Raw genomic sequence first — 58,964 nt, forward strand, 5'->3', positions numbered from 1 at the left:
TTTTAGTCACGTAGCCTGTCCATAATGATTAAATGTCACGCTGCTAGCTTGCTAACGTCAGCACACGTAACGTATGCTAACGTTATATTACACAGTGTTTAATGATACAGTCTGTTATCTCCCTATTGCTCTAATCTTTCCTGCTTATCGCTCAAACAAATGATTAATTTCTATATTAATATCGGTACTCATTTAAGATACCTTCATCAGTTACCGGAGGCCACTGTCTAACATCATCAATCCAGCTATTCATGATGCTGTCACTGTAGAGAGTCAGTTCACAATGACAGCATCATGAATTGATGACTGACACATGTCACCGCAGCAATGGCGGCGCCGCAAGATGGCGGCATACACAAATCACTCGCCGAATTTGTCTATGAGGCCGCCTGGATTTAGCATCGATGTCCGATTTTCGAGCCACTTTGACAAAACATAAATGCAGAATAGAAAGATTACAAAATACGTTTTCAAAAATATGCACAATACATCTTTTAAGATGGCAGAAATGTACCATTTTATTCAAGGGGGGGGGTTTATTTGACTTCTGTTTACTTTTTTGAGTGTTTTAAACATCCATATTGGCAGTGTTGAAGGAAGTGTTCAGATCCTTTTAAAAGTACTAATATCACACTGTAAAAATACTCAGTTACAAGTCAAAGGCCTGCATTCAACATGTTACTGAAGTTAAAGTATAAACAGTATAAATACAGCGCAGAACGTATAAAAGTCCAGCAGTACATCTACAGCAGCACTGATCTTTCTAACCTAAATAAAGGATCTGAGCACTCCCTCCCTGACACACACACACACACACACACACACACACTGATGACTAATTCAGGTGGAGGAGGTGCAGCAGCAGAAACACCAAACTAATTAGGTGTCTGAGACAAACGTCTGAGGTAAAGTTGCAGGACGGAAACACTCAGCGATGGACGTCCAGCTGACTGTGAGTATCTGCATGTTCACAATAATTAAACTCACAATGAATTCACTTCATATGTCACGTTACATTTGACACTTTGATGTGTTTGCTGCAAAAAAAATCATTTCCTAAAAGTATGTGGACATTTCTTAAAACAAGAATCCTCAAAGCTGCTGAATGAGCTCGATTAGTTTCGTTTTCACTGAAGTAATATGATTTTCCTCTTTAGAAATTATTTTTTGATGCACAGAAATCTAATGTTGCAATGCAGGCCTTGTATTCTGTTAGTAAACTGAATAATTCTCACCAGTTTTCATTCTTAGATAGTTGAAATTTAATAAAACATGCAAATCTCTCTGCAGAAGAAGCCAAGAAAACTTACTTTGTAGTGACATTGATAATAAATTCTGCTGATTCAACTGCATCAGTCTGATACAAGGTACTGATAATTAACATTATTTATCATTATGACTGTATTGTTCGGGCTGCTTTTTCTATTACGTCTATTTTCCATTCATGTTAAGCATTTTGAAAAATATTCAGCAAGAATGGAAATATATTCAGTTCAAGGACTTGCAGGTAATGGGCTAAAACATTTATACAACATGCTATGGCCCTTTGAATCAATAATACTCGATTGACACTTGCATTTGTCCTAATTTTGTAACCTTGAGGTTTGAAAATTGAAGCAGTCATTATTGTTTTTTGTTTTGTGTTTCAGATCTGAATGTTTGACTATTTCTTAAATTATAAAACAATCTTAAAGTTCTATGACTGAGTAAATATATATTATGTTAGGGTCTTTAAGACTTGATTGACCTATGGCTAAGTCCCGCCCTCAAACGCAATGAGCCAATCACAGTGCGTATAGCCATCCCCATACACTGGGACATTCTCTGCCTGGACGTCCATTGAAATGCATTACAGAAAGTCAGTTTGTTGGGTTTTATGAGCTTTTTCTGAGATTTGAAGTTTAAAAATGGTCAAACGGTGTGCATGGGGTACATGCAACTCTGACACAAGGTATCCTGAGAGGCTGGGCGACCAGGTGTATTTTTACACTTTAAACCACATCTCAAGCGAGAAAAGTGTCTCCTTTGGATAAAGCTGTGTGGTAACGTTAGACCACAACATCAACTCAACGTGAATAAGATTAACAATGATGTCTACATCTGTTCTAAGGTAAGTCAACATTGTGTTTGAGGCAACATATTGTCACTTTGCTGGAAAGAAATATAAAGTTATCTTTAACATCTCTAGCTAACGTTAGCTAAAGTTAGCCTAACGTTAGCTCCTAGCTGCGTTGTTCATCATGTCAGCTTGTTTGCTGGGAGTTCATTAGCCTATTTTGTTCTAGTTTTGTACTTTGGTGATGGTACATCATTGTTAGCTGTTGTCCAAAGGGCTCTAGTTAAGCTAACGTTAACTTCTGGAGCTTAGCTTCATTAACTTATCTGTAATGGCAGAGATAACAAAGGTTGGCAAACGTTATGCTGAATGATTCAGTGTAAATACTGTAGCACCAAACTAACGGAGAGACACTCTTGGTAAAGATGGTAAAAAGGCCGTTATCCTTTTCTCATATTCTGAGCCAAAAACCTTAACTTCAGTGGCACTTTAACTTGTTGTCTTTGATGGTGACGGCAACCAGATGCGGTTCACAAGCGTACACTGTGACCTGTAAATTTTGGCTTGTAATTTAAGCTTTTCATCGACCTTCTCAACAATAAAATGATGAATATATCCCTCCAATGCGTAGTTTAGGCCCTTTTGGTTACTTCTCAATGACATCTGATCGTTATGTCTCCAAAAATCATCAGTTGCCTCCTGTGAAATGCCGTGTACTGTGACACCTGCCATAGCGCCGGTCACTGAATGTTGATGGTTTGTCTGAGTGAGTGGAGGGGGCGTGGCTTAGTCATAGGTCAATTGATAGATCATCACACTGTATCATGTGTCATTTTCCCTCCATTTACCCCATATACTCGTTCTCACCAGAGAATTTCATTTTATAGCGCCACCTTCAGGACAAACTTTACATCTTGGTACTAAAAATAGATAAATCATGGGTAAGCTGCTCATTCTATGGGGATGTATATTTGGCCAACAAGAAAATACGGCACTACAGACAGTGGTGAAAGACATACCTATACTCAGCCTTAGTAAAAGTAGCAGCACTAAAGAGTAGAAATACTTTGTTATTATGATGAACAGCCCCGAGTTCAAAACCTTACTTAAGTAAGTAGCGAAGTTTTATATACTTAAAATACTAAAAGTAAAGGTATTTTTCTAGAATGGCCAGTTTCACAGTAGTTTTTATTATATTATGCATTCATGTATCTGAGTAGTTTAATCTAACATAATGCATTATCATTTATTAGTTGATTATATTCTGTTTTAATAATCCAAATCTGTAAAGGAACTAAAGCTGATAGAGTAATGTAGTGGAGGAAAAAGTACAGTATTTACCTCTGAGATCAGTGGAGTTAAAGTATAATGTCGCATAAAGTATGAATAATAATAATAATATACTCATATAATAATAAGTAAAAGTACTTCAAATTTGTACTTAAGTACAGTACTTGAGTAAATGTAGTTAATGACTTTCTACTACTAACAAAATAAAAACACACAAAAAAAATACTTAATGGGACATTTATGAATCTTTGAAGTAAAATAAATATAATAAATCAATAAATAAATAAAAGAGGCGAGACGTTCCTGAGCTGATACAGGTAACTAATCTCTACTCGGCTGTGTGTGTGTGTGTGTGTGTGCTCGCGCACGTGTGTGTGTGCGTGTCCGGCATGTGGCGGTGTCATCTGTCAGCTCGGAGACTGACGGACAGATGTCTTCTGTCACCACGGAAACCAACTCTGCCTCTTCCAGGCTTCCGTCTCTCCTTTGAGAACATGTAATTAACTGATACTGTATCCCCTGTGTGTGTGTTGCAGGGCAGGGTGGGAGCTCGACATCTCTCTCAGATCCAGGAGGAGTCTTCCAGCAGAGAGCACAGGTGACACGACAGCTGACTGCGATGAGTAACGATGATGTCATGTGTTCAAGAGTCCATTTAATCATCAGCTGCAGACGTTGACGCACTTTTACTTTACTTTAGTATCTCCTTTAATGATACATGAGCCATTCTGCACGATGACTACTTTCACTATTGGTACTTTAATGTAAGATAATACTTTTAGTACTTTTAAGTTGAATTAAAATAATGTACTGCCTTTTACTTGAAACAGAGTTAGCGCCAGTACAAACCAGGTACGCAGACAAATATATGAACTCTGTATCATTACATTTGTGTTGCAGTTGTTTGTCTTTGCATTGTAAAAAGAAGCAACTATATCACAAACCTTTATCATCTGTATTTCTATGCAAGATTCAACATTTTGCTGAGTTTGAAAACAGCTGATTACAGTTTTTATTGAAGGCAATTTGATGACGCTTGTGACACCAAGGTGAGATTCATACCTGAGACGCCACTTGTTTGTAAAACTGATGACTACGACAAGCCCTATTAACATTTACTCAGTCGTGGTCGTAGAATTTGTAGCTATCAACAGTTGTTTTTTGACGAGTTAGAAATCACAGCAAACACATTTGTGATGTAATTTTGAGTTGTAGCAGCTGTAATTAAAGATATCTACAACTCACTTCTCAAAAGACAAAATGATTCTTATTCTTTATCAACAATTAATTTCTTACTAGTAGAAATATTTATTGTAGATTATCTGTCACTTGATTTTAATTTTGAGGTGATGCTGTCTTGGCCAGGACTCCCTTGAAAAAGGGATTTTGAATCTAAATGGGACTATTCCTGCTTAAATCAAAGTTAAATTAAAATAGATAAATAAAACTAAAACTTATAACTAGTTAGCTATTACCATTGCTAATTTTGTGTCGTGTTACCATAATGTTATTTTTGACTGTTTGCATTTCTAATTAATGAAACCTACATTTTCACTCATTGAAATGTTAAATTCTTGGTTTTAACCAGGGATGAGCGAGTACACCATTATCTGTGTCTGGATGTAATGACCTATTGTCATGATGAAAACAAGACTACGACTAAATAAGAAGTAGTCTTGGTAAGAGAATCATGAGAAGATGTTTTATATTTAAACAAAAACACAGACGCCTTGCTGAGGCTGGTGCCGTCTCCCACCACCTCCAGGAAGCTCCCCACTGCATAAAAGGCACTGCACCTCCGGGCTGAGGGCCAAATTGCACCGGGTTGCCCTCCGGATGTGTGGAGACACTAGTTGATGAGGCGTTGTATCTCAGCCACTACTTCATTTGGACAGCCCGGTCTGACAGCACGTCCAGTGGGCTGAAGTGCTGACGCACAAATGCATTTACATGTACGGTTTGGCTTCGCACGCGGCGACGCTGTTGGTTAGCAGCGAGAATATGCTGTAAAGCAGCCATGGTATCTCACACGTGTGTGATGTGGCAACGCCTTTATGTAGAGTAGCGGGTGGAGCGTCCCTTGATGAGGTTCCAGCTGAGCTCAGTTACACCTGTCAGTTGCCTGATATCTGAATGTCACAGGTTTGGAGGGTGGATCTGTTTCTGTCACATGTGGGATATGTACGGACAAATTATGATAAATGATAGTCATGATGATTCATTTTATTTGTGTGCCTGATGTGCACAGCACATACAGGAACACACTTGTTATTCCTCATCCTTATTTTTTGTCTTATTATTATTTTTCTTCCGCCAGATTTCGGTGCGTAACTTGTGTCACAGCTTTGAGCGCACACAGGGTCTTCATAAAACATGTAGATTCAAGATTCAAAGTGTTTATTGTCATATGCACAGGAAGGACACGCGTTTCCCTGCAGAATGAAATTTGTTCTTTTCTGTCACCAATTAATGCTCAACAATATAAATCTGAAGTATAAAATAAATCAAAATATATACGCTGCGCACTGTGTAATATTAATGTGCCTGCCACGGCTGGATCTGTGAGCGTTTGGTCGCTAAGACGACTGTTAAGAGTGGGTCAGCTCCATCTTACAACTCCTTCTTAGTGAAAGATCTTCTTAAGCTAAGAGCGATCTGGGAAACACGTTTTTCTTTCACAGGAGGCTTAAGAGCGTTCTTAAGACGCTCGTAGCGCTAAGAGCGATCTGGGAAATGCAGCCATTATCTGTATCTGTACTCGGAGTGGGCGGGGTTTAGATCTAGAGTGGGTGGAGTTTAAACTGAAAGTGGGTGTGGTCTAATCATAAATTGTAATTTTAAGCCTGAAATCGCTACAGGTTTACTGGAAGTTGCTGTATTTATTATTCATTAGAAAAGTATTCACAGAAGAGCTTCATTATTAAGCTTCGGGTCATTTATGCTCAACAGACTTAGGAATTAAACACAGTTACACAAAGAGAGAGATACTCGTTTAGTCTGAATATCAACACTTAAATTCTCACTAATGGAAATGTTCATCATAGATATCTACTTTTATTCAGCGTCACCACCACAACGAGGCTGTGAGGCCGTGTTCAGTGTGATGACATTCTGTAGTCTCATTTAGCCACGTGTTAGCAACCGTCTTTTTTGAAACACAAAAAAGCTTCAAAACTCACAGTGCGGCATTTACTGATGTGTTTTGTGTCGCAGAACAAAACGTGAACGTCTCTTCAGCTTGTACTCCAGGCATCTAACCACAAACCCACTGACTTTGAGACGGGGAAACTGGACGTGCTAAAATGCTAACTCACATATGGGTTTCAGGACTTATTTCTTCACCACTCTGTCGATTAAATGTTAAGAGGGCTTGCCACATGATGAAACGAGTGTGTAGAAAAACTTCTGTAAAAGTCGTATTGCCTTTGACTTTAAAACACGACCCAATTTAAATGTTAAATGGTGTTAGGTCGTGAAACACGGGTCGGTTTTCTCGCTCTGACCTTTGGTCCGACGTCAAACAGCCAAACCCCAACATTCAAACACTGGCTAACACGCCCACAATTTTTGGGAGTAAAGACCCAAAATAGGAAATATTTTTTGCCAATCTAGTACTTTGGTGTGTTGCCCAAAATGTTTAGTGTGTACATGATGTTAAGACTTTAAATTAATAATAATATGGTGTCTGTATGTTTCCAAATAAAACCCTGGATGGAAACAGTTGCTGCTCTCTGAAGAGGAACTGGAAACTTAGTCTGGACTGACAATCTGATAACTGTGTGTGTGTGTGTGTGTGTGTGTGTGTGTGTGTGTGATACTCTCCACTGAAGCTTGACCTTGGCAGAGGGATACGTTACTGTGATCAGACTGTAAACAAATCTGAATGGAAACTGGTTTACATGGAAGTGTGTGTGTGTGTGTGTGTGTGTGTGTGTGTGTGTTGGCTCTGCCTCTCAGCACACAGATGCAGCTTGACAAGATAACAACATGATGTGAAACCTGACCCCGTCACTCTCCCTCTCTGTGTCAGCACCTGTTTCCTGCCTCCCATCCTCCAGAGGCAGCAGACAGGTGGAGCAGGTCGACAGCCAGGTGTGGACGAGGCAGAGAGACAGGAAGTGAGGCGTCTGTCTGACCCGGCGTCTCTGGCTCTGTACGAGCAGCGCAGGAAGCTGGAGGACAACAGGAGTCTGCTGGAGGAGGTAAAAACATTATCTGTTTGTGAGGTGTGAGATGAAGCAGCGCCCTCTACAGGTCAGACAGAATCACTCACATTTTAATTCCTCGGCGAAGAAATTGATCAAATAAACCTTTCAATATTGTTAAACATTCAAATGTATTTTAAACGTAGATGCCTTGTTGGCAGCTGAATCTAACGTCATCGTTGCCGCCATATTGGAAAGAGCTGGACTCGTCTGTAAATAAATGCTAACAGGAGAGCTGCTGATTAAAAAGCACCGTAACATTTACATTTCTTAGGGACTGTTCGTTATGGCGCATGTCAAATAATTTCTTAAGCACTGAGGATGGGCTAATGTTTTTCATTTTGGCTTAGGGGACGAGCAACAACTTTTAATGGCTATAAGAAGTATTTATTTTACCATAAACCCGCAGGTTTGGAAGGCATGTGTTCTCATAAAATTGCCATTTATCACAGCCAGAAACTGTAAAAACAGAAATTATTGCTGGATTTTCATATTGCTGATCTTCCGACGGTCCTTGGACACATCATGTGTGACGAATGCTTCTGTCAGAAAATAAACAACCAAATCTGAGCTTTAATAGTGTCATCAAAATCACATTGTTCTCCATGTCTTGTTTAGAATTCAGCCAAAAATAAACCGTTTGCACAAACTTACCAAAAACCGAGGCTGTTTTGAACATCTATGATCCACCGTCTGTTTGATCATCTAAAGAACATGTTTTATAGCGGTGACCTTTCTAAAATGAGCAGTGGTGAAATATTCTGTCATGATCAAGGAGCTGACGACAGCGTTAGCGAGCTCTTGCTATTTGAAAAGTTTCCTATTCCACGTTAGGCCCCTGTCCGTTTGGTCCTCAACTGCCACCTCCAGAATAATTTTTCAGGTATCCCAAGGGAAGTTGGGGACATGGAAACTGAGTGGTCCATGTTCAAAGCCTCCATTATAGAGGCAGCTGCTACAAGCTGCGGTCAGGAAGTCGTTGGTGCCGGTCGTAGTGGCAACCTAAGAATCCAGCAATGAAAGAGACGTCAGAATGAAGACGGAGGCCTGTTGGGCTTGGTTGGCTCTTGGAGTCTCCTGAAGCAGCAGATGGGCACCAGTTGGCCTGAAAGACTGCGGCTGCAGCGATTGTCGAGGCAAAAACCTGGTGTGGAAGGAGACCCGGAACACGCTGGAGGGGTTACATATCTCGTCTGGCCTGGGAGCACCTCAGGGTCCTCCAGGAGGAGCTGGAAAGTGTCACTGGTTGAGAGGGACAACTGAGGTACTTTCCTCAGCCTGCTGCCACCACGACCTGGCCCTGGATAAGCAGATGAAAATGGATGGATGGATGGATGGATGGATGGATGGATGAAAGAATGGATGGATGGATGAAAGAATGGATGGATGGATGGATGAAAGAATGGATGGATGGATGGATGGATGGATGGATGGATGGATGAAAGAATGGATGGATGGATGAAAGAATGGATGGATGGATGGATGAAAGAATGGATGGATGGATGGATGAAAGAATGGATGGATGGATGGATGGATGGATGGATGGATGGACGGACGAATGGATTAACGGGTGGGTGGGTGGATGATGAATGGCTGGATGGATGAATGGCTGGATGGATGGATGGATGGATGGATGGATGGATGGATGAATGGCTGGCTGGATGGATGGATGGATGGATGGATGAATGGATGGATGGATGGATGGATGGATGGATGGATGGATGAATGGCTGGCTGGATGGATGGATGGATGGATGGATGGATGGATGAATGGCTGGATGGATGGATGGATGGATGGATGGATGATGGATGGCGGGATGGCTGGATGGATGGATGGATGGATGGATGGATGGATGATGGATGGATGGATGGATGAATGGCTGGCTGGATGGATGGATGGATGGATGAATGGATGGATGGATGGATGAATGGCTGGCTGGATGGATGATGGATGGATGGATGGATGGATGGATGAAAGAATGAATGGATGGATGGACGGACGGACAGGTGGGTGGATGGATGCAGGTTTTACAACTCACTTAAAACGATGAATCATAAATAATCCAGTTCATGGCAGCCTAACACACACAGCAGTGATTATAGTCTAAATGTCACCATTTTACTAAACTGGAGAAAAACGTTTTCTGCTACACACAGATTATGAACCCATGAATATAAACGTGACTGAGATCGGTCGAGAATGTTATAGTGCGTGTTATTTAAAAAACAAAACAAAGAAACAAAAAAACAACACGCAGCTTCCCCTGATCACGTTTACAAGCAAGTCTTGTCATCTCCAACATGGCGGTGACACCAACATTATGTTCGTCTGTCTCTCAGTGCTGAGCTGTGCTGTATGTTGGGGACTATTTTCAGCGGTGGATTAATCCACATTTGATGCTTTTGTAGTATTTGTGTCAGCAGGAGGGCGTCTGTGGGACTGAGTCCACATCAACTACAGTGTGTGTGGTTTAACAGCAATAGAGGAAGAAGCTACATCAGGCTGGAGATATACACTATATTTTGTGTGTGTGTGTCTCAGTTGGGTCGTATCGAGGCCGAGCTGCGTGAGTCTGTACGTCTGGACCTTGAGCGTCAGCAAGAAGCCGAATTTCTGCGTCAACAGGAGAACATACTGCTGAGAACGAACCTGTGCTACCTGAGCCTGAGCCAGCGAGTCGCCAAGTACACACACACACACACACACACACACACACACACCTGACTGGTAGCTCACCACCTGAACACTTCACATTATTTCAGATGTCCTTCCACCACCTTGCTGTGACCTTTCATTCTGTCTCTTCCACAGACCCTGGGTCAGCAGCTACTTCAGGAAGTTCCCCATGCACATCTACTGCCTTCCTGTCCAAGCAGCCAATCACAGAGGCCGCAGACGGGGCCTGCCGAAGAGGAGATGATTTTATATGTTGCAAATATTTTTGTTTTTGCTGTTTTTTTAACCTGATAAATAAATGTCCTTCCCTCACGTCCTCCTCAAAGTACAAAAGACACATTTCTGCATCAGAATAAAGAGACAGTTGTACATGACATGTTTTCGATGCCCTTCCTGTGTCCTCCTGTGACTCTGGTCTCTAATTCTGTTGAGTCCACATAAACAAAGTGCTGGTTGAGTTGAACTGGTTCCTCTAAAAGACCAGTTGGCCTCAGTCTGGACTCTGTGGTCCAGGCGACTCTCCAAAAAGCATCTTAAGGCAAACATGATGGTTAAAATCCATTTAATGAAATTATGGTGGATTAAGTGCTTCCTGACCACTCAGAGTAAACTGAGAGCGCCTCCTGCAGGACACTCTGTGAACCACACTCTACATTTAAAGTGTGAACGTCTGATGCCATCTGGTGTCGCAACAGGTACTAATACTTAATTTTCATTCATGGCTGGTTTATACTTCTACTCTACTGCATCTTACAGGCATATAGTGTATTTTTTTCCACTGCATTCCATTTATTTAGTTACTTGATGTATTGTTATAGATTAAACTAAGTACCCAGCAGTAAATTAAGTCATTAAGTCATCAAATGAGCTTCATCTTTAGCAGCTGCAACATTAAAGTGATTAACACATTATTTGCATCAATAATTATTATACAATAATATAAGTTATTTTAAAATGGATCATTCTATAAAATTAGTGCTTTTGCTTTCTGTATTTTTATTTTATTTTCACTTTGATACATTTGTATTTTACCTAAATAAAATTCGGACATTTATTTGTAGAAGAATATTTCTACAGTGTAGTAATACTCCTTTAATTTAAGTAAAATATCAGAGTACTTCTTCCACCACTGTAAAACATCATGTGTTTATATAACAACCAGACAGCCAGTCCCATGGTGGTGACATTAGTAATGCCACCGCGTAGAAATACTCTGTTACAGGTAAAAGTCCTGTTTAAAAAAAAAAAAAAAATCCTTAAGTAAAACTGCAAAATATTTAGCATCAAAATGTAATTAAAATATTGTTATTATTATTTATCAATATTATTATCAATAACAATAATAGTAATAATAATAAATAATTTAATAATATTATTTTTACAGCACGCTACAAGTACAGTACTTGAGTAAATGTGCTTTGTCACATTCAACCACTGCAGACAACAGAGCTCTCCTGATGTGCCTTGAACGCAGCATCACGTTTTTACGTACTACGTCACTCCCCTGCCCAGCCCTTCTTCTGTGTGCGTGCACGAACCACAGACATCATGGTGAGCTTATACATTTATTTTACTCTCTTTTAAACCGATGCTGACATTTTAGAAAACAGCTCGTTACGTCGATAAGCAGCTAAACTCTCAGAGCGTCTGTTAAACTCCTAAAAATCCGTTTGAGTTGTCTGTAGCGTCTCTGTAGCTTTCAGCTAACGGTGCTTTAGCTAGCAGTGCTAACCGGCGGGCAAGCACATGGATGTAATGAATACGCTAACGGCTAAGCTAACTGCTTCAGAGTTAATTTTGTACCGTTATATGATGTGTTGAAGCTGTCGGGTCTGCCTCAGCTTATAAGATAGTAGCTGCTGTGTTAATGGATGTGTCTGCCACACACTGCGTGTTCTTGTTCTTCTCAGATTAGCCTGTTAGCATGCTAGGTTAGCTTGTCATCAGAGGCTTTGTGACTGTCAGGAGGAACAAATCACTGACTACACACGGCGATGGATCAGTCGTAAAACCAGCAATATATATAGCGTGTGCGTGAAACATCACACAACTGTTACTTCCAGCAAACTTTAACCACGGCTCCAGTTGTCAGTTTTAATTATTATTTATTATTTCAGTTAATAATTTCACTGGAAGCTTCTAGCGGTTTCTAGGATGACAGAGGCAGGGCTCCATCGCTGCTGCTTTCACTGGTGCTCGGAATAAATACTTCCGTTAATCCCTCACGGTGTTTCAAGTTGAGTCCAAGTAGGCCTGTAATTATCAATAAATGTACATGTCTAAAAATTTAGAAATATCACAAATGTGCAATAATTGGGTTTGAAAGAAAATGTTGAACTCCTACACAAACTACATCAGATTTGACAAACATATTTATATGCAGCCACACCGTATTTGTACCTGCATAGCTGCTCCTTATTGTTATCTACCTTTTTTATATTTAACATTTACTGTTATATTATTTAAGTATTCGGCATATTTGCACTCCTCCCACTTTGTGAAGTTACTGTCATGTGTTGTTTTACAACAGAACATAAATACAAATACTATTTGAATAGAATAAAATGAAAGTAATCTATTACTTGTATGCAAATCCTTTAACACATGTACCTAGAGAGATCATATGGATCTTTAGATGCTCTTATCTCATTGGGTTAGGATACATATGAAACTGGTAAAGAGAGGTTTCACCTTTACAGTCGTGGAGGAGACTGTTGTGATGCTGTTGTACTGAAGCTGCAATGATCAATCGATCATCAGAAAATGTAACTATTTAAATAATTAATCAAGTGTTTATAGCAATTTTTTTTTTTTTTTTCAGAAAAATGTCCAAAGACGTGACTTTTGACTCTGAATCACTATTTTCCATTTTTTATAGACAAAACAACTAACTGATAAATCTGTAATGTAAAATAATTGTTAGTTGCAGCCCAAAAAAATGAAATTAAAGTAGTAAATTTTAAGGCAGCAGATGGGTTGTATGTATAATTTTACAGACCGTAATAACTGACTCGTGGTTTCAGAATCACTTTTACCGAGATAATAAAAACACAGTGGGACATCCCTGCTTATTGAAAACTAAAACTTGCATTAGACACATGCTGGAAACCTAAAAAATATATATATCAAAGAGTTATTGTGTCGTATTGTTGTCAGTGTGTGTGTGATGATATTGATGGCTTCATTGATGGTCTCTGTGCAGGCGTCCTTATCGATGGCCCCGGTCAACATCTTCAGACATGGAGCTGATGAAGAGAAAGCTGAAACTGCACGACTGGTGGGTTTGTTTCTACCTGTGGTTTAGGGTTTTATTTTTTAAGTGAACGATCTGAAGATGAAAGAACATTTCCGAGACTTTATCTAACTGTTTTTCTATCTGTGTGTTTCTCTGCAGTCTTCCTTCATCGGCGCCATCGCTATCGGCGATCTGGTGAAGAGCACTCTGGGTCCAAAGGGGATGGTAGGTCCTGTTTACCACGACAGATGATTATTGTTTTGATATCACAGATTATCATGTTGAATTCAGGCATTATTGAACTGAAGAAAAAACTAAAACGCTTTAAAAATGCAAAAACTGTTTTCTCTGCCGCAGATTAATCTGCCGTGAATCAGAATCAGGTTTATCATCTGCAGGTTTTTATATACAAGGAATTTATGTTGGTGTTTTGGTGCATTACAATAAGTACAGAGAAAATCAAAGTACTGTTGAAGTCAAAAATCATTAATATAAAGTATTTGACAATAAACCAAATGAAAAATCTATTAATCAAAGGTTGTTTGCTACACATGTGGAGCTGTGTTGTGATTCTCTTCAAAGAGCAGGCCTAAATGTTGCCGAGAACAGGTTGATGAGTTGGAGCAGCAGCCGTCTGTCGGGTTGATTTGCTCGATTTGTCTGTTGTTGAACAGTTTCCTCTCGTCGTCTTTCTCTTCAGGACAAGATCTTGCTGGGCGGAGGGAAGGCAGGTTCAGTGACGGTGACTAATGACGGAGCGACCATCCTGAAAGCCATCGGAGTCGACAACCCCGCCGCAAAAGTTCTGGTTGGTGAGTGAGGCCGCCGAATATCTGCTGGACAAACTGGCTGCACATCGTTTGGAGTATTATCTCTGTACATCGCACGAAGGCTGCAACTAAACATAATTTTTAGCAAGCAATATCTTTTTATTTATTTATTTTTTAAATTAATCTGGCGACTGATTTATCCTAAGTCCCCACGTACGAAGGCTGTGACCTTGGTGCAGTAGCTGTGGGTTCATTTCCAACTCACAGCACCTCGTCGTGTGTCTGAAGTTCTACTTGGAAATAAACGGAATTCTTGTAAAGTTTTGAATCAGAGAAATAATTTCTTAAAAAAATTTGATACCTTTGTGAAATGTTGGTCTTACATAGACAGCAGTGAAAGGAACTTTTAAGAAATAAAAAGTTGCAGTAAAGTTCATCATATCCAGTGTTTTCAGTTTTTAAGTGTACAAGTACAACAAAGATGTTTTATAAAATAATTGCAGGAATTATTTTACTAATGAGTTCTGCAGGTTTACTCATAGGAGAATAAACATTCAAGTTAAATTTAAGGCTGTAAAAATAAATTTGTGTAATAATTAAACCCGTCAGTTCATCAGGAGTCAAAGTGAGTTGGAAAAGAAATGATGAGCAGTGTTAACGATGGAAGAGTAAATTTGAACTTCCTGTTTGTGTGTCCAGACATGTCGAAGGTTCAGGACGATGAGGTTGGAGACGGGACGACCTCCGTCACCGTGCTCGCCGCAGAGCTGCTCCGGGTAAACACACAGTTTGGATTTATTTGAAGATGAGTCATGCAGGTTTTAGAGAGTGATGTCACCTCTCACTCACTGTTGTTGCTGCTGCAGGAGGCGGAGCTTCTGATCGCCAAGAAGATTCACCCACAGACCATCATCGCCGGCTGGAGGAAGGCGACTCAAGTTGCCAGAGACGCTCTGAGGGAGGCTGCCGTGGATCACAGGTACATGAACTGTTTGTCTCACTGAACACAAACTAACGTAATGTCTGAAGGCTGCAACACTGTGAGACTGAGAAACTTCATCATCAGGCCTTTGTTTTTATGTTTATTTCCATTTTTTTTAGTTTTTTTCTTTTATCTCTTAAACTTTGCTTTATTCTTTATTTGGATCCCCACGAGTGGCCGCGAGTCTTCCTGTAAAAATAAAGCTAACAATAAACAAATTTAAGCAGCAATAGAAGAAGGCTGAGATGAGACGGATGTTCACGATGGAAACAAAAAGCAACAAAAATAAATTAAAACGGAAGATGATCCGTCACCTGCACCAAACCCTCAGTTAATATATTAACCCACAACTCTTCACCCTGTTTCCTTCTCCATCCCTCATCTCCATAGCAACGACCCGGCTCGATTCCAGGAGGACCTTCTGAACATCGCCCGGACGACGCTGTCCTCCAAACTGCTGACTCACCACAAAGATCACTTCTCCCAGCTGGCCGTCGACGCCGTCATGAGGCTGAAGGGCTCTGGCAACCTGGAGGCCATCCACGTCATCAAGAAGCTGGGAGGCAGCCTCACTGACTCCTACCTGGACGAAGGTGAGCGTGTGTGATGTCACATCCACTAGGCTGATCTCTGGTGTCTGATTGGCTGCTGTACCGTCACGTGTGTGTTGGTGCTTCATCTCCAGGTTTCCTGTTGGACAAGAAGATCGGAGTGAACCAACCCAAGAGGCTGGAGAACGTCAAGATCCTGATCGCCAACACCGGCATGGACACAGACAAGATCAAGGTACACACACTCGAGCATGGGCTAGCTCTGTTAGCATCATTAGCAGTGTTAGCACGGCTAGTGGCGCTAACATAGTAAACAGTGCTGAAGTGGTTTAGCAGCTCAGAATAAAGTCACTTACCGTGTGTGTGTGTGTGTGTGTGTGTGTTTGTTTTAGATCTTTGGCTCCAGGGTTCGTGTCGACTCGACAGCGAAGGTTGCAGAGATCGAACTCGCAGAGAAAGAGAAGATGAAGGAGAAAGTAGACCGAATCCTGAAACATGGAATCAACTGCTTCATCAATAGGTACACACACACACACACACTCTCTCTCTCTCTCACACACACACACACACACACACACACACACACACAGCCAGATAGAGATTAGTTACCTTAAGAAGTCTGAGAATTTTCTTAGCTCATAAACCAACACTTCATCCTTCAGTTCATCACGAACGATCAACATCCTGCCCAAACAGGAAGTGTCTGTGCGCTGACTGAACTTCTTTCTCTCCTCACAGACAGTTGATCTACAACTATCCAGAGCAGCTGTTTGCTCAGGCTGGTGTCATGGCCATCGAGCACGCTGACTTCGTCGGCGTGGAGCGCCTTGCTCTGGTCACTGGTACGTAGAAACACACACACACACACACACACACAGTGTCAGTATGAGGTTCCTGTAAGTTTTAAACTGATGTTGACGCAGTACTTATGAACTCTGTGTGTGTGTGTGTGTGTGTGTGTGTGTGTGTGTGTGTGTGAGATCAGGAGGAGAAATCACTTCCACCTTCGACCACCCCGAGCTGGTCAAACTCGGTCACTGCAAGCTGATCGAGGAGGTGATGATCGGAGAGGACACACTCATCCACTTCTCTGGAGTCGCCATGGGTACGGGCACACACACTCATCACGTATACTGCCCTCTACAGGCAGACACGTACTGACCCTCTCCCTCCTCCTTCCTCAGGTGAGGCGTGCACCATCATCCTGCGAGGAGCCACTCAGCAGATTCTGGACGAGGCCGAGCGCTCGCTGCACGACGCTCTGTGTGTGTTGGCTCAGACTGTGAAGGAGCCACGCACCGTCTACGGAGGAGGTTAACACACACATACACGCACTGCACACACTCATTCTAAAGCAGGATTGATCATCAGGCTATGGCGTAGCGTACGACGTCGATTCAACACAGAAGTATAGATTCCTCTTAACACACTGACTCCTCCTCTCCTCCCAGGCTGCTCTGAGATGCTGATGGCCAAGGTGGTGACCGATCTGGCCAACAGGACGCCAGGAAAGGAGGCGGTCGCCATGGAGTCTTTCGCCAAGGCTCTGAGGATGGTACGCACCTGTTTGTCTGCTTTGTTGTGAAATGATTATACCATGTTACATCATGTGTGAGCTCACTGACGACAGCACATTTACTCAGGTATCAAAGTGTAGGTACCAAACCTGAGTATTTTTCCAAGCTGCTTTCTTCTCACTACATTTATCTGACAGTTTCATCTGAAGACTTTTACATGAAAACAAACTTTACTTACAAACCTTCCCTTTAAATATTGTCAGTAATTGTGATGTATCAGTGATAATGTTGAGGTTTGGACTGTGAAGGTGTCACTTTGGGCTCTGGGTCAGTGTGACGCCATTTTGTACTATTTTCAGTTGATTGAAGGAGAAAATAATCAGCAGATGAACGACTGAAAAAGTTTTCAGTTTGTCCAGTTTTGATCTCTGGTTTATAACTGAAGTTTTAAATTAAGAGATTGTTTTGTTTGAAAGTTATGTGAAGAGGGAATAAAACAAAAAGCTACCTGACTCCTCTGACAGTCAGAGCTTCTGGAGTTTTTGAGTTGGGGCCGCTCCTTTTGTCTGACTCATTTTTCTCACTGTTTTCTCGCCCAGCTGCCGACCATCATCGCCGACAACGCCGGCTACGACAGCGCTGACCTGGTGGCTCAACTGAGAGCTGCTCACCAGGAGAACAAGACCTCCTTCGGACTGAGTGAGTTAACACACAGACAAATATTCATCAGTCGAACACTATTATATTATTAACTTCTCTTTATGCTTCAAGTTTGAGTCCAGAACCCTTTTTAAACAGGAGTTGTGCAAATTTGCAGGAAAGCCCAATCAGTCTTTTTTCAGCATTGGCAGTATAAAAACAAAATTGGGGAGTGCAGCAAAATGCCGCCTACCTACTTTTGTTTATACAGAATGTGCCTTTTTCGGGGCAATGGGGGGCGTGAGCAAGTAACAAAACGTGTAGCTCAGCGTGTGACGTAAACAGTGACGTGGGAGGGAAGCCGCGGCTGGTCAGTCCTTCGGTGATTCTCTCGTAAGTCGGCCCGTTCTTCACCGTCCCCGTCATCTGACAGTTAATGGCCTCTTCGTTTGCGAGGACAAGGAGGGCGCGCAATTCCTTGTCTCCCCAGTTGCTCATCTTTACAGTGTCTGTCAGGTTTGTGTTTCCCTCTTGCTACTAGCTGCTCGCTAATTCCTGCTATCAGCTGTTTCCTGTTTATCCACCGCCAGTGGGTCGCACGTGCAGCGTCATCAACAGCCCCTCCCACAAGTCATCAACAGCCCCTCCCACAAGTCATCAACAGCCCCTCCCACAAGTCTTCAACAGCTCCTCCCGTTGCAGAAGGTCGCCTCAGTCTGTTTAAACTAAAGGGTTCCACCAATATGTCTACCCTACGAGGCGGAAAATTGGGCACCTCGGATCAACTCGCCAATCCGGCTCTGTGTGTCTAAATGCTCGCAGCTTGCCGGCAAAACGGCCCGACATTCAGCAAAAATCTGGCAGTGTGAAAGGAGCTTGTGTTTCTGTAAAAGTTGTCGACTTTTCTTCAGATTTTCAACATGACTCAAGTTTAAATGACGTGCAAGAAGCCGATATATGAACGTATGTTTTTCCTACGTAGTTGCAGAAAACACCAGGTCTCTCCTTTAGTGAAATTAACATATTGTCATGTCTGCTAAAAGTAAAGAGTAAAATAAGAAAACAACTCTTAATATATGCAACACACACACACACACACACACACACACACACACACACACCCATGGAACAGCCACCAGGAGCAATTCGGGGTTCAGTATCTACCCAAGGATACTTCAGTGTGCGAGCCACAGCCGCCCCAGCGTTATGTTTGAATACATTTAATGTGGATCTTTCCAAAACAGTGGTTCATATTTTTACACGTTAAAGCTGGCTTTAGACAGACATGATGAGAGTGTGTGTTTTTGCCCTGCAGACATGTCTGAAGGTGTGATCGGCAACATGGCGGAGCTGGGCATCACAGAGTCCTTCCAGGTGAAGCGTCAGGTGCTGCTGAGCGCGTCTGAAGCCGCTGAGATGATCCTGAGAGTCGACAACATCATCAAAGCTGCGCCCAGGTCGGTCCATCGCAGCTTGTCCTCGTCTCTGTGCCCAGTTTATCTTTATACATGTGTCTGTAAACTTTAAAGTTTCATATAAAGAAAATGAAGCTTTAGTTTCTCCTGTTGCTGCTCAGAGTTCCTCACAAGTCAAAACTTCAAACTGTTTCCTGACTGTTGTTGTTTGTTTCTGTAGGAAGAGAGTTCCGGACCATCACCCCTGCTAGAGGAAGAGGAGGATGAAGATGACGAACGGGGGAGGGATCAGTTTTGTTATTTATGGCCTCTGTGTAGATCAAATTTGAAGAAACGCTCCGCTGTCCTTTTTCTCTGTTAATCTCACTGTGGACGCCGGCTAACGCTAGCACCACCCAACACTGTGTCAGTGGGAAGTGTGGAGCTAATGTGACGTGTTGGTGATGCTAACGTTAGCTCAGGTTACAGCACTTGCTGGAGGCTGGTTGTGCTAACGTTGGCCGGTTTGTGCCGATTATGACGGAAGTTTGGACGTTGTTTGTTTTTGTTTACTGAAAATAAAAAAAACAATCCTCACCAGTAGATTTGTTTATCTTTGTGTCTTTAAGTAGAACTGTCGATTGATTAATTTTGTTAATCACGATTAATCGCAGGTTTAAATTCCATAATTCTGCGTTTCAGAACGGTTTTAAAGTCCGAATTAACAACATGAAGTAATTCGTAGAGGGTGTTTTGAGTGGGAATTAAATTCATGCAAAGAAATTAACTTTATGTGAGAATGGCCATGCTTCATCAGGTCAGAGTGACTGAGACCTCAAAGTGTCAACACACTGAAGTTACCCAACAGCACTGAAACCACACACAAGATTCCTGTTAATCATAAAACTTGTTCATTTTCCCCTCAATAAAAGATGCTCGGTCTTTACAGTCGGCAGTAAACTTCATTCAGCACTGACTAATGTCACAGAACGTACCTCATACTTGCACATCTGTTGGCAGAATGTAGATCAACATAACCATGAAACACCTTCCTCTGAGCAAGGGCACGTATATGTAAAAATATCGGACCTAAATGTGGCTAAAAGGCGTCCAACAGTTCTTAAAAAGCCTTAAATGTAACTGTCAGACAAATAAAACAGCAAAAAGTTTGTGTGGCCCGTTAAAAAATAAACTGATTTATTCTCACCAACACCTCAACATGTAATGCACATAACTGAACATATTTATTCTTGTTTTTATTCTATTAATGTAACACAAGACATATTTGATATTTCTGAATACAACATAGTTTATACAGTGTTTATAAGTGTTTAATGACTCAGCAGAGTGAAGATATTTTTATTCTCGGTATCTTAAGTATTAGTGTTAAACACTGTAGCATGATGAACATTTTTATTTTTATTCTATTTTACTACTTTATATTAACATCTTTTTCATACTCTTATTCTTCTAATTCTCTATACATCGGAGCGACTGCAGCGAATCCCCTCGGGGATCAATAAAGTGTTTCTGATTCTGATTACAGATCAAACACAGCTCACTGAGTAGAATTTTTAAATTCATTTTGACCTGAAAAATATCATCAATCTGTCTGTTATGATCCTCACTGTTTATTTTTTTGATATGTGTGTGTTACAGTAATAATTTCTGTTTTATTATTTTAAGTGTGTTTTCATGCAGAATTGAATGTAACGTAAACATACACGAGCAGAATTAATGTAATTTACCTTAAAATAAGTTCTGTAATTTTCTGCAAAAAAACCAAACAAACAAAAAAACAAATATGCTCACAGAAATTTTATTAAAATAGATAACTGCTGTTATTTCACATAGATTTATTTGTAACTTTAAACATGTTAAAATACAGTTATTTACAGTAAAATCAGATTTTTTTTGTTTTCCCAGTGTTACCATTAATCTTTTGGCGTGTGTATAGCAGTGATAATTTCTGTTTATAGAGGCTGCTTTTTGTCAGTGTCTGACTCCTCCCCCTATCTCTAAGGCTGAGCCCAGACACCCTACAGAGGAAACTCACTGCTTGTATCCGTGATCTCATTCCTTCAGTCACTACCCAGAGCTCATGACCATAGGTCAATCAATCAATCAATCAATCAATTTTATTTATACAGCCCAATATCACAAATCACAATTTGCCTCACAGGGCTTTACAGCATACGACATCCCTCTGTCCTTATGACCCTCACAGCTGATCAGGAAAAACTCCCCAAAAAAACGGTAGAAACCTCAGGAAGAGCAACTGAGGAGGGATCCCTCTTCCAGGACGGACAGACGTGCAATAGATGTCGTACAGAACAGATCAGCATAATAAATTAACAGTAATCCACATGACACAATGAGACAGAGAGAGAGAGAGAGAGAGAGAGAGAGATGCAGGTAATGACAGTAGCTTACAACAACATTATTGAAAGTAATAATATTATAGTTATAGTTCTGGTTACTGCGGTACAATATGTTGAAAGTATGTATTAATACCTGGCAGTATACATGTGTGACAATAATCATATGTGTATAATAACAGTAGAAGTATGACTAATGACTAATGATGGCAGCAGCAGCAGCAGGAGGCATCTGGCAGGACCACGGCAGCAGCACAACCACACACGTCACGCTGTCCAGGCACCGCTGTGATATGAGTTAATCTGAGAGACAGTGGAGCACAAAGGCTCCGGAGAAGAAGCCGAGTTAGTGACATCCAGAATGGCCGGGTTAGCTAGATGCAGTAATAGGATACGAGAGAGAGAGAGAGAGAAGGAGAGAAGGGGCCCGGTGTATTATAGAGGGGTCCTGACTAGGCCTAAGTCAGCCTAACTAGGGGCTGGTACAGGACAAGCCTGAGCCAGCCCTAACTATAAGCTTTATCAAAGAGGAAAGTCTTAAGTCTAGTCTTAAATGTGGAGACGGTGTCTGCCTCCCGGACCGTAACAGGAAGATGATTCCACAGGAGAGGAGCCTGATAGCTGAAGGCTCTGGCTCCTGATCTACTTTTGAGACTTTAGGGACCACGAGTAACCCTGCGTTCTCAGAGCGCAGTGTTCTGGTGGGATAATATGGCACTATGAGCTTCTAAGATATGATGGAGCTTGACCATTTAGAGCTTTATAAGTTAACAGTAGGATTTTAAATTCAATTCTGGATTTTACAGGGAGCCAGTGCAGAGAAGCTAAAACAGGAGAGATATGATCGCGTTTCTTAGTTCCTATTAGTACACGTGCTGCTGCATTCTGAATTAGCTGGAGAGTTTTTAAGGGCTTACTAGAGCTACCTGATAATAGAGAGTTACAGTAATCCAGCCTTGAGGTAACAAAAGCGTGGACCAATTTTTCTGCATCTTTTCGGGTCAGGATAGGCCTAATTTTCGCAATATTACGCAGATGAAAAACTGCAGTCCGTGAAGTTTGTTTTAAATGAGAATTAAAAGACAAATCTTGATCAAATATCACTCCGAGGTTTCTTACGGTAGTGGCAGGGGCCAGAGCAATGCCATCTAGAGAAACTATGTCATCAGATAAAGAGTCTCTGAGTTGTTTGGGGCCAAGAACAATAACTTCAGTTTTGTCTGAATTTAACATCAGGAAATTGGTGCTCATCCAAGTTTTTATGTCTTTAAGGCAATTATGGAGTTTAGTTAATTGATTACTTTCTTCTGGCTTCATCGATAAATACAACTGAGTATCATCCGCATAACAATGGAAATTTATAGAGTGATTTCTAATGATGTTACCTAAAGGAAGCATATATAGAGTAAACAGGATTGGTCCGAGCACAGAACCTTGCGGAACTCCAAAACAGGTTCATTGGATGGTTCATTGCGAACGTCAACAAACTGAAAACGATCAGGTAAATAAGATTTAAACCAGCTCAGTGCAGAACCTTTTAGGCCAATTAAGTGATCCAGTCTCTGCAGTAGAATTTGATGGTCAATCGTGTCAAACGCCGCACTAAGATCTAATAAAACAAGTACAGAGACGAGTCCTTTGTCTGAAGCAATCAGAAGGTCATTTGTAATTTTAACTAGTGCTGTGATGCACTCTAAATCCTGACTGAAATTCCTCAAATAAATTATTATCCTGGAGAAAATCACACAGCTGGTCTGCGACTACTTTCTCAGGGATCTTTGAAAGAAAGGGAAGATTAGATATTGGTCTATAGTTGGCTAACACCTCTGGATCCAGGGTGGGCTTTTTTAGTAGAGGTTTAATTACAGCTATCTTAAAAGACTGTGGTACATAGCCTGTTAATAAGGATATATTGATCATATCTAATATATGAGTGTTAACTAAAGGAAAGACCTCCTTAAGTAGCCTAGTTGGGATGGGGTCTAAGAGACACGTTGATGATTTAGATGAAGAAATCACTGAGGTCAATTCTTGAAGAGAAATTGGGGAGAAGCAATCTAAATATATATTAGATTTTACAGCTGTGTTTGAGGTTAGATAGGTACTATCTGAGGGCAGGAGGTCATGAATTTTGCCTCTAATAGTTAGAATTTTGTCATTAAAAAGCTCATAAAATCATTACTGCTAAGGGCTAAAGGAATACAAGGCTCAATAGAGCTTTGACTCTCAGTCAGCCTGGCTACAGTGCTGAAAAGAAACCTGGGGTTATTCTTGTTTTCTTCTATCAATGCTGAGTAATAGTTTGCTCTGGCATTGCGGAGGCCCCTCTTATAAGTTTTGAGACTGTCTGTCCAGATTAAACGAGATTCTTCCAGTTTGGTTAATCACCAATTCCTTTCAAATTTTCGCGATATTTGTTTTAACTTACGGGTTTGAGAGTTATACCAAGGAGCGAATTTTCTTTGCTTTTTTAACTTCTTTTTAAGAGGAGCTACAGAGTCAAGTGTTGGTCGCAGCGAGCCTACGGCGCTATCGACAGAATGATCAAAGTCGGTACGGGAAACCTCTGGTATTGAGGGACTTGGTATTGAATTGGTAGGTGAGGGTTGGGACGGAGATGGACCAGGAAATCGAAAGCTTCACTTTCCGGCTCAGCTCCCTCTTCACCACGACGGTCCGGCACAGCACCTGCATCACCGCCGATCCATCTCACGCTCCATTCTCCCCTCACTCATGAACAAGACCCCGAGATACTTACTCTCCCTCACTTGAAGCAGTAACTCTCACAACCCGGAGGGAACAATCCACCGTTTTCCGGCAGAGAACCATGGCCTCAGATTTGGAGGGGCTGACTCTCATCCCGACGGCTTCGCACTCCGCTGCAAACCGCCCCAGGTCATGCTGGAGATCAGACTGTGATGAAGCCAACAGAACCACATCATCTGCAAAGAGCGGAGATGCAATTCTGAGGTCCCCAAACCGGACAGACACAAACCACAACAGTTTCCTTCAGAATAAATAAAGTCTTATCTTAATCGTAGTTTCGCAATAAAACATTTGTAACGTCTTAGAAACATTTTCCTCTCTAGCAGCCCCGTCTCAGCGAAAGACAGGTCTGGAAAAAGCACATAAACCTTCACATATTGTCTGATAGCTGCTTTTACTTTGTCATGTTATTCATCAGGTAATTATTGATGCATCAAGTTTCAGGTTCCACCAGCGTCTGTATTTTATCAGCACACACACACACACACACACACACATAGAGCAGGTGATCCAATCAGAGCAGCAGAGAACTCTGATAAAAACTCCTCATGGTGTGTAAACCAGCAGTCGGACAGACAGACGGGGACAGGGACAGACATGTTGAGGCTGGTGTTGGTGCTGCTGTTGGTTTGGACATGGACGAGCTCAGCGCTGGTCAGGTAGGAAAAATACACCTTCATTAATGTCAGTGTACAAATACAGTCACTGCTTTTTTATCATTCAAGTCAGACTGCAGACATACAGACGGATATTTTTTTATTTATTTTAGGGCTAAAAAAAAACATTTTATTCCCACAGTTTTGAGAATTGACTCATAATTGACTTCTATTATTAGTTTAAGTTACTGAGTCGGGTTTGTTTTACACTGGAAAATATAAAGTAGGGGAGGTCGGGGTTAGTTGGCACACTCTGCACTCTGCTATATGTCTCTGGCATAATTTACGTTAGAATATTCTGACCAGCAGCAAATGAAAGGTTTTGATCTCAGCTATGAATAAATCCATTTAAATTTGCACAAATGTTTTCGTCTGTTGTTGCTTGTAGCGTGAACGAAGCATTAGGGGTCAGAGGATCAGTTTTTCTGGTTGTTTTAATGGTTTTAAGCCTGTTGGTGTTTCTCAAAGTCAAGGATCATTCCTTGGTAGGACGAGTCCTTACAAGGAATTTGTACCCGCAGAGGATACACACATGCATCATTCAAGACAGTCCTTCGTGACACTCAGAAGGATCCTTGACATTGGAGCAGAACTTAGGTGGAATTTGATGACATAGCGTCCTTGAAATTCAGCCATTTAAGGATCCTATCTTGACTTTGAGACATACCGGTTTTTTGTGAGTAACAAATTAGCATTAGCATCACAGTTAATTACAGCTGTAAATGCATTGTGCTAACCAAGCTAGCAGCGCGTTTTAGGGTTAGCGTCACTCTCTCATCCAAATATGGTCACTTCTGGCTCCATAAACCAGTAGGTGATGTCACGGTGGCTACGACCATTATTTTTACACAGTCTGTGTGTTTATACACAAATTAAACAACATGTTAATCAGTAAGAGGTTGTAGATAGAACCGACCTGTCGCCAGTCTTTATGCTAAGCTAACTGCTATCGATATTCTCATCCAACTTTCTGCAAGAAAGCAAAAGAGTTTATATCCCAAAATGTTGAACTACTTCTTTAAAGATTAAGGAAAAACTAGTCAAATATATTTTTTAAAATGTTTCCTCTGCAGGGTTCCTCTGAAGCGGGTGCGTTCGGTTCGTTCCCAGCTGCGAGCCGACGGCCTGCTGCAGGAGTTCCTGACGGATCACCGTCCCGACATGTTTAGCCGGCGCTACGCTCAGTGCTTCCCGCCCGGCACCCCGTCACTGCGGCTCGGACGCTACAGCGAGAAGATCTACAACTACATGGACGTAAGAACAACTCTGACTGTCTTAGTGTTACTGATGTGCTGATGAGCAAGGCACCAAACCAGCATCTGCTCATGAGTCCCTCCTCCTCCTCCACCATGGGCATATGCATCTGTTTCATACAGTAACCATGTGTTTCAATATAGTGATTCGTTTGACTGTAGAGTTGTCTGCAGCTCATAACTCAGCCCGTCCTCGCTGCTCTCTCTCTGTTTATCAGACCAAAGACGAGACAAGAATTTGCTGCTAGTCGCCAACAGTCCCTCCGCCTCACTCCTCACCACTGTGGACTGCTTCCCTGGGAGGAAAACGGGCTGCAGCTCCAGAGACAGAGCTTCGGTCAGCGACTGTAGCGGCTCATACTCAACCGGGGAAAACCCACTGGTGCTGGGTGTCACAGCAGTTTCCAGCTGCACCAGGTCTAACCTGTGTAACGGCAGCAACAGAAAGTTTGCTGGGGTTTGTGCAGGCTGGATTCAAGTTGCTATGGCTGCTGACTGGGGGTCCGCCTCCAGAGCTGCTGGCCTGTAGCGGCGGGGAGTGAGGCGGAGGACACACTGTGACTTGAGGCTCTAGCTAACGTTAGCTACGTAAGCATGAACTTGAAGCTGCAGCTGTGGGCCTTTAGCCCCTGTTAGCAGAAGGCTAAACTATTAGCAACAAAATTTCATCTCTGAAACACTTCACTGGAATTAATATTGTGTCTCTGTTGTGGGTCTGTTGTGTGTGTGTCTGTTGTGTGTATCTCCATTGTGTATCTCTGTTGTGTATCAGGCTCAGTATTACGGTGAAATCACTCTCGGGACTCCAGGGCAGAACTTCTCTGTGATTTTTGACACTGGCTCATCCGACCTCTGGGTGCCGTCAACCTACTGCGTCAGCCAAGCCTGTGGTACTACACAACACTACACTACACACACACACACACAACACAATGCACAGTATACCACCACAGTACACTCAGGTGTTTGACACTGTTGGTATTTTATAAGAGCTGTGTTTGTGGGTCAGAACAGTATGACATCATGGTTTAGAGACTGTGATAAGAAGTTCAAGGTCTGTGTGTGTGTGTGTGTGTGTGTGTGTGTGTGTGTGTGTTCACAGCGTTGCACAGGCGCTTCAGGGCGTTTGAGTCCTCTTCGTTTCGTCATGACGGTCGGATGTTTGGGATTAACTACGGATCAGGACACCTGCTGGGAGTGATGGCCAGAGACACACTGAAGGTCCAGTTTATTCTACTGCACTAAAAATATTCATGTATGTATATATGATATAATCACCATGTTTCTGCAGTACCTCAAAAGGGACAAACCAAACACTGGTTCTCGAGATAAGTCCAGTCGCATTTTGTGTCGCCCACCTTAGGTCTCCTACATGCTTGGCACAAGGAGAAGTTTCAGTTGGTTGCAATCTGCAGCCTCACCACTAGATGCCACTAAATCCCACACACTAGACGTTTAAGATACATCCCCTACGTTTGCATGTCCCTGATTATGTTTCGGTCGGGACTCCAGCTCCCTGAGTGTAAAAACGTTTTTTTCAATATTTCAAGATTTTCGTCAAATTTTTTGACGGTGGATACCGGCATGTAATTCAGCTGTGAAAACAAAGTGTTTGACACCTTTGAAATTTAGTAGCTGAATCGTTAAAGTGCACGCCACAAACCATGATGTCGAACAACAGTTTGGTTTTGGTCATGGACCCGTGTTATTATAACCTTCTGTCTTCCTGTGTTTCCTTTCGGCTTCTGTAATACCAACTGTCCCGTAAAAGCAAATATCAATAAAATCGTTTGTATGTGCAGCATGTTATCTTTTAAACATTAAAAATACTCATGTGCATTACATTTCCTGACAAAAATCTTGATTCTGGGGTCATGGAAATACATTTGTATCAAAATAAATTCCCATTTATTTCTATCGTACCAAACCAAGATCAAGAAATCACCTCGAGAGTAAAACAGTTTGTGAGCAAAAGGAGACTGATGTTGACATCTGTTGCTTCCAGCTCCTCCAACTCTTAAGACTTGAAGATTTGTTTTGACCCCATACTGCTGCAGAGGCTGACGATGTTCTCTGTTTTATCATATTCCATAATCACACATCTTCTGTTCCAGGTCGGGGGTGTGACCGTCCTGAACCAGGAGTTCGGAGAGTCAGTCTATGAGCCTGGTGCCGCATTTGTAATGGCGAAGTTCGATGGCGTTCTGGGGATGGCATACCCGTCCCTGGCAGAGATCCTTGGAAACCCCTTTTTTGACAACATGATGACGCAGAAGACAGTGGAGGAGAAAGTCTTCTCCTTTTACCTCAACAGGTTCGACCTCTTTTTTCCAGCCTAATGCCATGACTCAAGAGTTTGTCTCCTTTCAGGCATTCACACCAGGAGCTTACCAGTACAACCAGTTCAGGGTTCAGTGCCGTACTCAGGGTGCATTGGAGGGAGGAGAGTTCCTGTACAAGTTTTATCATTTTGTATTTGAGCAAGCAACTTTACAGTCACACTTGTTTTTGGTTTCCAAACTGGAGTCTACGCTCTTCCAGGAGTCCGTATAAAGCTCAAGAATTGTTGGTTGGTTGTTCAGGAGAGGTTCTGAAAGAGTCTTGTGTTTCCAGGTTGTTTTCAGGTGATGTAGGAGGTTTCCGTGTTTCGGGGTGCCATCTGGCTCCAGTGGTGACTGGCTAGAACATCTGGGCAACGCTCAGAGAGACTGTGTCTTGCAGACACCTCTATAATTTGGGATTCCTTTGGCTTCCAAGGTTATCTACTAGGGCATTAACAGAGAAGTCGATTTGTCGACGTGTCGACGTCAGTGGTACAAGTCGACACCCCCCGGGATGAGTCGACAAGTCGTGTGTTTTTTTCCCTCTCTCTCTCTCTGTGCTTGTGTACGGAATGCAATCGCTGCCTCTGATTGGCTTACAATGATACTTTATCCTTGACTAAGTGAACATATTCGGGCGTACTATAAGCGGAGCAGACTCCAGTCATTCGGGCTTTCATAGTCGAGCGCACTTCCGCGTTGTAGTTTCCTGTAAAAATGTCTGTGAAAAATCCCCGTGATGTGAAAAATACATGCCGAGCAGTCACTGGTGCACGGAGCGGAGTCCGCACGGTTGTAAAATCTGAGCTTTGCGCGCACAGGGCTTGCGAAAGTCCGCTTTGAGTCCGCGTGGACCTCCGCGTAGTCCATTCGACGTACATTCTGCCCGAGTATGTTTGGCCCTTGACAGACACACATCACATGTGTGGAGATACTTCACTTTCCTCCGCCGTGTCAATGTGATGACGTCATCAAATGACTTGTCGACTCGACTTCGACTTTATTGACAGATAAGTCGACCTGAAAAAAATCAAAGTCGTTAATGCCCTAGTATCGAACATGTTTTAGGGTAACCTATGTTTTAGTCAGATGGGTCCAGAAGGATCCAGGGCTTCAGAGGTTCCCCAGGTGAGAGTTTAAAGGTCTCAAGGTAGTCTAAGGGCTTCCAGAAAGTTCCTGAGAAGAAGCCAAAGGCATTTTCAGACTGGAGGGCCTTTTCATAGTTCTAAAACCCCCCTTTTTGTTGTGCCTGCACTGCAAGAATTAGGAACGATAGTAGTTCTTAGAAAACCATTTTGAGGGACTTTTTTTTAGACCCGTTCCTCTGTTTTGTCATGGATGTGTCCTGCCACCAGATTTTCTTTTCTGATTCTTGGTCAAACATCTCTAAAGGCTTTTGACAGATGTGAAAAACACAGAAAATCAAACCTGTTTTGACAACTTTGATGATGAACTAAAGTTTCGGAGTTTGTGTGCAAAGGCCTTTACTCATGGAGTATGAGTGAATGTCTGGCTTAAGAGTTGGTTTAAAGACTTTCACAGGAGTCAGAGGGTCCCAGGAGGGTGCAGAGGACTCTCGGTGTTCAGAAGTGTTTTTGGTTCTTGACTGAACATCATTAAGTCAATAAAGTTTGTTGATTGAAATGTGATTTTTGTCCCTGCAGGAAAACAAGTAGTGGCAACCCACAAGGCGAACTGTTGCTAGGTGGAACAGACGAGGCGTTGTACAGCGGACCAATCAACTGGCTTCCTGTGACTGCTAAGGGATACTGGCAGATTAAGATGGACAGGTCTCTGACACAGTTTTGATGATTTCTTTGTTATTTCAAAATGCTTTTCCTGATTTTGTGGCATCTTTGGTTCTTGACCTCGTTCATCACAGTTATCGTCACAGCTGATAGATTGCGCTGGTGTGCTGTGCAGTACACACAGTAACCAGTAGATGGCGGTCCCAGCAGGACTGTAAGACAACAAGTATTCACTCACCACTCACAGAAACATGCAGACTTAATGACCTCTGTGTGTTTCAGCGTGGCCGTGCAGGGTATGAATTCGTTCTGTCCTAATGGTTGCCAGGCAATCGTCGATACTGGAACCTCCCTCATCGCCGGACCAACCAATGACATCCTCAGCCTTCAGCAGCTGATTGGAGCTTCTCCCACAAACATTGGAGAGGTTAAACAAAAAATCATCGTGGAGACTAATTAAAACTGAAAAAGACTTTTGATTAACAAATAATCTCCTTTGATTTTTACCTCTGTGTGTGTTTCAGTACCTCATCGACTGTGTCCGGCTGTCCAGTTTGCCTCATGTGACATTCGTTTTGGGAGGAAAAGAGTACACACTGACTTCTGAGCAATATGTCAGGAAGGTTTGTTTTCTGTCCGTCTGTGTTTGTTGTGATTACTAATACAGATTACATTGTTAGCATGTAGCGTAGGGATCAAGGGGTGTGGGTCTAGGAGGTGTTCGGGTATTTGCGAGGGTTTCTGAAGGGTTTAAGAGGCCCAGGGTCCAAAGGTACCACAGAATGTCTTGGTTTCTTAAGAGGTCCAGAAGGCTCTGGGGAGATTTCTTGGAGGTTTTCAGTGTTAGGAAAGTCCAGCAGAGAAAAGATCATGTTTTGGCTCCCCAGAATCTGCTTTTGGTGGCAGTATTCCAAAAGGAAACAAAGCAATGTCTTGTTAAGTAACAATGGCTTTTTGTGGCACTATCCCGACAGGTAACGCTGCAATTTTTTTGATAGAAAAAACACCACCCTTTTGTGGCACTGTCCCAACTGTAAATGCAGGAATGACCTTGGACACAGCAATTTCTTAGTATAAAAATCTAAATAAGCTTTTTGTGGTACTGTTCTGGCTCGAAATATGGCAGTGTCTCGGTGGTGTCAAGGCTGAAAACAAATCAATGACTTGCTAAAACACAACCGATTTTGTTGGTCTTGAATTCAATTCAATTTTATTTATAAAGCCCGATATCACAGATAACAAGAACTTGCAGCTTAGCACTCATCTCGTCTAGGTGTCACGCAATCCACCCTCCGCTCCACCTCCCAGTGACTGTCAGCTCAAACACAATGTCACTTTAAAAACATTGATATGACATGTCTGAAAAGTACAAATGTATTTATGGTTTGCAGAAACAAACAATGCCAACATTTTCTTCTTACGACTGGACTGCAGATATTTCAAACCATGTGTCACAGAAGGCAGAGACTGAAGATTTTCAGTCCAGCCAAACTTTATACAATTAAAGAGTACGAAGGATTTTCCAAGACAGTTTGCAGTGTTTCAGGAAACTGTAAAGCAGATGTCTAAAACCCTGTGAGAAGATTCTACAGGTTTTCACCCCAGACAAACTGTATACCACGTCTTAGTTTTCCTCTCTGGTTCAGGATGCGTCTTTCTCATAACGTGCTTTCAAAACACATTGGTTATTGTAGGTAAGGATGTACTGACGAATGTTTTGAAGCAAAAGTTTGATGGCTCGTTATTTATGTTTAGTCTGAAGTTTTTATATCTTGGACCTGAGCGACACACTTATTCATTCAGTTTAATTTTTATGCTCGACATGACAAATTACTTTGATAAATACACAGTATGATACTGAAATGTCTCAACCTACAGGAGATGCTCGGCGACAGGGAGTTGTGTCTCAGCGGTTTCCAGGCCGTGGACATTATTACCCCCGCAGGCCCCCTGTGGATTCTGGGAGATGTATTTTTGACAGAGTTCTACAGCATCTTCGACAGAGGACAAGACCGGGTCGGCTTGGCCACTGCTAAGCACTAATCCATCAGTTATCAATGGCTGACAACTGCACGACCAATAAATATGATACAGTTAAAATGACCTTCACAGCTTTTTGTAATCATTGTAACACAAGTGGGACTCGTATTTAACTAGACAGCAGTGTGCTCAAGGTTACCATCGTTACCTGATCTGTTTCTCAACTTCTGTGAGAAAGTTAGACCTTCCCCCAATCACATCATCAAGGACGAACTATCATTGGCCGAACTGTTGAGTACAGCTCAACAGGCAACCTCCAAGACTTAAAAAAAAGTAACGTGGAAGCGCCAAAACTGCAGTTCCTCTAATGTCCACTAGGGGCTGGCTCCAAGAGCGAGTCAATCCCTATAGACCCCCATGTTAAATCTTTACAGCAGCAGCTGGTACAAAAACAGTTTTGGTCTCTGTAGCCAATTTCAACATTCATGACAACTGTACAGGGGGTTGCATTTTTATTTAACTCACCTGTTTAAATGTTATTAAAACAAAGATTGAATGGAAAATTTCTGACATTACAAGGAGAGGTTGCAGTTTGTCACACGTGTACGGTAGCCTCACAGGACCACAATGAAGTTTGCAGAGGTCAAAATATACAAGACCAAAGTGACCTCACATATTCACAACCTCTTCAACGTTACACTAAAATATATTTTCCTCTCTAGTGTAGCAAGTGATACAATCTAACAAATTATCACTGATTAATGGAGTTAGAGTTTTTGTTTCAGTATTAGTTTGATGGGTTTTTTTTGTTTGTATTGTAATACCTTTTCTGACCTTTCTAAATCTTGCCCCTGAACACGGCACTTTGTGAAGTCAGTTGACTCACAGTCATGTTGTAATTCCAGCCTCAATAAACATATGGACCGATGTCTCCTCATACTTGTATTAACGAATTTTACCAAATTGAAAAAGACTAAATCTAAAGATATGCTTTATGTATTTTATTTTACTTTGTTTGGAAGGTACACAATACTGTTTCATAAGTAAGTCTTTATTTTTTATTTTCAGTTATCTGAGATTTTTTTGTTGCACCTAGTTTTAGTTTTTAGTTCAGTGTAAGTTAACTATAATGACTTTCATGTTCTTTGGTGGACGATCTTAGGCTGAGAATTTGTCTCCACTGATCCAAATTCTCCTCTGACTTATCTTGTTGTTACCAGCTTGGAGACTGGCTCTGTTTGGGCAGTGTTTTGTGTCTGTGTAAGGTGTTCTCATTTCTTCTCCAAGCTCTGTGACTGGGAGTTTTCGATCTCTTCACTGTTGTTGGTTCCCTCCCTCTCGTCGTCCTCCGTTCCTGCCGTTCCCTGGAACTCGTGGTCGTACTCAGGGTCAGGGAGCTGCAGCGTGTCGGTATGTGGACCAGGTAATCGTCTGGAGTGGAATCGAGCCAGGCATCGTTTTCGCCTTCCCAGAGCTTTGGGGCTTGGCAGGCTTCGAACCGACGCTTTCGACGATTGCCTGGAGAACTGGAGGGAGAACTGGCGTCCCCGTGGCCGCACTGGTGGCCGATTCCGGACGTTTAGAGTCAACCAGCGGAATTCCTTGGGTCCCAGCTGGGTGGGGGAACAACAGATTGAGGAGCTGGTCCTGGAAATACATATAAATAAATATATAAGAATGGGACAGACCACAAAGGGAAGTTAAAGGAGGGGAAGGACAGGAGTGAATTAATAATTTAAAAGATAGAGGAGGAGTACATCACATAAATTAAGACAAACTGTGGTTCATGATGGACAGAGTTGGACAAAGAGTGAAAAGTCAAAATGACACTGAGCAGAAAACCAGTGAATTACCTCAGGGTATCAAAGCCCGGTGCCTCCTCAGTGGGGGACGGATCCAGTCCATTCTGATGCTTTGCAACATCACTATTCCCAGAAGAATCCATGTTGTGGCAGACGTCACCAGACAACGGCGGACTGACAACGAGACGAGGAAAAACAATAGAGGGCGACCTTTCAGGAGACGGAGGGTTGCTGCTGACCTCCCTTAAGGTTGACAGGGTGTCAATGGCTGGGGAGGATGGACCTGTATCCTCTGGATGTGGATTGAGCCTGGATGGATTAATAAAATGGTATGAGAAAACCCAACTGTTAATACAGACAAAAACTGTGCTAACCAGTGAGCCACCATGCGGCCCAATAACAATTGACTCTATACAATAACAGATGTAGCCAGTATGATGTCACCCATTGGTTTGTGGACTCCTTCGAAGCCTCAAGTTCGGCACTTTGGCTTAGTTCAACCAAACACCGAACAATACTTTTTTAGGACATCAAAATTTTGGTGTCTAGGGGAATTGACTCACTCTCAGCCTCAAGTGGCCGTTAGAGGAAATGCAGTTTTTGGCACTTATTTGTTGCTGCTTGCCAGTAACGTATAGGCTGTGATTAAAACTGTCCGATACGAGAATCTTTCTTGCTTTAGATGGAGCAACCCTGTACCTGAACTCTGGGAAGAAGCTTCCTGTTGCATCACTGCTGTGTCGTTTGAAGATGGGTCGAGGAGGTCGGAGGTCAGGAGGCTCCTGAACGCTCAGCAGCCGGCGGACCCGACCCAGAACCTGTAAACAACACAAGATATGGGACTGTAGACAAATTTAAACATTCATCCAAGATTACCATGTTTAGAATTCTATCATCTGCATATAGAGCATCTTCCATTATATATCACCAACGTGTTCTCATATCAAGTCGTCAAATACAGACGCTCTCTTACAATCCCAGTGTGTGATACCAATGCAGAGGACACTCTTTCGTGATCTATGAGACACACCCTTTAAATACTTCACAGGAGTGATGTAAGTACACAAAGGACAGATGTAAGTTATGTAACATAACATGACAACAGCACTAACTTGGTGTCACAAGACACGACCTGTGGTCTCTGGATGAATGTCTGTGTTTGTTCCTCCCCTCCAGCCCACCCTACATGGACGTTTTTGCTCTTTATTGTACATCAGTTGCTTTAAGTGTTGAATGTTCTCCTGGGTGATTTTATATCAGAGTTAGCTGAAAGCCCAGTGCATCTCTAGAGATGCTCAGGGGTGCCTTCGGCGTTGGTATCACACGTTGAGGGGCATGACTTGGCATCGGTACTAGAAGACCTGTGAACTAAAACGGGCTGATTTCACTGATATCTTTCATTTAGGTTTTGCAATTATCTGCTTACTCATTGACAAACAATCATACCGGCTGAACCTTTGACAGAGGTAATAAGAAACTCTGTATTACCGACTCTTGCCGCCAAGCCAAAACTGAGTCCTGTCGCCGTGGGCGACTGTCGCTGACCTCAGGCTCATCAACCTGCAGGATGTCGGAGAGTCTGGAAGAAACATTGGATGAAAAATTTTCATTTTGCTGATGGAATGACTCTGAACTCAACATGACAACTCTGACTTGAGATTTTTGAGACCATTAGAAGCAACATAACAGTTAGATTTCTGCTGATGAAGAGTGCGCCCTCTAGAAGATATATCTTTATACAACAGTTACCATTTCACGTGTACTGCCTTAAAAGTTTCCATCAAATACATCAAAATGAAAACAGAAGAAAACAAAGCGCCCTAGCTTCCTGTGTAACAGTTGCCATAACAACCAAAGAGGCTTCAACCAATCACATTGCTCGATCAAAATTTTTAAATGTGTATTGTGTAAAACGTGTGTGTGTGTGTGTGTGTGTTGACCCCATGTCGGTGGTGGAGCCGAGGAATGAAGGGATGCAGTAGTCGGCGGCAGCCAGTGTGTATGGCGGACGAGCCTCGCAGTCGTTCCAGTACATGTCTTTGGTCATGTGAGGCAGGTTCATGTGCATCTCATCCACAGCCAGCAGAGACACCTGGAGGGACAGGTAAACAGGAAGTCACCACGATGAAGAAGGGATTTTGATGTGGTTTTGTTTTAGATAAAACATTCAATGTCATTAAACACTTAAAGTGTGTATGTTGCAGTAAAGTGCGCCATGCTGTCTGTCACAGTGTGCACGTACGACCTGCCATACCTGCCACTCTCTCTGTTCACCCAATACATTTCCACTCACTCCGCCTCTCCACCACACGTACCTGCCATCCTATCACCTGTCCACACATCTCCCGCCCCTGCCGGTCCACCACAATCACCTCATTAAGCTAACGCCGACTCCAGCTTGACAGACTCTTGTTGTAAGATTATTCTTCGTCATATCCATGCAAGACTTTCCAGCATTTATTACCAGACTGCTTCTTTGTTGCTGACCTCGCCTGTCTCTGACTCTCCGGCTTCGTCTGCTCCCTGGTAAACCACTCAGTCCTGTGTTCTTGATCAAGAGCTCTGCTTGCTGCCTGTTCCTCATGGCTGAGTGCAGACGCTGCCAATCAGCTCTACGCTGAGTTTACCTGTTCTGCTGCCTGTGATGTCCTGTGCTGTGGATCACCTCGCCACGGGGCTGCACATTCTGCCTTTGTGCGTGCACCACGACATCCACTCATTGTCACCGCTGGTTCCTCGACTCCTCGCCCGTTCTGACCTACTTACAGTTGGCTCCTCACAGGAGTGCTGGTTTTCCTTGTGTGTTCACCTGGTATCAGATCCTCTGCTCATCTGACATCGCCCTCTGTCTGCTCCCTCATGGTACCGCTGCACACTATTGAACTAACATCATGTCCTCTGCTTCCAGAGTGTCTGAACCTTTGTCTGAGAGCGCTGTGATTCGCTGCTGACCTGGAGGTTCCTGTCGATGATCCAGTTCGCCTCAAAGTCGTCGTCGTCCTCTCCAAACGGGTTGATCAGCTGCTCCGCTACCTGACAACAAGGCACAGATCACATCTGGGGGTCAGTCACACATATTTGAGAGGTATAGTAGGAGCCAATGTACGGTGCTGTTAGAGCTCAGTGTACAGCAAATCAAAACACAAATGAAGAAGCAACTTCATCAACTTAATGACACGTGCACAGCTTTTAGAAAGGTGCTGTAAGAAGCTCATGACAGTGACAGAGACTGTTTCAAGGGGACACTATAAAGTGATGCACACGGCTGGGACCTTGTAGTGGCCTTTCTAAAATGAGCAGGAATTAAAGTTAGAGTATTCTGTTATGATCACTCAGCAGCTAGCGCCCTAGCTGGCTAACACTGTCCCTTTTGGCTTTTTTTGTTTGTTTGTTTTTCAGTCAATTCTCTGCCCAAATATCTGCCAAAACCACATAATAAAATTCTCTCAAGAAAAATCTCCTGCTTCTTTTTAACTGGCCAATGTACAACTGCCAAACTTTGTCTGGGAAAATGTAATCAGAGGCTCCTCTGGTCTGGGAATCTGCCCCGGGGACAGCCATTAAGAATAACTAAATAGCCAATCATCTCTCTGATGGTCTCGTTTGTTGATGTAGGTCATACAGAGGCACCAGTATTAAACTGAGACTCTTTCATAACCAGTTAAAAACGCCTTGTTGCTGCTTTAAGAAATATATAAACGCTCTGAGCAGAAGCCGTGTGCACCTTCAGCCAGCCGGAGTAGAAGAAGAACTGCAGCAGGGTGAAGACAGGGACGTAGAGGTCGAGTTTGTGGCCAGGGTAGCCCCGGGCGGGGTCGAGGAACTGACGACCGATCAGACATGCAAAGAAAAAGGTGTAGACGGCGAGAGTGACGACCTGCAGAGAGATCACAGAGACTTCAGTGAGCATCCTCCCGCACTCTGAGTGGGAGAGCTCTGATTCAGTTACAGTAATGATGGAGGATGAGGATGATGATGATGATGTAATTAGAGGAGCTGCATCCGATTTAAACATGTTATTGTGACCGACAGACAGACAGACAGAGAGAGAGAGACAGGCCTGTGTGTAAACCAGCGGGATGCCGACCCAGTCGTAGCCGAACAGAGTCGCACACCAAGTCCTGAACACGTTCATCTCCTGAGGAAACAGATTCAACAGACTCCTGTAAGTCAACAGGCTGATTGAAGAACAACACTCCCACCCTACTCCACTGACAGTAAATCTGGGTGTCACATTACCAACATGTCTGGTTTATGTGGTCACACACTGACAGGGATTTAGAGGCTCAATCCACATCTGCTAAAGTGTTGTTTTGTCTTTGACAGGATGTATTTGTAACCCAATGAGACACCATGATTCACTTTGTGCAAATATCAAACCACAGAGACACTTAAGGCCGTACCAGCAGGAAATAATATTAATCCAAAAACACTGACAGGGAGCTGTCTACAGCACGATACATACTTTGAGAACCTTAAGAACATACTTTAACCTAAGTGATATTTTCAATGCAAGACTTTTAAGCAACCCAGTCACCAGAATAAATGTTGGTGTATATGTTTCTGCAAACCACAAACTCGTTTTGTTTGTACGCCATTACGTAGGAGATACTTTAAAACCTAATGTGTTAGCAGCGCTGTGGTTAACATGTGGTGAGGTTCAAGCACAAAGACCTAAATTACAGTTAGAAAAAGATCATGTTTCGGCTTAAAATGCCAATGTTTTGGTGGCACTATCCTGGCAGGAAAAGCAGCGATATCTCTGTATAAAACAACTGCTTTGTGGCACTGTCTTGTCAGGAAACGAAGCAATGTTGTTATAAAACCTACCTATTTTTATGGCAGCATGCCCGTTGGAAAGGCAGTGATGTCTCGGTCAAAAACAACCGCTTTGTGGCACTATCTTGTCAGGAAACACAGTGGTGTTTGGATAAAAAATAACTTATTTTCATGGCACTACCCCTGCTGGAAATACAGTGATGTCTCAATTAGGAACAACTGTATTTTTGGCACTATCTTGTCAGGAAACACAGCTGTGTTTCGATAAAAAATAATATATTTCCATGGCACTATCTCCACTGGAAGTGCAGTGATGTCTCTAAAAAACAATCGTATTTTGTCGCACTATCCCTGCAGGAAATGAAGCAATGCTTTGATAAAAACTACCTATTTTCGTGGCAGCATCTCCGTTGGAAATGCAGTGATGTCTCGGTCAAAAACAATCGTTTCTTGTGGCACCATACTGGCTGGAAAAAGTTTTAAAAAACTGCTCATAATGTCACAGTGAAATGGAAATTAGTGTGTCTTAAGCTTCAGTAATGTGATGTAGTGAAACTGAATATTTCATTGATTTATTAATCATATAATAAAAACTCTAATGTTGATGTCGTTCAGATCGCTCAGCTAATCTATTTTTGTAGAGATATATAAACTGCTTCAGTTTCATCAACTACAGCTTGTATCCTATAACTAGTCACGTTTCACTTTGAAGCTATGCTATGTTAGCAAGTTCTTTTAGATAGTTCACTGTTGGTAGTGATCGTAGCCATGATGTCATGGTCGGTGTATTTAGTGGCTTATTTTGGAAAAAAAATTTAATGTTTAAGATTGTGTTAGCTTCAGCTTTCCTTGTATCTGATACGTTAGCTTGCTAGCATTGAAAATCCTTTCCACATTTTGACTTTATCTTAAAATGTTTAGTTTTGTCTATGATGTCAGTGTGATCTTGTTTCTGTCTCGTGACCTTTAACCTGTTTGCATTTTGTTTTTTTCCTCCCACCCTTTAAATCTCTCAATGTTAACATTTTTGAAATAGAATATTAAATGTTGAGTGTCACATTGAGGATGTTCTGCAGGTCAATGCTGTCCTGGATTCGTCCTTCCTGTCGAGCTTTAGACGCCAGGTTGGAGAACCAGACGACGGGGATCCAGTACTTCAGGTGAGGAGAGCGGATGTTCTCAAACACCTTCCTCTCCTCTGGAGTCATGAAACCTGCAGGTGAGCCGACAGAAACAGTCACTACCATCAGTATCAGATTATAAATGCGGCAGAGTTGTAGTTTAGTGACAGTTTTGTTGTCAGTCTCTGGCACTTAGAAACTATCAGTCCAGTCCGAGGTTGTTGGAGACTCTTTACTCAGACATCTGTCATATTCATGTGCACATGCAGTGGGACATTTTGACCCAGTGTCTCCAATAAAAAGGTCAGCACAAACATTTGAAATCATTTTCTCCGGGGAAAGACGATCAACATCAAAATCTGTGTTGCTGACATGTTTTTCTGTTGCACCTGAGTGTCAACAGGACAAAAATTAATCTAAAATCCCCCTTTCTGTTTAATGTATGTTTCTTTTATCTCACTTTCATGACATGGAAACCTCACAGATGGACTCTGTAGTGCTGCAGTCTGAAATGATGCATGAAGGTTGAGACACACAGGTTCATCTGCTCTCAGAGATCCTCTCTAATTGGCCAATAACGAGCCAATCCCTGGGGTCAGATCAGACGGTTACAGGGAGGAAGAGTAACAGCCGGGAAGAAGCTGAACTCTGTCCGACTTTTATCATTTCAGTTTGGACTCACTGCTGCAGCACGGACAGTTCAAGCAGACACATGCAGTGGTGGAGACACATGCAGTGGTTTATACTTCAGTAAAAGTACTAATACCACACTGTGAGAATACTTCACTACAAGCGTGAAATAAAGTACCTTGAAGTGGTACTAAATTAGGCTATAATACTTGCACTGCAGAAACATGAGGTTATAAATTAATACTTTATAGACTGTGCACACGTACGGTAAAGTTGGGTTGCACAAAGTCAGTGATAATCTCCAGTAACCCCCTCTAAACTGTCACTCACAGTCAGACCCTCACCTGCCTCGACCACGTGGTCCATGGTCGGGAAGCGTTTGCAGACGGCGGTGCTGACGGAGCGGAAGATGAGCAGCGACGTCAGGTTCACGTAACGTATTAACGTCCGACGCAGCAGGCGGCCATATTCATCTTTTCCCTGAACACAACTGGAGGAAACACAAAGGTGGAAAGCACACGGTATGTCAAGAGGTCAATTCATTTGTCACATGAAATCATATAAATATAATCTCAGTGAAGTGTTATCTTGGAATCTGAGGCAGTCTTCGTTAAGGATCCCAGTGGCCTGAGTGTAGGTGGTATCAATATAGAGTCATGGTGTCACTACCGACTTTGCCGGAAGTATCAATTCTGTGTATTTGGGGACGCACTACATTCCTGTGCCCCATGAACTAACATTCATCTTGTTTTAGTGTCCCTAAAACCTGATCTGTACGTGGAGCCTCTGAAGACTTGAAGCTGATGTAACGTTGTATACATCAGACAGGTGGGCAACCTGTGATGTAACCCTGATTTTATCATCCTGCCCAAAGACGAAATGAAAGTACAGAAAAACTGACACCTCTCCAGGTACCAGTCCACGCTCCATACATGGTCTGTACAGGGACTTGAATCTGCGACACTCTGGTTCCCAAGCCAAGTCCCTATGGCCGATTCAAGTACTGCACTTATCTGCCGAGATGACGTTGGGCATGTTTGCGCTCTGACTTGAAGTTTTCTCGACTCTAGGTGTTCAGAGTGCTTCGGCAAAAACACCAGGCAACTAGAGTGCAGAAACACAAGGCGTGTACTGGTGCAAAAACAGCAAGCAGGAAGCTTCATTCTCATTAAAAACTATCACAAAAAGTCGCCTCCAGCTGCTGAAACACTTTCTGTGTGATCACAGCCTTGTGGGAGTGGCCTAATTGAATCCCTTTTGTTTGAGACCATGCTGCAAGGTGAGTGTGTTTGCTGATCCTGTGAGTTCATCTATCTCCTTTAACTTTAGCTCATACTGGAGTTATGCTATGTAGCGTGTGAAATAGAGTATCATGAACACACTAGGAAAGGTAGTATCAGCACTGTCTCTACCTGGAGCTCGCATGAACGGAGCCTGGGTTTGTTGAAGGTGGCAGTGCTGTTTGGGCTGAGAAAGCCATGTGTAAGTAAGGTAAAGGAGGTTGTTGGGTTGGTGTGGGGAGCAGTGAGACCTGGCATTAGGGGAGTGTCTCTGGGACGCCAGAGATCACTGTCTAGCCTCCTGGAGGTGTCGTGGGACCAACTAGACGACACACTGGTGAAAGGAGGTTCCCACCCGATGACCCCAAAGACATGTTAGTTATCACTGCTCACTGGTCTGTATAGTTAAGCCTTGCCATAATAGCTTATCATAGGGCTTAGGAGGTTATTCACTGAGTGCTGATCCTTTCTCTAGAGCACAAACTTCTTGTGTTTATTTGAATGAATGAAGCGTTTGGCATTTTGGCCGTTGCCATCTTGGTTTTTGGAGCCAGAAGTGACCATTTTTGGACAATAGGGTGAAGCTAGGGAGGAGGGAGGGGTGGGTCTGACTGAACACCTGAGGACACCCACTATAGTTGCGGTTTATCAATCACAAGGTAGCCGAGCCCTAAAGCACTCCCTGCTTTATGGTTTGTTCTATCTAACTGGGGCAATAATTTAAAAACTGAACATCACGCAGAGCTGAAGAAGAATTGAAACGAGCAATTGAGACCATAAACTCATTAGAATTATGTCCTTCCATCCACTGTCATCTGCTTATCTGGGGCTGGGTCGCAGGGGCAGCAGCACCCCAGATGTCCCTCTCCTCAGCAACTCTTTCCAGCTCCTCCTGGAGGACCCCGAGGTGTTCCCAGGCCAGACGAAATATGTAATCCCTCCAGCGTGTTCTGGGTCTGCCCCGGGGCCTCCTACCAGTGGGACGTGCCCAGAACACCTCTAACAGGAGGCGCCCAGGAGGATCCTGATCAGATGTTGAACCCACCTCAACATGAAGGAGCAGCGGCTCTACTCCGAGCTCCCTCCGTCAGCTAGAAAAATGTTAACTGAGAAAATAAATCAAGTGAGAAGTTGGGTCATTTTCTCACAATCAGACGTGTTTTTGCAACCAGTATAGTTGCCCCCTGCTGACCACCACACGGAACACAGGCTTCATGTTTCAGACCCACAGAAAGACACTTGGTTTGAACGTACCTGGAGATGAGGAACATGAGTCGGTCCGGCCAGGGCAGGTTAACAAACTGATTCCACCAACGATTCACCACCAGAGTCACATAGAAACCTGAAACACAGACAAACACCTGAACATTTATTCTCCCTAAATTCACATTAATTCATCAAAATAAACCATGATGGGTGTGTTTCAGACATCGCACATGTTTATAGTTTTTATTAGTGTCAATGTGTTGACATTTATCAGATATCTTAATGCTGCAGGTTTGGACTTTATTTGTGTTTTTATGTTGAGGAAACATCTGATTTTGAGCTCAGGGTTGTTTGAAGGTTGACAGAAACACAGTGAGTGAACACACAGCAGCAGATCAGATACTCAAACACTCATCCTGCTTTTAGCCTTTCTCTGCTTCTTTAATGATCTGATTCCATTAGCAGCTCACTAATGAGGCAACCCAACGCCCCGTCGGTCTCTGTGTGTCTCCTCGGGCAGGAAGCAGCTATATTTTACTTTTTATATAAGTGAGCTTTTATTTTATTTCAGTCTAGCTGATAGTCTTCATGATGTTTGCTTCAATAAATACTCAAGTACTTTAAAAGTGAACTTAACTGCTAAATAAATGTGTTTATTTCCATTTGATATTGAAGCTGAGTGGTTTACAGTCCTCCATAGTGTCCACACACAGCAGTCATCCATCAGTCAGTGGTGAGTGATAGCTGTGTTCTCACAGAGGACTAATATTAGCCGACTTGTCCTGTGATTATTAATAACAACACACATCGACTGTGAATCTGACACGTCTGCTACTATAAACCATTTAAACCATCAGCAGGCTGTCAGAGGAGAGATAATGACACGTTTAATCATCATCTTATTCATCTTATTATCTTTCATTGAGCCACTGTTAGAAATCAGTTATGTAATGTCGCAGTTGTGCAGAAACTCACATCACGTACATTTCAATCAAATGGTCAGTTAGTTCGTTTTTAGCCACCTAAAACAAAACCCATTAATAAAAAAATTCAGTATCATTTTAAGTGTACGCTATATTCAGAATACTTTCACTGCTTTCCAACATGTAACTGAAGCCATTAAGTCAAAGCAACCACACTCCACTGACAACAGTGGTCATTTTATGAAGCAGCTGCCTCGATGTGTGAGGTAAAGCAGAACAAATATTCTAAATACAGTGTACACGTTTTTGCTGCGGCCCCCGCTCACAGCAGTGTATTGTATAGCTTTCGTGCTGTTTGATTTGGTTTATCAAACATGATAACAAAGCAACAAAGTGCATAAAATAATCACAACAGAAACATAAGATAGGTCAGACCACCAAGTTTCTATGTAGGCCTATCTTATATCTTCTATATATCGTAATCATTTCATTTACAGCTGATAATGACAACAGAAATAAACTAGTTTGCCGATTTTACATGTCTCCACAACTCAAAACAATTGCCAGTTTTCTACCTGGAAGTGATCGTTGTTGTTAGCGTGACGTCATCATAATTCTCCTCTCCTTCTGCATATCCCTGTCGCACATGAAACCAGTCTCACATAGCTACACGTATCTCCACACTTTGTGTGAAACAGCAACAACCTTCGAGCCAGCAAACTTCATCCTAACATGTCTTTTAATAATTTACATGGCGTTTTCTTTTGCAGGAGTTTAACCAGCGCTCATCTCCCCATATGTGCAAATGTTCCGCCAAAACAACTTCCCTCCTGATGTGATTTTACAAGAGCGCAGTAGCTGTATCCCGGACTTAGTGCCGCCTAAGATGATTGTGATTGGTTTAAAGAAATACAAACCAGCCAGAGCGCACATTGCCATGTTGCATTTCACAGCATAGATTCTTTGTGTATTTGACAAACAAACTACAATCCTGAAGATCTTCAGTCAGTAAACAGACTGTAAACAGTGAGACGTACCCAGGACGAAGGTGACAGGGATCTGCTCTGCGTAATTATCGCAGTACATGGACAGTTTCTCAAACAGTCTCTTCTGGTCTTCAGAGAGGACGAGTCTGCAGCACAGAGGACACAGAGGTACATTTACTCAGGTGCTCTGAGGTACTTTTACTTTACTGGAGTAATTCCATGTCATACAGCTTTCTCATTCTCCTCAGCTACGTCTCAGAGGTAAATATTTTACTTTTAAAGTTGCATAATGGCGTGATGTTACGCACATGCCTCTAACTTAAAATAACTCAACATTGACTTTTGGTTTCACACGGGACATGAACAGCAGTCTGCTGAGTCAGAGTCCTGTGTTTTTTTAACATCAATCGACCCCGGCCTCCTCCTTATGCAGACTTTATTTATAGGTCGTGTCCAGATTGTAACCACAGATTCACAAAAACTCCCACGATGTTTCATGTTTCACCTGATCATTTTAACACAAACCATTATCTCTCCCTAGCCAAATGCTTTTTGTGCCTAAACACATGCTGTTTTCATGCTGTGTTTGTACGTATATCTACGAAAAGTAATGCGCTAGAAATTATGTATAACCCATGAATCAACAAATGTGACCAATGTGCTGACGGGAGTGAAGAAAGGAGTTGTATAAAGAGCAAAAGCCTGATTAAGGAGGCAGGTTAGGTCGGACGGGTCACACAAACACAGGACTTTCCTCCAGGATACAGGTGTTCATTTCCTGAGTGAAACCGAGGTTTTTTAAGGTATGTTGTCACGTTACTTTAAATAGGAAAACTTACATTAAATCATAACGTGGCTACATCCAACCATGATTCTTTACTTAAACTTAACCTACTTAACTTTACATTAAGTACCTAACCTCACGTTAAGTACATCGCCTAATGATGCCCAACCACAATTCTTTTCCTAAACGTAGCCTATGAAACTTTACATTAAGTCATAACGCAACAAAGTCCAACCATGATTTTTTTTCTAAATCTAACTTGCATAACTTTACATTACGTACCTAACCTTACTTAAAGTACGTAGCCTGATGATGCCCAACTATGATTATTTTCCTAAACCTAACCTATGAAACTTTACATTCAGTTACTTTACGTTAACTCTTAATGTGACAAAGTCTGACTATGATTCTTTTCCTAAACCTAATCTGCATAACTTTACCTTAAGTACGTAACTGTACGATAAGGCATAACGTGACGACATTCAGCCATGATTCTTAACTTAAACCTAATATACTTAACTTTACGTTGAGTACCTAACTTTACCATAAGTACCTAACATGACGACGCCCGACCATAATTCTTTTCCTACACCTAACCTACATAAATTTATGTTAAATACTTTACTTCACGTTACGTCATTACGACAAAGTCCAAACGGGATTTTTTTTTTCCTAAGCCTAACCTACGTAACCTCACTTTGACTCACAATGTGACAAAGTCCAGCCATGATTCTTTTCCTGTAGCTAACATCTGTAACTTTACATTAAGCACGTAATGTGGCAATGATTCTTTTCCTAAACCTAACCTATGTAACTTTAGGTAAAGATCCTAACTTTACGTTAAGTACGTAACGTGATGATGCCCAACCATGATTCTTTTTCTTACCCTAACCGAACCGGTAGGTGTGCTAATTGTAAGATATCACACAAACCGTTGTATGAGGATACACTGTCGTACGGGACCTTAACCACGGCGTTGTCACACCATAAAACAGCGAGACAAGAATACTTTGAAGCAACTCGTTATCGTGACTCATAATTATGGCCACTAGAGGTCGCTGCCCTCACTAAACAGAAATATGGATTACAATAATTTGCATGTAAAACAACCTGCAGTGTCATTTTTTTAAGAGACGAAGGAAACTAATTCATCTTTTGCAGATCTCCTAAAATTTGCACTACATTTGCTCACTGATGTTTTTGGTACAACAATGATTCTGCACACATTCACTGTTTGAGTCTTTTTATGAGATTTGCTGTACATAAGAAATTTGGAATATCGCCAGACTTGTGCTTTTTAAAGTAAAACTCAGAGCCAGGTTTTAACGGAAGCATTTCATGACTAATAATGACCTCTGTAAATGTGTGTGTGAATGTGTGTGTGACCTGTAGACGAGACTCAGCACGCTGTAGAGCAGAACGAACAGGATGAACTCTCGGTACAGCAGCTTGTAGATGCTTCCCCTCCAACGCAGCAGCAGCCGGTGGAAACTGAAGAAGGTGGCGTTGGCGACTTTACTGGAATATGTGACGGTCATCCTGAGACCACCTGACTGACAGACACACACACACACACACACACACAGACTGACTCTCTCATTGCATTTACAGACTAAATAATCAGCTCTACGGTATTGTTATAAATTTAAATCATAATTTCTAAATCCTTGTACTCACAGTGAAACTCTCAGATGTCTTTGTTTTCCCTCAGTGGTGCCTCCTCTTCTTCTTCTTCTTCTTCTTTCCTGATTTGCATTTGCCAGATGCCAACCAACCACCTCCTCCCCCTCCTCCTTTCTCTCTGATGCTCTCTCGCTCCCTCTTTCTCCCACCATGATGCTGTCCAGTTGCCCAGTAATGCCAACACACACACACACACACACACACACACACACACACAATTCCAGAGTTGTATTGATGAGCCGACAAGCTAAATGTAGTCATGTTACAGCTGTGTGTGTGTGTGTGTGTGTTGGCATAGTTAACAGTGGAGGTAAACATGTATAAACAGAAGTGCTGTCAGCGACAACGTGATGTCACACAATAAACCAGCCAATCACGGACGCAGAAACATGAATTAAAAATACAAGAAGCATAAAAATGCTCCATGAATAGAAATTAAGTTTTTCCCATTTGCTTCAATAGAGTCAAAGTTTGGTTGAGCAGCATCTGGTGGACGGCAGAGGAACTGCAGGAAATTTTAAAGGAGCAGTTCAACATTTTAAGGCCCTGACACACCAAGTAAGACGTCAGTCAGTGACGGGCTGTTGGTAAGAGTCTGTTACCCTGATTTTTGGGATGTGCCCTGCATTGTTGGTGTTGGAGATGGCGGAGCCTGTCGGTAAATGAAATCACTCTGATTGGCAGTTCAGCTCAGCGCACGAGAAGAGAAATCGAAGTGAGGAACGTAAACAAAGAAGGAATGAAACCAAAACAAACTTGTTCCATAAGTTCAGATTATTTTTCTCTTTAGCAGAAACGTTTCCTGATGGTTTGTGTTATTGTTCACTGGCACACGGTGAATATGCTCTGATTGTGTTGTTAATGTGCTAACTGGCTAACTAGCATCAAGACTGTTGTCCGGTTTCCCTTTTCGTGTGACGGTTACAGACAACCACCGTTTGCTGGCACGGAGAGTTATTTCCTCTCATGCAGATGCAGAAAGTACGTGCTGGTTGGCAGTTAGCTGTAGTCTTTGTGGTGGGTACATGTGCAACTTTTTGAGTGAGACACAGGTGACATGAGGCGAAACAGCAGGAGGCTTTCATCACCGCTAGTTCTTTGATGTTGGTTTGGTGTGTCTGGGCCTTTAGGGGATCATTTTATTTGCTTTCTTCTCATGTTTCTATAGGCCACTGTTGTTTATTATGTCATAGGCATTATAAAGTTATTTCATTTATTTTCTGATCTTTGTAAAAATGCCCATGCAATATGTATAAGAAAAGAAAATAATATTAGTGAAAACAAAATTATAATATAAAAATGATAGTACACGTTAATATAAGTGATAAATATTCATTCATTCATTCATCTTCTAACCGCTTCATCCTCTTGAGGCTCGCGGGGGGGCTGGAGCCTATCCCAGCTGACATCGGGCGAGAAGTGATAAATATAACATAATTATAATATTAAATAGTAAGTAATAGTAAGTAATATAAATTAAACGCCAACTGCATATGAATACATTTTCAAACCACTCTTTAAATCTATCGGGACGAGTGTTTAGGTTTATATGAGTGTTCCTTTAAAAGTCAGCCGTTAGTTTGGTACAGCGGAAATGAAGCGGAGTGAGACGTCTTCACTTCCTGTTACTGTGTTTCCTGTGCGCAGACGTAGATCGTCTCTATAGAATGGAGGCGGACCGTCCATGAGGAGGACCCCTGTGCTCATGAGGCTCCCCGTCTCTCAGCACTGATCTGCGGTCAGTTTGGTGTCGTCTCCCCGCTCCCTCCGTGTGTGGTCAGCCGCTCTCAGATCACCGCTTCCGCTGCTCCGCCCCGGGGGGAGTGTTTCGCGGTAAAATCAAGTGTGGACACACGGACACGCAGACAGACACCCAGACACCGACAACGGGTAAAACTTTACCTCGTACATGGTTATTTTCATTAAAGTGAGCCGCTGTTAGTGCTGTCAGTTAGCTGTCCGCCATGTTTAATACGCAGTTACCAGCTAGCTGCTAGGTAGCTAACAGACTAGCTAACGTTAGCCCTGATGTGATGCTGTAGAGTTAGCTGTAAGCTAATGCTGGAGCTAACTGTAGCTAACATTAAGGCACTTCACTCATGTTTCTGCTAATGCTAAGTAAAGATAACAGCTCCACAGTGTAACTGCATTAAAAAGTAACGTTACTGGCATCAAAATATACTTAAAGCAAGTTAAAAGTACTCAGCAGTGGTGGTAAGTAACTGTAACTGTACATTCAGGTATATTTACTCAAGTAACTGTACTTAACTACACTGTTGGGGTACTTAACGTGAACATATGTGCTACTTTAAACTGATACTCCACTACATCTCAGAGGGAAATATTGTACTCTTTATTACACTTTTTTTATCTGATGTCTTAAATTTACTTTGTAGATTCATATTAATAAGTCAAGAAATCAACTGATAAACCCTTTAACAGCTGTAGTGTTAAAGTAATGAACACATAAATGCATCAATAATATATATTCTTATATTTTGATGTTAATACTTTTCTACTTTTACTTAAATAAGAGCATGAGTGCAGGGCTTTGTAAAGGAGTATTTTCACTCTGTAGTATTTGCTGAATACTTCCTCCACCACTGGTGCTCATCATGCAGAATTTCAAAATAATATTTATATAATTATTAGATTAAAAGTATTTATGCATTACTGCTTTAAATTCTTTAACTGTCTCTTTACATTTCCACGTCCTAATTTATTCTAATTTCTCTAAATTTATATTTAACTCTTTATTTATGTTGTTTTATTTTCCTTTCCATGAGCAGGTGTACCAATAGATAGATGGGTTAATTGATTAATGGATTGACAGAGCAACTGATCGGCAGACAGCTGGGGACTGAGCAGTATCAGTCCACAGATGTGTCGATGGTCACACAGTTCGGTTTATTTTAAATAAACATTAATCACCTGTTCCCAATGTGTTCTGCACATGCTCAGAAGGGTCATGCCGTCCAACGTGGAGATCAAGGCCAAAGTGAGCGACAAGACGCAGTTTGCTAAGAAGGCAGCTGAGCTCAGCCAATCAGAGGGCACGATCATCAGACAGCACGACACGTTCTTCAACTGCAGCCATGGACGACTGAAGCTGAGAGATTTAATGGTACATATACAGTGCACTCTGTGTGTGTGTGTGTGTGTGTGTGTGTGTGTGTGTGTGTGTGTGTGTGTCTCAGTGGAGCTCCAACATCAGCACCAGAGACTGAGCTGTGGGCTCCACCTAGTGGTCACTGGGAGCATAACACCGACTGACTGTTGGGAAATATGTGTAATATATGATCAGTGATATTTCATTAATATAATACAGTGACAAGAACGTCACATTTTGCTTCATCATGTCCATTAAAAGGTAAAATGAGGCTAACATACGAGGAAGCAACTGTCTGTGTTGTAATTAGTGACAGCGCACAGGTGTGTTAAACAGGTTTGACTTCAGTTAATCCTGATGAATGCAGTTATTAAAAAAAATGCACCTCTCACTATAAATATATATGTGAAAATAAATAAAATTTAAGAAACGTATTCAATGAAAAACATCTTAAATATAAAAATGTAAACAAAATGAAATAGCAATAAATGAATAGCAAAAAATGTTAAATAAAGATAAAAAACAAAATGTAAAATAAAAACAAAGAAAAAATAACATACAAATAAATTACATTTTAAAAAATAAATATAAATGAACAAGTAAAAACCAGCAATAGCATATTTGTTTTTTAAACACATTTTCCAACAAAAATACTGTGTACAAAATAAAACAAAAATGAAATGAAAATGAACAAATAAAAAATAATAATTGCAAAAAATGAAGGTAAGGTAAAAATGAAATACATAAAATGAAAAAACACATTTTTAAACAACAAATAAAGGAAATACATTAAAAAAGGAAATATAAATAAATAAATTAAAAAACAGTTTTTATGAAATAAATAAAATGAGAAAACAGCACATTTTCTAACAAAACATAACATGCAAAATAAAAATTAAAACAAAATGAAATAAAATAAATGAAATTAATAAAAAATTAAAACCACAATATATAAAATAACACAAAATTATAATAGATAATAAAATGAAAAACAGTTTACATCAAAATGAAAATTACATCAAAAATACAAAAACAAAAGATAACAAAATTAAATTTACACAAAAATGAAAATGACAGAAGATAGAAAAAAAAGATGTAATGGTGTCTGAATAAACTACATCTTTTACCCAGGTACAAAACTGACTCAGTGTTTGTTGAATTTGTTTGTTTGTTAGAATGAGTCAGGTCAGCTGATCTTCTACGAGCGTCCCGACACTGATGGACCCAAACTGTCCCGTTACTCCATCAGTCCGACCAGCGACCCAGCGAGCCTCCGGGTAAAACAACAATCTGTGTTTGTTTCTGCCGTTATATTTACTGCTGTTTATCCAGTATAGTAACTGTGTGTGTGTGTGTGTGTGTGTGTGTGTGTGTGTGTGTGTGTGTGTGTGTGTGCCCCCAGGCTGTGCTGTCAGACGCCCTCGGGGTTAAAGGTGAGGTGCGGAAGGAGCGACGGCTGTTTCTGATTGGTCAGACCAGAGTTCACCTGGACACAGTGGAGGGACTGGGAGACTTCATGGAGCTGGAGGTCAACACACACACACACACACACCTGAACATACACACTTTGAAACGCACACAAACAGATTTTTGTCTTTTAACTGAAATAATGAATGAATGGAAAGAAAGTCGTTCATTAAGCAAAAATAAAACCAAAGATTCTTTTATTTTACGTCGTTACAGGTTAAATAATCTTGAGTTGTAAAAAGGTAATAAATTGAAGTATATTTTATCGCAATACTCAACATATGGAAACATGTTTAAATCCCAATAATACTGTATCATGACTTGAGTATTGTGGTAATATCCCATCGTGGATCCTGGTGATTACCACTCCTTCTCCAATACTGTTTGGCTTGTCGGAGCCGCTAATATGTGCTCACCTTTTTTCTCTGATAACTTAAAGGGATAGTGCACCCAAAACTGTAAATTCAGCCATTATCTACTCACCCATATGCCGAGGGAGGCTCAGGTGAAGTTTTAGAGTCCTCACATCACTTGCAGAGATCCAAGGGGAGAGGAGGTAGCAACACAACTCCACCTAATGGAGGCTGACGGCGCCCCAGATTCAAACGTCCAAAAACACATCATTGAAACCACAAAATATCTCCATACTGCTCGTCCGTAGTGATCCAAGTGTCCTGAAGCCCCGACATAAAACCACTTGGATCACTACAGATGAGCAGTATGGAGATATTTTGTGGTTTCAATGATGTGTTTTGGGACGTTTGAATCTGGGGCGCCGTCAGCCTCCATTAGGTGGAGTTGTGTTGCTACCTCCTCTCCCCTTGGATCTCTGCAAGTGATGTGAGGACTCTAAAACTTCACCTGAGCCTCCCTCGCCATATGGGTGAGTAGATAATGGCTGAATTTTCATTTTTGGGTGCACTATCCCTTTAAGATCCAGATGTTCAGGAGGTGTTTACCGAGAGCTGAATTATCCACAGAGGTCTCTTCCTCTCCAAAACAAACAGACCAGCTGATTTGAACCAGTAGAAACACTCAATAAAGCAGTTTCAAGTTACAAATCAGCGTTTCTTTGGCGCTCTCATTGTGGAGAGGCTGCTAACTACGGTGGCCGACGCAAAACACGAATCTCCCTTTGTAAAGAAAACACAATGATTCTTATTTTCAGATGATTAAACACTAAATATATTCCATGTCTGCTAATATGTCTCACTTAATCCTACTTAATCTTTTAAATATAGTTTTTCTGAAAGCACATTTTATTAATCAAAAGGAAAAAGTCATTTTTCATGATGCTGTTTTTTTAAATTATAATTATTCTCTGTGTCATGAGTTGACTGAGCAACTTGTAGTCAACTTTTGTGATAATTGTAACGTCTGGGTCACACTGTTCTGAAAGATGATCTCCTAATCATGAAATGGGATTCTTGTAATTATGAGATATAATACCATAATTATCAGAAGAGGTATCTCATAATGTGAGAGAAGCTGGGAACATTTGAAAAGACGGGGCAGAGCTGCCTTTGTCTCATTTTTAAAGAAATATACGTATCATCTGGGGGAATATTACACCTTTTTGTTAGAGTGAGTACAGAGAGTAGAGAGCTCACAGGAAATGAGGGGAGAAGAAAGGAGCGATGACGTCAACCAAAGTCCCCCATGAATGTTAACAGGGGGATGGTGCAAAGACACAGCCAGCGTCCTAAACCCACAGAGACGCCCCAACACCTCCTGATTGATCCAGCTTTTATTTCCTGTTTAGTTGGAGGTGTGTGGAGGGACTGTGGTGTCACGTCGTCACATCGTCGTGACTGACGCTGACTTCATTAAAGTCGTTACAGTATTTGAGGATATTGTGTTGAAAGAGGGAGAGACAGATTTCCCAGTGGAGCAGACAGCACAGAGACGAGCAGGTTACTGCAGAGGAAAATCTTTTGAGGCGTCTCTGAAAGACAAACAGGTGCGAGTGAACGTGTGGTGAACAGAATTGATCCAGAGCTCAGTGAATGTGACCTCATCGACTGAGTAACCTGTTTGTTTGTTTGTTCAGGTGGTGATGCGTCCAGAGCAGACTGTCGAGGAGGGACAGCAGGTAGGTTTGAACTTTTCAAACACCCGCAGCGCTCGTCCATCTGTGCTGTCCAACAGGAAGTAAATGCACAGTACAGACTTGTTAAAGCCTTTACACACCAGGGATGAAATGAAAATACAGAATATCTGTTGACTGTTCCCTCAAAAATAAAAGTTTGTATCGCCACACAATCATCATTTGACCGTGTGAACAGAACACTCACATCACTAATCCTGTTCACCTTGTGCTGCCCTGCTCATTTTTAATCTTCCAGTTCTGGCGCTCAGGAAATTCTTTGTACAAGATCTGCAACCTGGCTGCGACCAGCAGGCCGAACCAAACTCTTTTACGTCCCCGTAGTGCCTTTGTCTGTAAAAGCGGCTCTGGCTTTGGCAACACGATCAGCAGGGCTCTGTCCTCTGCTCTCCTCAGGATCTCCACGGCGTCTCCATCAAAGTGTAACATGGCAAAGATCACTCGCAGCTTATCTCCCAGTTTCCCTCAGGTTAAGGTGCAGTGTGAGCGGTCCATCTGCAATACTTCTTTAATAACTTTAGAGACGGCCTCAGGTGAGCTAGTGCCCCGAATGTTGCCCCATCTCATTCTGCCCTCCATGTCCTCGCAGTGCTCTTTCAAAGTTCCCACCTGACTCTCGCCAGCACTCTTAATTTCTTCCTTTATAATCTTTGGCAAACAAGCCTCCACTTTCCGTACATGTCGGCAAGGCCTGGTCCAAGTTACCTTAAGTTTGGATAGTTAGCCGTGTAGCTCTTGCAGGCCTTAGAGCATTTCCTCCGTACTTATATTTTTTGAGCTTTTCTGCCATTCAGATTGTCATTCCTTGCGCTATCCAACTTTTAGTGTCTTTAAGGTGGCCTCAGTGAACTTTGAAGCAGGTCTCACTGCAGAAATAGCTGTTTTATTGAGAAAGTATTGCTGATCTTACAGCTTTAAAAAATATGTCTTACTCCATACCCTGCTAAAAGGAACCAAAAGTGAAAGCTCACAATACAGCTGCTAACAGAATTTAACCAGCTTACCTATCCACAGATAGAGAATAGGACCGGGACGTGTGTGGAGTGAGCAACTCAAAGCACTGTGGGACTTGAGGACATGGCAGCTAGAGTAGAGACTGAGTACTATGAGACGACACGGTTGAGTTTATATCCTATCTAACTTGATAATGCTGTGGAATGATGAACGTTTGCTGCATTATCAACGGCCATAACGGTCCTCCTCCACATGCAGTAATCACTGACCTGAACCCAAACTGCAAACAGGAGCTGAAAGTTTCCTCTCATGACCATCACTGATAACAACCTGCCTGCTGTTGTTCTTATGTATTTGTATTTCATTTCCGGTAAACATCACAACATAAAATGTGTTTTCTGTTTAAAAAGTACAAACACAAGAAGACAGCAAGTCCTCACCTGTCTTCAGGGGGTTGTTCACGTGACGTTACAGAAGTGCATATTAAACAGATTCAGTGTGGACCTAGAGGTGCTTACCTGCTGTTAGGACATGGCGTCAGGCCTATTTGACGAGACGTTATGACCTGAGGAATTCAAATATGTCGGACTTCAACATTTTCGTGGTCCAAAAGCTGAATAACAGAAAGCCTGAGCGCAGCAGCGCTGATGATAAAGCTGCTTGCTGTGTGAGAGACTCAGAGGCAGAGAGACGGTTGAAATTGGATTATTACACGTCTCTGAAAGTTATTAATAAGCTACTCAGAACGCTTCTTTGTCAATGAGCGCGTTTGCATGGACAGTTTAATTCCCTTTTCATTAGCAATGAAACTTCATTCCTATTAAAAGTGATCTTGTAAACACCTAATTCAGAATGAAAATGGCCAATGCGATTGAAAATTCAATCCGATGTAAGGGGCTGGAATATTCCGTTTCTAATTCCCAATGAAAGAATTTCTCTCACTTGTATACACTCATTCCTCTTTAAGTTCATTCCGGTCTTTCTGCACATGCTCGTTTCCTTGCCCTTGTGGTGCGATGACGTATATAGCGCGCACGCGACAAGATGGCAGCTTCTAAAAGCACGACCTTCTGCCTCCCTTCTCCTCCTCAACAGACGAAGCATTAGCAGAACAAGGTTGTTGTCGTACTGCTGCTTCAAGAATATAAGCAAAACAAGCCCGGAAAAGGCACTAAGAACGGCGTCGTCAAGCATCTTGTTATCCGGAGCGAGGACTACAGTGTTTTCTTCCGGTAAATGTAAACACGTAACATCCGCCCCGCCCCCTATCCAATCAGAAACCTTCCCTGCTCCAAACCTTGTGCAGACCTGAATAAAGACGATTGAACTGATCTCCCGTGTAAACTACCTGGAAAGACTTTAATTCAGATTTATTTAATTCTGAATGAGAAGCCATCATGTAACCACATCCAATTTATGACCTGCCTGCCAGAAACGCCTGATATTTCCTAACAAGTTCATCTAAACCGCCCGACTGCATCATTAGTTTGTACAGACTGGGGCCGCTATTTCCTTTTTGAATCTGATATGAGTGGAAAAACTTGGTCAAGTGGGACGAAAGGAAGAATGTGACAGTCTGATTAAACATGTAGGGTCATGTATCCCAAAGTGTCTATACCCATGTGTCCACTACTTCTTTTCAGTTGCATTGCATTTTTGGAAACCCAGGGCTTTCTGCTGTCAATCAGATCACCCCTGCGCATTTTGATTTCATTTCAACTGCTCTGACAGTGAAGTTATACGCTGTGAATGGTCATGAAAACTTTCTAATGGGTCCTTGAAAAGTCATGAAGAAGTTTTCAAGTTTTGTCCATAAAATTGTGGGAACCCTGAAATATGAATGTTGCTGACTCTGTGTGGACAGGCTCATTAAAATAGATGTGTTCTTATATCACTCAAGCTTGCTCTGAAAAGACCTTCACACCACTACTGTAATGCGTTTGTATGAATAGCAGAGTATCATGTTGATAATAGTTTACCTTGTTCTTGTCTGTTTGAAGGTGGCCGAGGATCTGATGGAGAAACTGGGTGTTTCTAAGGAGAGTCTGGTGACGGGAGCGTACATGGACCTGTTACTGAAGGGACACAAAGAGGCATAAAACAAACGCACATCTGGAGACTGAACAGAGAGCAGGAATCAGAAACCAGAGTGAAGCACTTACAACAACAGACAGAACCCTTCAGTGCTGTAAAGACAGAGAGTAGGAAACAGGAGTCAGAAGTACAGCAGTGACAAACTGTGTTTAGACCTGGTGTAGTAATTAAAGTACAGTAGTAGCGTAATCAGAACACTGTGTGACCTGAGTTATCTGTAGTATTTGCACTGTAATCAGAATACTGATTGAAACAAAGTCTGATCTGTTCACTTTGACTTTGATTAATTGGTATGAAACAAAACCTTTTTCTTTTCTAAATAAAACGTGACAGTGTGAGATGTAAATATTTGAATTCCACCAGAGATAAAAACTCATAATTGTACCACCAATCATTCCATTGGATTCTGTCTGTCTAACATAATAACAAACCTAACAAACCTAATGTAACATAGGCTATAACGTTATATATGACAACACAGCATCCAGTTGCTAATGGCTAACGTTAGCCTACTGTAGCGTAGCCTCTGAAACATTAACGTTATCTTCCGTGTGCATTTCTACTTACTAGTAACGTTAATGCTACTATCTAACGTTAGCCTACTGTAGCGTAGCCTCTGAAACATTAACATTATCTTCCTTGTGTGTTCCCACTTACTAGTAACGTTAATGCTACTATCTAACGTTAGCCTACTGTAGCGTAGCCTCTGAAACATTAACATTATCTTCCTTGTGTGTTTCCACTTACTAGTAACGTTAATGCTACTATCTAACGTTAGCCTACTGTAGCGTAGCCTCTGAAACATTAACATTATCTTCCTTGTGTAGGCTATACTTACTAGTACAGCATCCAGTTGCTAATGGCTAACGTTAGCCTACTGTAGCGTAGCCTCTGAAACATTAACATTATCTTCCTTGTGTGTTTCCACTTACTAGTAACGTTAATGCTACTATCTAACGTTAGCCTACTGTAGCGTAGCCTCTGAAACATTAACATTATCTTCCTTGTGTGTTCCCACTTACTAGTAACGTTAATGCTACTATCTAACATTAGCCTACTGTAGTGTAGCCTCTGAAACATTAACATTATCTTCCTTGTGTGTTCCCACTTACTAGTAACGTTAACACTACTATCTAACGTTAGCACTGTAACCTAAAACTCCGGGGTTGCGTTTGATTGTCTTGGTTGTAACGTTACACTCGCTCTCCTCTTCCGTGTATCTAACGTTACCATGCCAACGCCTACGTCTATCATAGATGTAATGGAGGAGGGGGGAGTTGTGATGTTCAAATTTTTGTGCTGTGTGAAATGCAAGAAAGGTAAGAGTAGCTTTAACTGAAAACCCTCCACCTGGGTCACAAACGTTCTCATTTTACAGCTAAACAGTCACTCATATATGTTTCAGAAGACATCTGAGGTGAAAAACAGACAATGCAGTAACAGGATCTTGATTCATATTTGATCAGCGCTGCCTGGTGTGAAAGTTTGACCGAAGTTTAAGAGCAGTGATTGACATGATTGTAGACAAGCTGCCTTAGACACTCCTCGGCTCTGATTTCCTGCAGTTGTGGTGGATTCTTGCAAACGTATTAGAAGCACTACGAGGAGGAGAAGAAACATAA

At 42.0% G+C, this 58,964-nt stretch overlaps 3 protein-coding genes across 4 annotated transcripts; 2 read left to right on the plus strand and 1 right to left on the minus strand.

Moving 5' to 3' along the window:
- Positions 1 to 11,724: 11,724 nt before the first annotated feature.
- Positions 11,725 to 19,918, plus strand: cct2 (chaperonin containing TCP1, subunit 2 (beta)). The gene is made up of 16 exons (XM_049566777.1): positions 11,725 to 11,778; positions 13,430 to 13,504; positions 13,622 to 13,687; positions 14,163 to 14,274; positions 14,932 to 15,008; positions 15,099 to 15,211; positions 15,605 to 15,807; positions 15,900 to 16,000; positions 16,158 to 16,285; positions 16,504 to 16,607; positions 16,751 to 16,870; positions 16,950 to 17,078; positions 17,217 to 17,320; positions 17,882 to 17,981; positions 19,237 to 19,378; positions 19,557 to 19,918. Exons 1-16 carry the CDS (start codon positions 11,776 to 11,778, stop codon positions 19,585 to 19,587), a joined length of 1,608 nt encoding a protein of 535 aa, XP_049422734.1. The 5' UTR covers positions 11,725 to 11,775; the 3' UTR covers positions 19,588 to 19,918.
- Positions 19,919 to 25,050: 5,132 nt separating this feature from the next.
- nots (nothepsin) lies at positions 25,051 to 32,500 on the plus strand. Of its 2 annotated transcripts, none has more exons than XM_049567305.1 (9): positions 25,051 to 25,118; positions 26,189 to 26,369; positions 27,141 to 27,258; positions 27,471 to 27,589; positions 28,483 to 28,682; positions 30,354 to 30,479; positions 30,720 to 30,864; positions 30,962 to 31,060; positions 32,316 to 32,500. In XM_049567305.1, exons 1-9 carry the CDS (start codon positions 25,057 to 25,059, stop codon positions 32,478 to 32,480), a joined length of 1,215 nt encoding a protein of 404 aa, XP_049423262.1. In that variant the 5' UTR covers positions 25,051 to 25,056; the 3' UTR covers positions 32,481 to 32,500. The 2 variants fall into 2 exon arrangements, with proteins under 2 accessions (XP_049423262.1, XP_049423261.1); XM_049567304.1 differs by lacking the exon at positions 25,051 to 25,118 and adding an exon at positions 25,377 to 25,791.
- A 1,163-nt stretch (positions 32,501 to 33,663) lies between these two features.
- LOC125883123 (bestrophin-3-like) lies at positions 33,664 to 47,660 on the minus strand. Its single transcript, XM_049567302.1, has 14 exons — positions 47,606 to 47,660; positions 47,315 to 47,477; positions 45,196 to 45,290; positions 43,284 to 43,371; positions 41,094 to 41,239; positions 40,057 to 40,211; positions 38,280 to 38,357; positions 37,944 to 38,096; positions 37,172 to 37,252; positions 36,160 to 36,311; positions 35,708 to 35,798; positions 34,919 to 35,037; positions 34,271 to 34,528; positions 33,664 to 34,064 (listed from the first exon to the last, which is right to left on the minus strand). Exons 2-14 carry the CDS (start codon positions 47,464 to 47,466, stop codon positions 33,689 to 33,691), a joined length of 1,944 nt encoding a protein of 647 aa, XP_049423259.1. The 5' UTR covers positions 47,467 to 47,477; positions 47,606 to 47,660; the 3' UTR covers positions 33,664 to 33,688.
- Positions 47,661 to 58,964: the final 11,304 nt, after the last annotated feature.

This window comes from Epinephelus fuscoguttatus, linkage group LG22 (assembly GCF_011397635.1).
Source record: "Epinephelus fuscoguttatus linkage group LG22, E.fuscoguttatus.final_Chr_v1".
NCBI lineage: Eukaryota > Metazoa > Chordata > Actinopteri > Perciformes > Serranidae > Epinephelus > Epinephelus fuscoguttatus.

Coding starts and splice junctions, on each gene's coding strand:
- nots (XM_049567305.1), top strand. CDS start 25,057: ATGTTGAGGCTGGTGTTGGTGCTGCTGTTGGTTTGGACATGGACGAGC. Junction 26,370..27,140: donor AGATCTACAACTACATGGAC/GTAAGAACAACT, acceptor GTTGTGTATCAG/GCTCAGTATTACGGTGAAAT. Junction 30,865..30,961: donor CTCCCACAAACATTGGAGAG/GTTAAACAAAAA, acceptor TGTGTGTTTCAG/TACCTCATCGACTGTGTCCG.
- LOC125883123 (XM_049567302.1), bottom strand. CDS start 47,466: ATGACCGTCACATATTCCAGTAAAGTCGCCAACGCCACCTTCTTCAGT. Junction 41,240..43,283: donor CTCATGTTCCTCATCTCCAG/GTACGTTCAAAC, acceptor TGTTTCCTCCAG/TTGTGTTCAGGGAAAAGATG. Junction 35,799..36,159: donor GGCTCCACCACCGACATGGG/GTCAACACACAC, acceptor TGTTTCTTCCAG/ACTCTCCGACATCCTGCAGG.
- cct2 (XM_049566777.1), top strand. Junction 15,808..15,899: donor TGACTCCTACCTGGACGAAG/GTGAGCGTGTGT, acceptor CTTCATCTCCAG/GTTTCCTGTTGGACAAGAAG. Junction 17,079..17,216: donor ACGCACCGTCTACGGAGGAG/GTTAACACACAC, acceptor CTCTCCTCCCAG/GCTGCTCTGAGATGCTGATG.